Source organism: Scyliorhinus torazame, chromosome 2 (genome assembly GCF_047496885.1).
Source record: "Scyliorhinus torazame isolate Kashiwa2021f chromosome 2, sScyTor2.1, whole genome shotgun sequence".
NCBI classification, from domain to species: Eukaryota; Metazoa; Chordata; class Chondrichthyes; order Carcharhiniformes; family Scyliorhinidae; genus Scyliorhinus; species Scyliorhinus torazame.
In genome coordinates, this window is record NC_092708.1 from 374,217,170 (window position 1) to 374,284,848 (window position 67,679).

Here is a 67,679-nt window from a genome sequence, read left to right on the forward strand (position 1 = left end):
AATTGTTTTTTAAACAAAAGAATTGTGGGATATATTGATGGAGTGAGATGAAGTAAGATGGAAGGTGACTTTTATGGAGCATAAAGGCAGTGGATCTGTTGTGTGGAATGGCATGTTCCTGTTCTGAACACTCCATGTAACCTGATGCGAATGCAAAATAAATTCTCTGAGAAAAGTAACACCATTCTTCTCTTTTACTACCCAGGTCTCTAGTCTTCTTGCTGCTTTTGAAAGGATGCGACAGTAGGATTTTGAGTCCGTAGGAATGCCTGATCACTGGTATTGTTATGTTTTTGTCCTTTAAACTTTGATTCAAAAGTCAGAAACCCGTGTGCCCAGGCACCCTCGGTCTACGCAATGAACTTCAACATGTCTGAACAGGGTATTCACAGTTCCAATAGCTGTTACAGAGAAGGTGACAAAACAAATCAGCCCCCCATGCGCCTGAAAAAAAACTTTTTTGAAGACTCTGTATCATCCTACTCCATCGTCTCTCAATTTCTGGACAAAGCTACCAAGAAAAATAATTCAACAGATCAAGAGTTTTTATTTTCTTCAAGGAATCTGCCCCATTCCACCGCAGAATCTTATCAGGAGGATAGCAGCAATTGCTCCAAAGACAGTGTACAGGAACTGGGCTCACCTTTCAGTCAACACCTCGCCATGAACAACAGTGAAGGGGATTGTCTGCTCAACAAACACTTGCAAGCAAAGAGGGCACGAGTAGAGAGCATCATCAGAGGAATGAGCAGTTCTCCAAATGCCATCCTCCACAACAGTGAGCTTGAGAGGGAGTGTGGCCAACGGCATGCAGGTTTGGGAGACAAATACAAAGAGAACAAACGGAAGCAGAGGCTTCCTCAACAGCAGCAGAGGCAGGAGGCGAATCCCAGGAAACTTCACAAATTAACTTCCTCCCTAAAGGAGCACAGGCGAGATGAATGCCACAGGTTGAAGCAGCAGCTGCAGGATATGCAGGGGAAGCTCCTTGAACTGCAGGAAAAATTCTTCCAGGTATATGATGCCAGTGAATCAGAACAAGAAGACCAGGAGGACGTATCTGATTCTAGCTTTCACTTGGATGGTCCCAACTGCAGCGCAGAGAATGGAGAAAATACTCCGAAAAGATTCCTTTCAGATATGGACCAAGATTTCTCCAGTGACTGTGTTCAATCATTTGGCCAAGAAGAAGAACTGGTAACTGGCAAGGATGTGAACAAATATCAAGATAGAGACAGAAAATGTAACAATCATAATCATTTTTCTCTCTCTCTTGTCAAGGGTGGATATCTTGCAGAGGCCCTTAAATATGAATTAACCAATGCAGTGGCTCACATTGTAGACTCAGCTGTGCAGTTGTTCTCTGTTAAACCTTCAAGCATCTCTTCTCGGTCATTTCAAGGCCTGCCAGTCTCTCGGCCCAAGACTGATACACCCAATGACAACACAAACTTAAGGACTGCCGTTCATGAGTTTCAGTGCCCTGAAGATTCAGTGATGATGCACAGATATTTTGACAACCCTCGAAACTCCCACACCTTTGACATTCAGGATCAGACCGAGGCAATACCACTGGTAGTGAGGAAATCATCCCAAAACCAACCTAACATTGTGAGCCCAGTTATTAAACAAGCTTGCCACATGCCTAATATCAAGACACCTTTAACATTAGCTCTAGGTTCGCAGATGCCTCTGACGGAATTGCCTGCACCTCTATTGAGATATGGAATGCAAAATGACAGGGGACATAGCCTCTCAGAGAACGTCACTGCATCTTCTGAATCAACACACCTTTCATGGGACACAGTCAAACAGAGGTCAAAGGTTACCTCGCACCATACAGCAAATCAGCAGTACTCTCATTTCTGTCAGAATCCAGCAGAGAATCTCTGTCTTTCTCGCATCAAGTCTGAATGTGGAGACTTGCATTCCATGGCAGATGTCACTCCATACAAGACAATTCACATATCCTTTCGAAGTGATTATTTGTAAACTTGCCGAATATTGCAAAAACCTTCTGTTGCAAAGCCAAATATAACATATAACCCACAGAGTAAAGCGCCTCCTCAGAAGACCATCTTCTTCTGCGCTTGCACAAGATTTCCATTCCTTTCCCACTGTCTCCACACACCCTTGGGAGGGGGGTCTCTGAATTGTAGTGCATGTTCAGTACTAATAGTTCCAAAATATCTTTGGCCTCCCAAACAGACAGGAACTGAATTAGACTACTTGTCATAAACCGATGCAATGAGAGAAGGAGACTTTCATCTCATCAGCTGTGTACATTCAAGCTCCGCAACTAGATTTTAGATTATATAATCTGTCCAACGTACTGCTCTCTTGAGACAACATATATCATAATCCTCTGCTGAGCTGCATAAATAATTACGTTTTGGTATATCACCTTATCGCATTTAAAAATATATATTATTTCATGGGGTGTGGGCGTCGCTGGCAAGGACACCATATGTTGCCCATCCCTAATTGCCCCTCAACTGAGCCTTTCTAGGTTATTTCGGAGGGAAGATCAGAGCCAACTACATTGCTGTGGGTCTGGGGTGACTAAAGGCCAGATTTCATTCCCTGAAGAGCATGAGTGAACCAAATGGATTTTTACAATTGATGATAGTTTCATGGTCACCACTACTGAAGCTTTCAATTCTGGACTTTATTAATTGAATTTAATTCCACCAGCTTCCATGGTGGGATTCAAACCCATGCCCCCCCAGCCCAGAGGATCACCTGGGCCTCTGGATGACTAGTCCAATGATGTTACCACTACACCACCATCTCCCTCCTCACTGAAACTTTATACAATGTCTCAAGCACCAGATTGAGCTTTGCATCACTGCCAGTGGTCTGAAACGGACTCAAAAACAATAACTTGCGTTTGTAATCTTTTTTTCCCGATGAACCATCAGCTACTTTAATAATCAAATAGCTGAAGCATGCAAATTTATTTAACATTGACTTCAATACTTTTCTCCATCTACCCGAGACCTTCCCAGTACTACTTCCCATGTTCCCAGTACTACTTCCCATGTTCCCAGTACTACTTCCCATGTTCCCAGTACTACTTCCCATGTTCCCAGTACTACTTCCCATGTTGTAAGGTTCTGGCAAAGTTGGCAGGATGTAGAAGTTTGTTTCTCTCCCTCTCTACCTCAACTGACTCTCTAGGTAGAGTGTCTGTCGGTCTAGGGTGTAGGTTTCTTGGCCGATGGAATGGATGAGAGCACACTTGTAACCTTCTAACATTGCAAACTGCCACAAAGCCTTTCACAGGTGTTATCAGACAAAACAAATTGACACCAAGCCAAATAAGCAAATATTAACACAAGAGTGGAAAAAGCTTATTCAAAGAGGTAGGTTTTAAGAAATGTCAGAAAGGAGATAGGAGACCTAGTTAAGGTGTATAAAATTATGAGTGGTTCAGTTAGAGTGAATAGGCCCCTACTTTAGCAGTCTGTAAGCAGGGGACATCATTTTGGGGTTAGATGTGAGAGGCTTAACATAGAACATAGAAAATACAGCACAGAACAGGCCCTTCGGCCCACGATGTTGTGCCGAACCTTTGTCCTAGATTAATCATAGATTATCATTGAATTTACAGTGCAGAAGGAGGCCATTCGGCCCTTTGAGTCTGCACCGGCTCTTGGAAAGAGCACCCTACCCAAACTCAACACCTCCACCCAACACCAAGGGCAATTTGGACATTAAGGGCAATTTATCATTGGCCAATTCACCGAACGCGCACATCTTTGGACTGTGGGAGGAAACCGGAGCACCCGGAGGAAACCCACGCAGACACTGGGAGGATGTGCAGACTCCGCACAGACAGTGACCCAAGCCGGAATCGAACCTGGGACCCTGGAGCTGTGAAGCAATTGAGCTATCCACAATGCTACCGTGCTGCCCTTGAGAACAAATAAATCTACACTATATCATTTTACCATAATCCATGTACCTATCCAATAGCTGCTTGAAGGTCCCTAATGTTTCCGACTCAACTACTTCCACAGGCAGTGCATTCCATGCCCCCACTACTCTCTGGGTAAAGAACCTACCTCTGATATCCCTCCTATATCTTCCACCTTTCACCTTAAATTTATGTCCCCTTGTAATGGTTTGTTCCACCCGGGGAAAAAGTCTCTGACTGTCTACTCTATCTATTCCCCTGATCATCTTCTAAACCTCTATCAAGTCGCCCCTCAACCTTCTCCGTTCTAATGAGAAAAGGCCTAGCACCCTCAACCTTTCCTCGTAAGACCTACTCTCCATTCCAGGCAACATCCTGGTAAATCTTCTTTGCACCTTTTTCCAAAGCTTCCGCATCCTTCCTAAAATGAGGCGACCAAAACTGTACACAATACTCCAAATGTGGCCTTACCAAAGTTTTGTACAGCTGCATCATCACCTCACGGCTCTTAAATTCAATCCCTCTGTTAATGAACGCGAGCACACCATAGGCCTTCTTCACAGCTCTATCCACTTGAGTGGCAACTTTCAAAGATGTATGAACATAGACCCCAAGATCTCTCTGCTCCTCCACATTGCCAAGAACTCTACCGTTAACCCTATATTCCGCATTCATATTTGTCCTTCCAAAATGGACAACGTCACACTTTTCAGGGTTAAACTCCATCTGCCACTTCTCAGCCCAGCTCTGCATCCTATCTATGTCTCTTTGCAGCCGACAACAGCCCTCCTTACTATCCACAACTCCACCAATCTTTGTATCATCTGCAAATTTACTGACCCACTCTTCAACTCCCTCATCCAAGTCATTAATGAAAATCACAAACAGCAGAGGACCCAGAACTGATCCCTGCGGTACGCCACAGGTAACTGGGATCCAGGCTGAATATTTGCCATCCACCACCACTCTCTGACTTCTATCGGTTAACCAGTTCGTTATCCAACTGGCCAAATTTCCCACTATCCCATGCCTCCTTACTTTCTGCATAAGCCTACCATGGGGAACCTTATCAAATGCCTTACTAAAATCCATGTACACTACATCCACTGCTTTACCTTCATCCACATGCTTGGTCACCTCCTCCAAGAATTCAATAAGATTTGTAAGGCAAGACCTACCCCTCACAAATCCGTGCTGACTATCCCTAATCAAGCAGTGGCTTTCCAGATGCTCAGAAATCCTATCCTTCAGTACCCTTTCCATTACTTTGCCTACCACCGAAGTAAGACTAACTGGCCTGTAATTCCCAGGGTTATCCCTAGTCCCTTTTTTGAACAGGGGCACGACATTCGCCACTCTCCAATCCCCTGGTACCACCCCTGTTGACAGTGAGGACGAAAAGATCATTGCCAATGGCTCTGCAATTTCATCTCTTGCTTCCCATAGAATCCTTGGATAAATCCTGTCAGGCCCGGGGGACTTGTCTATCCTCAAGTTTTTCAAAATGCCCAACACATCTTCCTTCCTAACAAGTATTTCCTCGAGCTTAGAGGAGATTCAAGGGGAAATTGAGAGATCTGGAACTTACAGGGTTGTCATAGCAGAAACCCTTAACCAAGTACTTATTAAATGTTCATGTGCTTGAAGTGCTGTAACCTTCATAACTATGGACAAAGAGCTGGGAGTGGGATCAGGCTGGGTGGCTACTTGTCAACTGACAGGCACAGTGGGCTGAATGACCTTGTAGATTTATATGATTTCTGTGAGAGGGTGGTAGCAAGCTGAAAACATTGAGGGAGGGCATTCCAGAACTCCAGATCTCGACAGTTGAAGGCACAGCCACCAATGCCATGGCTCCACGTGGCCAGGCAGCCGAGATTGACCTTCCATCCCCCGTGGGAAGACCAGCCTACCACAGCAAGGCAGAGACCAGCTCAACACAGAGGGTGGCAGATATTAATTGATATCTCAATCCTCTGGCGCAACTCCAAGCCTTTATAGCGGAGGCTCTCCAATTTTAGTGTTCCTTACAAATTGTCTACCTCAGTCCGTGACTCTTGAAAGTGAATGAGCAGAAATTTCTGGGCCGGAGGTATGTCATTTGATCTTGAAAGATGGTGAAAGGTTTGTGCCAGAATGATCTACCAGCTACTTCCTTTTACCTTGATTTAACAACAGCAGTGCCATATTCCGAAATGACTGTGGTGAGGGAATATTTTGGAAAGCTAACCTTTGTATATGTAAGTTTAATTATGTGAATCAAATGCAAATACCTGGCCACAATACTTGTGCTTAGATTATGATAAAAGTGATGCCCAGTTGGCTTTTTTATTACCCGTAAGTGTAAAAAAAAAAGGTTTGTTCATGCATGCAATAGCCCTTTCCACACCAGTGGGGTGAAAATGATCAAAAGGAACTTGTAAATAGTCAGAGAAATAGGGCAGCAGGTTTTCAAATGGAAGATCCAGTTAAATTTTAGCCTTGTACTCGAGGGAAATTTAATACAAGAGCTGGTTATGTTGGTCCATAACAGTCCAGAAATTAGATGATCCGTGGCAACACTATCGGGGCTGGTGACAGCATCATGGTGAATTGGTTCAGTGACCTCTCTAGGATAGTGCAGTGCACTGAGGGCACTAGTCACGAGTCCAGTGGCAACTTATCAGTCATGACGGGGCTGGGGTGGAGCAAATTCCATGCTGCTAAAACCACTCCCAACAAACTCCTGTTCCATCAAGTAATTATGACATTTCATGATGCACATACCGAATTACTTGAAGTGCTTCAGGAGAACACAACTATTGGAGTGAACAAAGTTTTCACTCAATGAGACAGTGCCCTTTATAGATTCTTCTCATCCACCTTGATCTCCACTTCCACCAATATTGTTCCCTACCACAGCCATCTACCACTCTCCATCCCAAGTGTTGCGGACAGAAAACAAAGGCAATGAAACATGAAGAGATGGGAAAGAAGTGCAACTTGATACAGAAACCCATTAAGTGAATTATGTTCTCAAACCAAATTGGACTGTCTTTTGTTTTCTTGCTTGCTTAATATGTAAAGAGGTCTTTTTAATTAAGGCGGACTGGGGAATTGTAAATGATTGGAGTGCATTGATTTAAATAAGGCTTAGTGATACTCCAGGAAAGCTGAGTACCTGTGAGCCTTTCATTGTCACTCGCTGCGCCAGGCCCACTGTTCCAGAGAGTTTCTGATGTTAATGCATGCAATATCCACTACCTCCCAGCTGCAAACATCCTCTTACATGCTTGATCACAGAAAAGTGAATTAGGGACATGCACAGATGCACGTCTCTTCATTTTACAAGGCAAGTATGCCTTTCAAATTATATTTCAGTTGTAGTCTGCAGCGTTTATACTAAGGGCCACAAACTGGTTGGGTAGGTTGCAACCTGACATGCCTATCTTACGTTATTCAAATTAAGTGAGAGCATCCAGTTTACTTGAGTGTTCATTAAGTAAGGTGCACGGGGAGTATGACTGCGATGGTCACAGGTGTAATCAGTAAACACCCTTTAGAGTTTTTCAGATAAAGTTCCAATATGCAGTCAAAAGTGAAATAGATGGGTAGTGGAGAAGCAAGTGCAGAGAAACTAAGACTTGATAAAGACAGACACTGCAGATGATGAAATATGCAAAATGGACAAGGAGCATTTTGCCTGACTATACAGCACACATACATACTATGGGGGGAAATTTCCCACCGGCTGCATTTTCCGTTCCCGCCGAAGTCATAGGATTTTTTGAATGGCTCGCCACATTTTCCAGCCCAGTCCCTCCATGGTGGGGCCATCAAATTCAGCCCTAGATGTGTATGTATGTGTGAGAGAGAGAGAACGTACTGGCAAAACTTCTTTTACAAGCTCAGAGCACTGCAATTTAAACTGCTGATTTGTCAGTATTCTGTGGTGCAGAGCACTCCAATTGACTGTCATTGAGAATCCTCTATTAAGAGTTAACTGTTGCACAGCGTTAGCAGTGCTTACTGCTTATTGGCATGACACCCTTCTGACATCACCAGCATGTGAACATTTGAGCATTTCTAATATCGATTTGCAGAAATGAGTAAAATGCACCCATCACGTGAGATCTCGCGATGACACGAAACAGCTTGTGCCCAATTCCCTTAATTGTCTGATGTTTAGTGTCCTCCATACTTCCTTCCTATTGACCCCAAAAATTAGCACCAGCTGTCCTTGGACTAAGCTGCAAGTTTTATAATATTGTGATAGAAGTCTGCAGCATCTGGGTGGGACAGCCATTTAGCTCAGTATGAAGAGGTGAAAGTGCCCTCTCATAGCTGGCAGTAAGCGCTATTTGGAGTGAGGGTTACTCATTTAAAAAAAAAAAAAAAAAAAAATGTGACCCTAATTTGATGCAACATTTCTTGCATTACCACACTTCACAATTACTCCGACTGCAAAATGCTTTGCGACATCCTGAGGCTGTGAATTAAGTCAACATAAGGCGAATAAAGCGGATACGTTCAAAAGGAATTTGGCTAAACACATGACACAGAAAGGAATAGAAGGTTATCCTGAAAGGCAGAGATTAGCAGGAGGCTTCTGTGGAGCATAAACGGCAGCATAGATCAGTTGGTCCAAAGGGCCTGTCCCTGTGCTGCATATTTTTTAAAATGTAATAAACGTAAGTTCTTTCTTACCCCTAAAAATAAAAACAGCATCAATGGCTGAACATCTTTTTTTCAAACTGCTCCAGCTCTGGAGATCTGCCTAACTGGTCCAGGGCAGACAACTGAGTTCCCCAATTTTCTGTCCATTCATTTTAATGGATGTAGTGGAATTTTTCAAGCCGGTTTTCTTGGCATGACCAGGCTCACTCTATGGGGGGAAACACGCATTCAGAAAATTGGCCCTCATCTTGAATGGGTTCTCATTGAACCAGACTCTCTGTTTTGGCATTCACACCCAAGAGAGCCTAAAGACGGCTACCAGGGGTCCAGTGGAAAGTAAAGAAATCTGACCATTTTCCAGCCACTATTGTCTCTCGTGTTTGACAAGTGCGATGAGAAAAGAACTTAGCAAAAATATTCTTTTGAATGTAAGAGGGAAAATACAACACCTGAGCGAGCTTGAATGTTAAGGTTCCCAGCCAAAACACATATTAAGTTAAACATTGGGCACCGTGCCAAACTCTTTTTGCTGTTCCACAAACTTGCTTGTGCATATGATTAAGATTGGCATCCTTCCATCGATGAGAGATGAGGGGAATACAACCTCAGAACTTTGGTGAGGTCAAATGAGACCGGAGAGTGGAGCTAAGGCTACATCATAAGAGCTTAATGACGAGCAGAGCAGGCTCAAGGGGCTGAATGGCCTTCTTCTGCTTCCATTTCTTATATTGCATGTTGTGTCAAGCCCCCTCAGAATCTTAAATGTTAAATCTTAAAGAAGATGACCTCTTATTCTTTTAAGCTCCAATGAATATAAGTCCAACCTACGCAACCTGTTCTCTTAAAACAACGCCTTCATCCCAGGAATCAATTGAGTGAACCTCCTCAGAACTACCTCCAAAAAAAGAAGAGCATACCCTTCCTTAAATAAGTAAATCAAAACAGCGCACGATACTCGAGGTGCAGTCTCACTCACCAACACCCTGTTTAGTTGTAGTAAGACTCCCCAACTTTTATATCCATCAACCGTTGTAATGAAGGCAAAAGATCCATTTGTCTTCCTAATGACTTGCTGAACCTGCATACAAATGTTTTTGCGATTCATGTACAAGGACATTCCAATCCTTCTGTACAGCAACATTCTGCAGTATCTCTCCATTTAAATCATATTATTCTTTTATTCTTCATCTCACATTTTTCCACATTATACTCCACCTTCCAGTTTTTTTGGCCACCCATTTAACTCCTCTCTATCCCTTTGCAATCTCTTTGGGCAGAATTCCCCCATTTTAAGATTGTGTGGTGACGGGTGGCCCCCGCTGTGCCTGTCCCTCTGACCAGAATGGCGGGAACCTCATTAATTATGCACAGGCGAGTTCCCCTTTGACTCTCCTGGTGGGCTAGAAGCTGTGCTCAGCTGATGAGTACGAAGGTCCTGGCGCCATATTTAAATACCAGTCCAGCACACTCCCATCACTTTCTCCAGCCCACCTGTTTTCAACAGACCATGCAGGACATCAGGAATGCAGAGGGAAAAATGTAGCAGCCTCAAGCAGAAGTCTATTTCTCAATTCAACCACCTTCCCCTGAGCCCATCACCTGCGAGATGTCCATGCTTCACTTGGGCCTCTACCTTGCCTATGGAGTCTTTGGGCGTGATTCAACTTAGAACATTACAGCACAGTACAGGCCCTTCGGCCCTCGATGTTGCGCCCACCTGTGAAACCACTCTAAAGCCCATCTACACTATTCCCTTATCGTCCATATGTTTATCCAATGACCATTTAAATGCCCTTAATGTTGGCGAGTCCACTACTGTTGCAGGCAGGGCATTCCACGCCCTTACTACTCTCTGAGTAAAGAACCTACCTCTGACATCTGTCCTATATCTATCTCCCCTCAATTTAAAGCTATGTCCCCTCATGCTAGACATCACCATCCGAGGAAAAAGGCTCTCACTGTCCATCCTATCCAATCCTCTGATCATCATGTATGCCTCAATTAAGTCACCTCTTAATCTTCTCTCTAACGAAAACAGCCTCAAGTCCCTCAGCCTTCCCTCATAAGATCTTCCCTCCATACCAGGCAACATCCTGGTAAATCTCCTCTGCACCCTTTCCAATGCTTCCACATCCTTCCTATAATGCGGCGATCAGAATTGCACGCAATACTCCAAATGCGGCTGCACCAGAGTTTTGTACAGCTGCAACATGACCTCATGGCTCCGAAACTCAATCCTTCTACCAATAAAAGCTTCTAAACCGTACGCCTTCTTAACAACAATCTCAACCTGGGTGGCAACTTTCAGGGATCTATGTACATGGACACTGAGATCTCTCTGCTCAACCACACTACCAAGAATCTTACCATTAGCCCAGTACTCTGCCTTCCTGTTATTCCTTCCAAAATGAATCACCTCATACTTTTCTGCATTAAACTCCATTTGCCACCTCTCAGCCCAGCTCTGCAGCTTATCTAAGTCCCTCTGTAACTTGTAACATCCTTCCGCACTGTCCACAACTCCACCGACTTTAGTGTCATCTGCAAATTTACTCACCCATCCTTCTACGCCCTCCTCCAGGTCATTTATAAAAATGACTAACAGCAGTGGCCCCAACTAAAAGGGAACACAGTCCCATAGCATGTGCGTGTAGCTGCATGTTTCCCGGTTATACAATGCTACTCAGGTTAAATTAAGGGGCCTCCGTGGGGAGGCTGCACATAGCCACAATTTCTACATTAACCCCTCAGTATAGTGAGAGATAGGGACATATTCCGATCTTTTGAGGCCCCCCACAATCCCCGACATACCTGCCAGTCCCAACGCACTGTAGGAGAGTCCCCGGCCATCCTGAACCCTTCCAACACCTACGCTGGGCACCCCTGGCCCGATCGTCAGCACGCAAATGCCAGCCTGGCACCTTAGCAGTACCCATGCCTGCTGGTAGTGCCACCTGGGCAGTGCCAGGCTGGAACCCTGCCCAAAGTATATGAACGTGGGGCCTCTAATCCCTTGGGAGACTTCCATGAGTGCCATTCATTCTGGTGACCATTTGTGGGGACCATTGTTAAACAGCACTCAGCTGAGGTCTCCAAGGCGAAGGGGATAGATCCCAGCACCTTGGTCACCTCGGGAATCTGCACATTAAAATGAAACTAGCTGGTCGCTTTGATGTGCGGAGTTGCTAAAAAGCGATCCTGCTTACAATGGTTGGGATTTACATTGCAATGTCTCGCGTGATCGCGTTAGATCTCAGAAGGCATTGCGAGCCGGGTAGCTCCTGGGAGTGGGGTCTCCCGGCTTTTATCGGCCATGCTGTGCCACAGCAAGCTGCTTTTTGGTCATTGGATTGCGCGTCTTCATCCATCCCCTTCTAGTAAACAATGAAGTGTCCCTTTGATCCTCTTGTTTGTGAGCTTCTCATGCAGGCTCGTCGGGATCGTGTCCCTCGCCCCAGTCTTCCCTCTGCCTTCCATTGTTCATCTTTTTCATCCACTTCCTTGACCCTCTGCCTACTATCATGAACCCTCGCCCTATTCCTCCTCTTTGCACAGCCTTCCTTCCACTTTGCACCCTTGTCTTCATCAGGCCAGCGCCTTTACGGCAACCCCCCTCACCTCAAAAGCTCTTGCTAACTGGAAACCGTCCTGTCCATGCAAATTGTTAGCAATCGGGTTTGATGCTGACGTGATTTCCTGCTGGCGTGACGCAAGATTGGAAGGCATAACAGGAACCGGCAGGCAGCTGTTTTAATGAGAATTCATGAGATGCCAATGAATGGAAATGGCATTTGCGCCACCTGCCTGCGGGATGACCAACCTGCCATTGGGAGGATTCCAATGTTGGTTTATGCTGGTGAGTGTGATTTTAAAAAAAATTCGCAGCTGATTCCCCATAACCGCCCACCACATCAAGAATAGCTCCTTCTAAACTTCCAGACCATTGCCATTTGAACAGGACAAGGCAACACATAAAAAATATATAATTCCAAGCAAAACTGAGTTTCTTGGTCCAGGCTGTCACATTTCCAGGAGCCACTTATTACTCTCTGGACACTCCCGGCACATTAAGGAGGTACATATAATTTTATTTTTATTCTCACATTGCTAAGGAAATAGGTTATGTATAAAAACACATTTTATAATGTTTTACTGTGACAATGTATCTTAAAAATTCATCTGATGTGTGATTTATTTAAGAGGTAAAATAGTTAATTACTAAATGTTGTTCTCTGGTTTGGTTGTCATGGATCAGGGTCATTTAATGTTTCACAGAAGAGTTGACCATCCTGGTATGTCTTTCCTTAACCAGTCTTCACATTCAGGAGGGACTAACACCAAATCACCTGAAGAAAGCCAAATTGATGTTCTTTTATACCCGTTACCCCAGCTCAGCCACGCTGAAAACATACTTCCCTGATATTAAGGTAAGCAAAATAAAATTACAGCTTATTCTCTGGTCAACAACAGTTGTGTCTTATGGACTTGTGTGACTGTTAAAGTGTTAAGAAACACGAAATGTGTATTGTGGAGAAAGGATGTTTCACAGAAAGGGTACATGTGGATGTATGTTAGGGAATGCACGTAAAGTGGTGCAATAGACTGGAGCATCCATGTATGGTTTTTGATAGATTTCAACCTAGGTTGCAAACCATCGGCTGGAGACGGGCAAGAAGTTGACAGGGACATTGCTACTATTCTCACACTGAAAAATGGCAAAAAGCAGCAGTAATGGGGCTTCGTGAGAACAGATTTCCCCCCCCCAAGGTTTTGGATAAAGGAGAAGTTACGAGAAAGCTATGAGAGACACAGTGGTTAGCACTATTGCTTCACAGCGCCAGAGACCCAGATTCAATTCCCCGCTTGGGTCAGGGTCTGTGCGCAGTCTGCAAGTTCTCCCCGTGTGTTTCCTCCGGGTGCTCCGGTTTCCTCCCACAGTCCAAAGATGTGTGGGTTAGGTGGATTGGTCACGCTGAATTGCCCCTCAGTGTCCAAAAGTTAGGTGGGGTTGCTGGGTTACGGGGATAGGGTGGAGGTGTGGGCTTCGGTATGGTGCTCTTTCAGGGGCCGGTGCAGACTCGATGGGCTGAATGGCTTCCTCCTGCACTGTAAATTCTATGACTATGACAGGAAATGGGCAGTCCGATGGATCATTGAGAACAGCCTTGAATTTCTTGACTAAATATTAGAAATGATTTTTTAACAAAATAACTGCACCAACTATTTGATCTGGGTCTTTTCCTTTTTGCTTCCTGATTGTGATTGTGAACCCACTTTTCCTGCATCACTGATCCCTGAGGTCACTGCTAGGTCATTTAGTGAACTCACTTCCCTTCCTGATTCCTGCAATTCAGCGTGAGAGAATCTTCAAGAACAATGGGGAACTAATCCCGGGTGTCTGACTGAATTCCATCATGGCTGTTTACTTCTCTACTTCTTTATATCATGAAGGATATTTCAGTGTCTATAGGAACACTTTACTTAAAGAATTTTTTGAAGTCTGAATCACTGCTTTCCCATTCTCTCTCTTTTTTTTTTTAAAAAAGGTTACATAGGAAGGGGATGGGGAGTTGGATTTTTAAAATAAATTTAGAGTACCAAATTATTATTTTCCAATTAAGGGGCAATTTAGCATGGCCAATCCACATAATCTGCACTTCTCTTTGGGATTGTGGGGGTGAGACCCACGCAGACACAGAGAACATGCAAACTCCAAACTGACAGTGACACACGGCCCAGATCGAACCAGTGTCCTCAGTGCCGTGAGGCAGCAGTGCTAACCACTGCGCCACCGTACCTCCCTGCTTTCCCATTCTCACCATATATTCTGATACAAGTAATTGTCCAGCCTAGAGAGTGCTCGTTGAGGGATCTAAACTAAGCTGCTTTAGCATAGTGGATCAGAGTTCTCAGCATAGGAACAGGATATCATTCAGCCACTTGAGCTTGGTGTTTCATTAAATTCTATCATGACTGAGCTGTATACCTTGCTCTATGAACCCTACCTTGGTTTCATATCCCATTGCAGAGAATCTCTACAGTGAAGGCCATTTGGCCCATCAAGTCTGCACCGGCTCTCCAAAAGAACATTCTTTTATTTTAAAATATTTTTATTGGTATTTTAAGTAAGTTACAGAATAAACAAGAAAAGAGAGCTGGGTTCCACACGTAGAGACTAAAAGAGCTTCCTATCTCATCCCACTCCCCTGCCTTGTCCCCGGATCCCTGCACATTCTTTTCAGATAGCAATCCAATTCCTTTTTGAATACCTCGATCAAACAGCCTCCCCCACCCTCTCAGGAAGTTTGTCCCAGACTCCAAACATTCTCTGGGCAATGATTCATGACATCACTTTTACCAATTAATTTGAACCTGTGCCCTCTAGTTCTTGATGATCTCTTCAGTGAGAACAGTTCCTCACTATTTACCCTGACCATACACCTCAGGGTCTTAATTATCTCCATCAAGTCACCGCTCAGCCTTCTTTTCTCCAAGGAACAGTCCCAACCCCTCCAATCTATCTTCATAATCATCAGAATCATTCTTGTGAATTTTCTCTGTACTCTCTCCAGTGTCTTCACATCCTTCCTCAAGTTTTTCACCTAGAACTGGACGCAGTATTCCAGGTGAGGCCGAACTAGCGTCTCATACAATTTGCAGCTCCGGGGTTTCGTAAAGTTAATGACAGGATGATAAATTCTCACATCGAACACAGAAACAGGTCATTCGGCCCAGGTGGTCTATGCAAGTGCTTCTGCTTCACATAAGCCTCTTCCCAACTCTCTTCATCCAACCCTATCAGGGTAATCTTCAATCAACAGGATAGCTGAAATTTTAATTTGGGAATTGCGCTGAGTGGTAAAGGGTTGAAGTTTTAAATAGCTTAGGCTTCAGTCGAGAGGAGGACAGGAGCTGACAGCTGAACGGGCAATCAAATCAGAGGGTGACCAGTGACCCGAGCAAAACCCATCCCTTAATCTCCTGAGAGTATCTCCCAGGAAAGACACAGACCTGCTCACTCACCCATGAATATGATGTTTTCTCTGAAGTGTATGGCTGTATTCGCACTCTTCAGCTATTATTTAATCCTGTGTGAGAGGTCAGACAGCCAACCTCTTCTCAGGGTGAAGGTATCTTTACAATGGCCGAGAGAAAATACACAAGATCAAAGCCTGGAGACTCTCCCTCTTGCGTTTCTTTCTCTTCCTCTTAACTTCTGTGTTGAGTAGTCCTGTCTCTGGTTGGAGCATCCCTACATAACAGCAGTCTGAGAAGTAATGACTAAAGCCAATCAGGCCTGCTCCAGCGACTAACCACCTTGATTCGGTTTTAATTTCTCCGTATCTTGGGTGAAATTGTTTATCAATCAAGGTGAATGATGTCAATACCAGGAGCACCAGAGCTGAAAGTTCCCCTATTCGTCCATATTTGCCCAGAATCCGATTCTAACGCTCCTGGTCTGGAAGAACTTAGGGCACTTGTAATTCAGTGCGTTAGTGTCAGAAGACCAATGATATAATCTAGGCTGCCACTCCAGTGCCAGTACTGAGGGAGTTCTGTGCTATCAGAGATAAGACGTTAAACCGAGACATCATCTGGACTCCCACTTGGGCAGAAAAGATTCTGTGCCACTATTTCAAAAATAAGCAGGGCAGAATGCACTGGCCACTATTTATCCTTCAACCAGCAGACAACTAGTCGAAACATTAGCTCCCTTCTCTCTCCACAGATGCTGTCTGACCTGCTAAAATTGTCCAGTGTTTCCTGTTTTTGTTTCAGATTCCAGCATCCACAGTAATTTGTTTTTTAATCATTAAAATAGATGATCTGGTCAGTTATCTGTTACTGTTGGTGGGACTTTTTGTGCAAGTTCACTGCGCGTTTTCTACAACAGTGACTGCTTTTTAAAAAGTGAGCTATGTCAATATAAATTTTGACACCACCAGTTTCCTATATATAGCCTGCCAGCCGCTCAGGACTGACTCTTCAATAACATCGCATGAGCAGAGATTCTGAATTCGCTACCTGTTACATTTTCCAAACTAAACTTGAAAAGTCATTAGAGATAACTGGGTGAGATTTCTTTTGTTCGTTTAATTGTTTTAATTACAATTTGCTGGTGAGTCAGCCCCATGTGTCAGCATTGTAGCGCTTATGAAGGTATTTTGGCTTCACATCACAAGCTTGCTGACTCTCTGAACCGGATTAGCAGGCCACAAAGGAACCAGTTGCTCTGACGGAAAAGTGCAAGACACCCGAGAATTGTCAGTCCACACTGCCAGCACAGTTACAAAGTTGTTACTTTGATGAACAGCCGTTGATATTGGGAGAATTACACAGCGGCAGTCAATGCACCTCACTTAACAAGCATGCAGCCCCTTCAATTCTAGACTATAGATTCCTTTCATAGCATCCTAAAAACAGGGCGGCGCAGTGTCAGAGTGGTTAGCACTGCTGCAGTGCCAAGGATCCGGGTTCGATCCTGGCCCCGGGTCACTATTCGTGTGGAGTTTGCACATTCTCCCAGTGTCTACATGGGTCTCACCCTACTACCCAAAGATTTGCAGGGTAGGTGGATTGGCCACGCTCCTTTATTGGGGGGAAAAGAAAATAATTGGGCACTTTATATTTAATTTAAAAAAAAAGCATCCTATGAAACACTCGGGTATAGCATTCCTTAGATGCAGAGTTTTTGTTATTTAAAAAAAAAAATCATTTATGGAATGTGGGCGTCGCTGGTTAGGCCAGTATTTATTACCCTAGTTGCCCTCAGAAGGTGGTGGTGAGTTGCCTTGAACCGCTGCAGTCCCATGAGGTGTAGGTACACCCACTGTGCTGTTAGGTAGGGAGTTCCAGGATTTTGACCCAGCGACAGTGAAGGAACAGCGATATATTTCCAAATAAGGATGGTGAGTGACTTGGAGGGGAAACTCCAGATGGTGTTTCCATGTATCTGCTGATTTAATTTGATTTTTTGTCACGTGCACCGAAGTACAGTGAAAGTATTTTTCTGTGGCCGAGGGAACGGACACAGTACGTACATAATAGACAAAGAGCGCTTGTCCTTCTAGATGGTAGTGGTTGTGGGTTTGGAAGGTGCTGAGGAACCTTGACGAGTTACTGTAGTGCATCTTGTAGATGGTACACACAGTTGCCACTGTTCATCAGTGATAGAGGGTTTGAATGTTTGTAGAAGGAGGAGCAATCAAGCAGGCTGCTTTATCCTGGATGGTGTCAAGCTTCTTGAATGTTGTTGGAGCAGCACTCATTCAGGCAAGTGGAGAGTATTCCATTACACTCCTGACATGTGCCTTGTAGATGGTGTACAGGCTATGGGAGGGTCAGGAGGCGAGTCACAGGCCAGGGTTCCTAACCTTTGACCTGCTCTGGTAGCCACTGTATTAATGTGGCTAGTCCAGTTCAGTTTCTGATCAATGGTAACCCCAGGATGTTGATTGTGGTGGATTCAGTGATGGGAATGCCATTGAATGTCAAGGGGTGATGGTTAGATACTCTCTTGTAGGAAATGGTCATTGCCTGGCACTTCTGTGGCACAAATGTAACTTGCCACTTGTCAGCCAAACCTGGATATTGTCCAGGTTTTGCTGCAATTGGACATGGACTGCTTCATTATCTGAGGAGTCACGAATGGTGCTGAACATTGTGCAGTCATATGCGAACATCCCCACTTCTGACTTTATGATGGAAGGAACGTCATTGATGAAGCAGCTGAAGATGGTTGGGCCTAGGATACTATCCTGCATGGGTTTAAGTAGGGTGTCCTTTTCAAGGGCCAGTGCAGACCCTATGGGCCAAATGGCCTCCTTCTGCACTGTAAATTCCATGATCTATGATAGCACTGTTGATGATGGAGAGTAGATTGATAGGACGGTAATTGCTCCCTCTCCTGGGTCTGTCTGTCAGTGAGACAGGACATACCCAGGAATGTTGGTTGTCTGTAAGGTACGATTACGTGAGTATGACTATGTCAGGCTGTTGCTTGACTAGTCTGAGATAGCTCTCCCAACTTTGGCGCAAGCCCCAGATGTTCGTGTTAGTAAGGAGGACTTTGCTAGGTCGATAGGGCTGGGTTTGCTCTTGTCGTTTCCGGTGCCTGCGTCAATGCCGGGTGGTCCGTCCAGTTTCATTCCTTTGTTGTCCTTGTACAACTGAGTGGCTTGCTCAGCCATTCCAGAGTCAACCACATTGCTGTGGGTCTGGATTCACATGTAGGCCGGACCATGTAAGGATAGCAGATTTCCTTCCCTAAAGGACATTAGTAAACCAGATGGGTTTTTACGACAATCAGCAATGGTTTCATGCTCATCTTCAGGCTTTTAATTCCAGATACTTTATTGAGTTTAAATTTCACTACCCGCCATGTTGGGATTCGAACCAGGGTCCCAAGATCATTACCTGGACCTCTGAATTACTAGTCCAGCGACAATACCACTACAACACCACCTCCCCTGAAACCTGCCCCTACCCATCATTCAGCTGGGATAGGGAAATGGTAATTGGGGGTTAAACACAAAAGAGTGAGGAATTATTCTCTTACCTATCACCACCACCACAGATATCACATTGGTGGATCTGGCTGGGAGCAAACTGGCTACCCTGTTTGCTTACTGAACATCGGTCAGAACTGTACATGAAGTGGATCAAGATGTTTCTGTGCCATAATTTTCCTGTGAGAACTCTCTGCTGTATCAATTCAGAACCTGGGCAAAAAGAATCTACGCTGATTCTCCAGTGCACGGATGAAACATTAAACTGAGGTCCTGTCTGCTCACTCAATTGGACATAAATGATCCCAACCAACTATTTTGAAGTTCTCCTCTCTGTTCTCGTCAATATTTAATCCCAAACAATATTATTAACATCGTCTATTTGGTCATTTTCACTTTGCTGTTTGTGTGTAAATTGGCTGTTGCATTTCCTACATCACAAAGTGACTTTACTTCAAAAGCCCTTCACCGATTGTAAAGTACCTTAGGACCATCCTGAGGTCATGAAAGAGCTCTTGAGAAATGAAAGTCTTTCTTTTTGATGCGCTACTTGACGTGACACCAAATGTTTAAGATGAGGAAACTAATAGATTAATTTTCTGAATTAGTCAAAATAACATTAGAAAGTCCTGCATTTATATCGCACCTTTCACAATTTCAGTGTGTAACAAAGTGCTTTACAAGCCAACTAAACTATTTTGTAGTTACTGTTGCATTGTAAGAAATGTCAGCCAATATGACTACAGCAAGGACTCACAAACAGCAATGTGATAACAATCGGATAATCTACTTCATTGATGTTGGTTGAGAGACGATTGTTTACCAGGACACTGGGGATCACTCCTTCGCTCTTAGAATTTCATAGTATTTAAAGCACAGATACTGACCATTCAGCCCAAATCGTCAGTGCTGATATTTATGCTCCACATGAGCCTCCTCACACTTTATTTAATCTCGTCCTATCTGAATATCCTTCGATCTCATATACTCCACTTGAGAGGGCAGACTTGACTTCGCTTTAATGCCTTGGCTAAAAGATACCACCGCTGACAGTACAGCTCTCCCTCAGTATGATGCTGCATATGCCAACCTAGATTTTTATGTTCAAGTCTCTGGAGTTGAACTCATAATCTTCTAACTCCGAGACAAGAATGTTACCAACTGAGCTACAGCTGAAATCACCAGCAATGCTACAACTGGCCAGGGTACCACTGTGCAAGGCAGGATGAGAGGTAAGTCAGGGTTCCAGGAAACAGGCAGGATTGGACTTGCCTGTGATGCCTTCCACAGTTGGGTAGCAGCCTACAATCAGTGTCCCGGATCACATGCAGATTACAAAGTGTGCGAAGAACCTTTTGCAATTGGAAAATGTCAAAATTAATTTCTGCTTATATTTGAAAACAAAATGGAGGGAAAGCACCAAAAAGCAAAGAATGTTTAAAATTCATCCTAACCCGAGATTTAGCTAAAAACAAAGTGATTTTGTGCCTTTTGATTCTGAAGTTCTCAGACAGCCACCACTCTGTCAAGTTATTTCAGGCAGCAGCACAAATATCTTGTGCCTATGAAGTCCTCAACCATTAGCACTCACATTTCTGTGGTCTGTGGGCCCCACAGACTCGAGATATTTGTGTTGCTTTCTGAAACGAGTAATGCTGGTGAGGTGGGTGCAATACCCACAATTTGTGTTGCAGATGGGAAGCTGTTCAGAATTAAGTTGTCATCTTGTGCCTTTGGGTATGTGTGTGCGCTTTTTAAAAATATCTTGCAAAGAGCCTGAAGTTAGGCTGTTTCCACAGTATTAATAGTAAACAATTATTTTATGTCAAGATGATGCCCCTATGGTAAATGCAATTCACAATGAATTAAATCCACATAACGCACTGCTCATGAGAATGCTGTTTAGTTCAGATCCACACAAAGCAGCTGGAGAATCGGTATTTTTCACACGCCACAATTATTTGTGGCAGTGAGATTTTCTGAGGCTTTCCAGAAGCATTCACAGTAACATTGATGTGTTGGAATAGTTTTATCCACAGGAGTCCAATGGTAATGGGGTGGGTGGAGGGAGAAGAAATGGGTAGCTAAACTGGGTAGCTGCATTTTGGACAGTGGTAACCAACGTGATTGCCTGCTCACTGGCTAATACACCAATACGAACAGATGCGGAACTGGAAGGTTCACAGCTTAAAAGGGTAATTCTTTAGCTTCCTGTCCGGAGAAGAGGAAATAGTTAAAGCTGTATCGATATCCTAAACTCAGAATATTTCTAAGCCAATTCAGAGGCAGGTTCATAGTCAACCATGTTGATCTGGGAGTAAAGTTTCATATAGGCCAGATTGAGTAAAGAATCTTGTAGGAAAATTTCCTTGGAGGGAATTTTGAACCAGTAATCATGGCCATATTTCCTTTTACTAATGCCACTATTGTATTTTGAGACCCTTTGGTAAACAGAGTTAAAATGCTCAACTTGCCTGCCATTCATGAATTATTCATCCACACCTACTAATTGCATAACCACTAACAGTACCATACCCTTCAGGGCAGGAAACTTGGTGTCCTTACTTGATCTGGCCTATGCATATTTGGCTCGACTACTTCCTTGCGTGTCTGAGCAAGTCTCAGTTATACCAAACTGCCGAACCCCCTGGACTGCAGAGACTCAAGAAGGCAGCCCTTTACCACCTTCTCAGGACAATGAGGGATGGACAATAAATGCTGGCCTTGCCCACACCCTGAGAATTACTATTATATGAAGAGGACTAAGGGTGGTGTGTTCTGCTTTTTTAATGTTACAATTATGTTCTAACACTATTTGTTAGATTTGATTCTGTGCTAATGTGTTGTGTGTAAAAACAAGCCAGCTTGTTGGTTTGCCACTCACCTCAATAGAGGGTTCATCAATCTACTTTCTGGAAAACTGGAGGGACACCTGTGATAGCGCTTGTGAGATTATATCACTCAGGATTCAGAGGGTTTCATTCTCATGAAGTCCCGTGTCACACTATTGTATAAACATCAGACAGTAAAGGTTAACTCCTGATCATAGGGAATGTGGAGTCTGTGAATGGCAATGCTAGAGGCACTGAACCCAAGAGAATTTAATTTATTATTAGTTTACTCAATGTACCTTTGGGAGTGTAGAGATAAATGAGGCTGTAACTTCAGAATGCGTCAATTGTTAGTTCTAAATCAGTGCGATGAAAAGGAATTTCACATTGCGAACTGGTGTACCAGGAAAGAGGCAGAGATGTAAAATTCTGCGAACTCTGAACATTGCTCTCCCCCTTGACCTTTGTCCTTGTGCAACTGGTCTCAGAGACTTAAATGGGGCCATCAGAAAACAGCATGTGCTTTCCACATCTCCAGAGGCTGTTCTTGAAACCTAGGAGAAATTCAATACCTGACACTTTGGGGGTGTAACAGTTTCCTCTTTTATATACCAGTGTGCCTGTGGTGACAAGTGTACCGAGTGTGACTGATGGCACAATATCAATATAGAAGTGCCCAAGTCACCTCTCTAAAGTTATGATGCAACATTAATTTGTGCTGATTTTAACCTATTGGAGTTTAGACTGCCCTCCAAAGTTGCTCACCCTCAGCTCAGAGTCCAAGCAGGTGTACTTGATTCCCGCACTGTGCATTTACCCACAGAATCTGTATGGATACCAAGCAACAAATGGGTGGAGGATTGTAATCCAAGACTACATGTAGCATCTACGTACATACTGCAATACAATGATATATTAAAATACAATTGCATTAGTTGAAAATCTCATGTGACATTGGTAAGGTGAGTCAGCGAATATGATATTGATCACAATATTTCAAACAAAGTGTTACAGGAAGCACAACATAGGGTGTGTTGGATATGAAAAAGGCCTTAAATATATCTCAGATGGATAATATATAATTGACCATGCATGAGATCATTACCTAGATGTACAATTCAGGAAAGTTTATCAGATATTGTATTTTCTAATAATAATCTTTGTCACAAGTAGGCTTACATTAACACTGCAATGAAGTTACTGTGAAAAGCCCCTCGTCGCCACACTCTGGCGCCTGTTCGGTTCATGGAGGGAGAAGTCAGAATGTCCAATTCACCTAACAGCACGTCTTTCGGGATTTGTGGGAGGAAACCGGAGCACCCGGTAGAAACCAGACATGGGGAGAACATGCAGACTCCGCACAGACAGTGACCGAAGCAGGGAATCGAATCTGGGACCCTGGAGCTGTGAAGCAACAGTACTAACCACTGTGCTATCGTGCCGTCATCTCTTATATATTTCTTGTATAAATTCAATAACCATTTTAAAAATTAAAAATGTATTGTGTGATGCAGAGGCAGACCTGAATATAATAACTAGCTCCCTTGTAATCTATTCCACCTCCAGTTTAACAGATGCATCACATCTCAACTCATCAAATGGTTCAGCAACTTTCGAGAGTTTTACTACATCCAGATGGAGAAGTTTGCCCGACAGGCAGTCAACGATGGCACAACCAACCCTAATGACCTTAAAGTCACGAGAGACTCTGAACTTTACCGTGCACTCAATGTGCACTACAACAAAGCCAATGATTTTCAGGTCAGTCATTTGCATCCCACTTTGAAGATATCTGTGTATATTTATATTTATTTGAAGATTGCGTTACATTCTACTGGCTCAAGTTCACTATCACACAATGCATTTACCCACAGAGCCATCATAGAAACCCAGTAACTCATTGGTAAAGGATGATAATTTTATTAACAAGGTTACTTGATGCCTCAGCAAAGGAACAGGCCATTTGGCTTTAGCTTTTCACTAATGCTTCCCCATATGGCTGCAATCCCACTCCCCTCTTCATTCGCTTCATCCTTATTTTCAAGCAACTATCTAACCCTCTCTTTGAAGAACCTGAGGATTCTGTATCAATGAATATCTGGCCGAACGGACTTCCAATTTCTAATCCAGTTTAGTGCAAGAACTTTTTTTCTTTTTCATCTCTTTTATGATTACGTTAAATATGTTACCATCACCCCAACCAGTAGAAACCAGTTATCACTATTGACCTTATTATAACCTCTAATAATCCGGAGAATATTTATTCGGCCACTGAATTAATCTTCTAACCTGGTAAATTCTCCATCACTGTGGCCACGCCTCCCTGGTAATCTGGTGAGTCTGCCCTGCACCTTTTTTTATTAAACCAACCTAAAATGACATGGTGGAGGTCTTGTGGTGTAGTGGTAGTGTCCCTACCTGTGGATCAGAAGCTCTAGGGTCAAGACCCCCTTCAGGACTTAATAGCCACAGAAGATGTGTTCATAACATGGCTAACAGGTTGATTTTCAGCTTGCAAATGCTTCCAATACCTCTGGTGCCAGGTAGTTAAGAGCACAGTTTGGTCAGTCTCCAGCAAGCATACAGCATTGGTTTAACAATGGCACTTTGTATGATTTCCAACTCCTTTTCTTCTCTTCTCCTCTCTCTTTCCCACCCCCCCGCCCCCCCCAACGGCAGGCAAACGGCAAAGTTTTCGCTCCACCCCTCCTCTCCACTTTTCAAGTCAAGTGTCCAATTGCAAGGCATCCCTCCTCCCCCGAATCTTATTGTCCATTGCTAGACTTGCGTTTGTTGTGCTTCTCTCTGGTATCAGGCCTGTGCAAGGTAACTCACTCACTATGATGTACTCATCAAGCAAGTGTGGGAATCGGAAGTCACGCGATCACACTAAAACAACTGGGGATTAAGTGATGTACACGCCTGAGTGAGGCTGAAATCTGGGTTGGCGCAGGATGCTGAGAAATGATTCTGTGCATTCTTACAGTGGGAAGATTACAAGCAGAGATTAGCAGTGTTTGCTTTTAACTCAACGCTAAGACATTCCATTCCCAGGCACTGCTTTGTAAAAAACAGAGACTGGGTATAAAACTGGACTTCATAGCACCAATTGTTTGGACACTGCGCTTGGGGGCTAAAATGGCATCTCATGAGCATGCACACACTTTGCCGTGTATCATGCTGGGTGACATCTTGGTGAGGGGTTTAGTGTGGTGCTACAATGCAGAGCACGCAGATCATGAAATCAGTGAGCGTGCAATGCTGATTTGACACCAGCTGTGCCATTTTGAGCTCAATACACCAGCCAACATAATCTCTGAACTTTGCACAGCTATGGGTGAATTAAGTAGCAGGAGGACTTCCCCACCGCTCCTGTTTAAAGAGATCATCAACTATATGCATAATTACTAGTGGATTTATTCTAACTGGTGCTACAATTGTTTGTGTTTGGCAATCTCTATAGTTCTTTGAAATTATAATCATCTACAGGGAGTTGTGTGGCAGGTGCTGATGGGCTTTTTCCTGACTACAAGGCTCATGTGCAAACCATTGTTCTGAGACATGGGTTCAGTAGTCAGCATTTCTTTTGGAATATAACATGACATGGAGAATGACAGAAACCGCACAGATTGGGACAAGCTGCTGGAAGGTGGAGGTGGTGGTGGAGGGGTTGGTGGGAAGAAGGGTTCTCAGCAGGAGGCAAATATCGGTTAGGGTGTGCAGGGAGGAATTCTCCACCTGAACCTAAGTGAGGAACAATGTGTGAGACACTAAAACATTAAGAAAGATGTCGTCACTAAAATTTGCCACAACTGCAGCCTCTGGGCGCAGTGAGGACAGCACTGCCAGTGGCTGGGATGTCCGTGGGTTGGAACTGGAGATATTTGTAACACCTTGCAGTCTGTTGTCCACTGTTCTGTAAGGGAAGTCACGGAGGCTCTGTTGAAGGAGCACTAATTACATTTAACGACACGTGGCAGCTGCAGCTCAGTAAGTAGCACTCTCACCTCGGAATCAGAAAATTGTGGGTTCAAGTCCCACCCTAGGGTCTTGACCACAAAAATGTGGCTGACACTCCAATGCAATACTGAGGGAGTGCCGTATTGTCGACAATGCCTATGAGCATGAAACCAAGTCTGTCTGCTCTCAGATAAATGTAAAAGATCTTTGGACACTGTTCTGAAGAAGAGCAGGGGAGTTTTCCTACACCATATTTATCTCTTAATCAACATCACAAATACAGATTACCTCATTATCATCACATTTCATTTTGTGAGAGCTTGCAGAGCAGTAAGCTGACCCTACCGGACATCAATCTGTGCTTCAACTACAGTCCTCAGGTATTGACTGGTTGGTGCTTGGGGAAGCTGAGACATCAGCCATCAGATGTTGTATCATGGCTGGGTCCGCAAGGTGTGAATGGAGTTAGCCACCACTAGATGCTGGAAAGGATGGGCCCAAAGGTCTGCGCAAAGCCTTGTACCAAGTTGGTGCTCACTATCTCCACGTTCCTTAACACTGAAGGGGTGGGCAGCATAGTCACCCAGTGGTTAGCACTACTGCCTCACGGAGCCGAGGTCCCAGGTTCGATCCCGGCCCCGGGTCACTGTCCATGTGGAGTTTGCACATTCTCCCCATGTTTGCGTGGGTTTCACCTCCACAACCCAAAGATGTGCAGGCTAGGTGGATTGGCCATGCTAAATTGCCCCCTAAATGGAAAAAATTAATTGGGTACTCTAAATGTATTATTTAATAAACACTGAAGGGCCGCCACGGTGGCGCAGTGGTTAGCAATGTTGCCTCAAGGCGTGAAGACCCATGTTCGATCCCGGCCCCGGGTGACTCTCAGTATGGAATTTGCACATTCTCCCCATGTCTGCGTGGTCCCCCCCCCCCCCCCCCCCCCGCCCCCCCGCTCCACTCTGACCCAAAGATGTGCAGGCTGGGTGGATTAGCCATGTTAAATTGCCCCCTAAATGGAAAAAAAAATAGAATTGGGCACTTTAAATATATTTTTAAAAAACACCACAGACCTACCTTTCTCCTTTCAGATGCAGGCTTTTGGGAGGTTGCACAAAGAACCAATCATTTTTTTGTGCATAACCCGTCAGCCTGCTTCTGTAGTCTGCCCCATCAATTCTCTCACCTGAACCTTTTGCAGCAGAACCTGCAAAAGGTTCTGCTGCAAATAGGGCAGCACGGTAGCCTTGTGGATAGCACAATTGCTTCACAGCTCCAGGGTCCCAGGTTCGATTCCGGCTTGGGTCACTGTCTGTGCGGAGTCTGCACATCCTCCCAGTGTGTGCGTGGGTTTCCTCCGGGTGCTCCGGTTTCCTCCCACAGTCCAAAGATGTGCAGGTTAGGTGGATTGGCCATGATAAATTGCCCTTAGTGTCCAAAATTGCCCTTAGTGTTGGGTTGGGTTATGGGGATAGGGTGGAGGTGTTGACCTTGGGTAGGGTGCTCTTTCCAAGAGCCGGTGCAGACTCGATGGGCCGAATGGCCTCCTTCTGCACTGTAAATTCTATGAAAACCTGCACACTGTCATGTGAGAGTACCTTTTAGAAATGGGTGTTTAAGAAATTACCTTTAAGAAATGGTTGTTTATCAGTGATGTCAGAGTGTGGGGGGAGCTGGGCTGTCTGCCAGCTTTTTACTTTCATTTTAGGCTGTTTGCTGCAGGGTGTGTTTTAGTTTCATTTTCAGTGTTGGAGCTGAAGCCAGACACAGCAGGTGTATTGTTGATCTCTCTGCCATCAAAAGACCAACTCTTGATCATTTGGTGAATTCAGAATTATAAATGTTCTCAGTAGTGAATGTAAACCTTCTGTTGAAAGGTGTTTCTTTTGTCTTCTGGATGTTGTTTGGGAAGTTATAAAGGATTACTTAGTGTTGTATTCTTCGGGGGTTGTATTTGAATTGATGGTTGCTAAGATGTTCACTATGTTTTAAAAAGGTCAACTTGAGTTCATAGAATAAACATTGTTTTGCTTTAAAAAATACTTTTCCATTTCTGCTGTACCACACCTGTAGAGTGGGCCATGTGCTCCCCATACCACAATCTATTAAAAGTTGTGGGTCAGGTGAACTTCATTTGGGGTTCTCTAAACCCTGGCCCATAACAAATTGGGGGCTCAAGGGGGATAAAAGTCTATCTATTGGATTGGCTTAGTGAACTTAAAGACAGTGAGGGGTGAGCATATTGTGGTTGCTTTTCAGGTGTGGTGTTCTAGTTTAAGTGGGGAGTGTGTTGCGGACAATGGCTCTTTCAGAGGCTCTGAAGTTTTTGGGGGTGGAAACGGTCACACGCAGTGCCTTATGGACAGAGACTAAAAGCAGACTGTTAGATTTGGCAAAAACATTGCAGTTAACATTACCTGACAAAATGCAAAAAGCTGAGGTAATTATGGCGGTGGCTAAACATTTAAAGTTGCCTGAGATACAGTTTTACTCATTGGAAATGGCAAAAATTCCAGTTGCAATTTAAACAAATGGAACATGAGAAAGAATTAAAGCAACTTGAATACGAAAGAGATAGAGAGGAAAAAGAAAAGGAGAGAGAAGAAAGGAGAAAATAAATAATAGCCCTAGCAGAACAAAAGGAGATACAGATCAGGGAAAAAGATAAAGCGAGAGAGTTTGAACTTCAGAAAATGGCCATGAAACATGAGTCAGGTAAAATTGGCAGTTGTAAAGGGAAACGTACAGTTGGATGATAGGGATGAGGATAGTGAGAAAGAGCGTCAAAGTTGAAGGCTTGGTGGGGACCTATTTAAATATGTCCAAGCATTGCCAAGGTTTGACGAGAAGGAGGTGGAAGCCTTTTTCATTTCATTTGAGAAGGTGGCTAAACAAATGAAATGGCCACAGGACATGTGGGTATTACTGATTCAAACACAGCTGGTAGGTAGGGCTAGTGAAGTGTTTGCATCACAACAGCAGGAGGTATCTGGGACGTATGAGGAGGTGAAAAAATCCATCTTAGGTACATATGAATTAGTGCCTGAAGCCGACAGACAAAGCTTTAGAAATTTAAGGAAAGAATTTGGTCAAACATACATGGAGTTTGAAAGGCTCAAACAGAGTAATTTTGATAGGTGGATAAGGGCTTTGAAAATAGACCAAACGTATGAGGCTCTCAGCGAAATTATGTGCTTGGAGGAGTTTAAAAATACAATTCCTGATGTAGTGAGAACTCATGTGGAAGAGCAGAGGGTTAAAACTGCGAGGTTAGCAGCAGAAATGGCAGATTATGAATTAGTTCATAAATCAAAGCTTGCTTTCCGACATCAGTTTCAGCCTGTGAGGGATAGAAACTGGGGTCATGAGAAATACTCAAGTGGTAAAAGTAAAGGTGATCTGATGGGAGATAATAAGGAGAGTGTACCTCCGATTTAAAAAAAAAAAAATTTAAAAAATCTAGGAGGGTGGAAGAGATATGAAAAGTTTCAAATGTTTTCACTGTAATAAACAAGGCCATGTAAAGTCACAATGTTGGTGGTTGAAGAAAAGCACTGGGAAGGCTGATGTGGTAAAACAGGATAAGACAGTGGGGTTTATTAAAGTGGTAAAGGAAAGCCCAAGTGAAGCGAAGGAGGTACAAAAGATTGTACAGCCTGATCAAGAGGTGATTGATAGGAAGGTGCCAGATCTCTTTAAAGAATTTAATTGTGTGGGTAAAGTTTACTCCTGTGTATCAGGGGGAGCAGGTAGTCACAATTTTGAGATACGGGAGCTAGTCAATCTTTAATGGTAAGAGATGAGGAGTTAGGTAGTTTGAGCAGAATGTTGCCAGAAAAGGTGGTAATATGTGGAATTCAGGGTGAGAGGAGTAGTGTTCCATTACATAAGGTAAGGGTGGAAAGTCCAGTGAAGAGTGGTGAAGTGGTAGGAGGAGTAATAGAGAAACTATCTTGTCCAGGAATACAGTTTATCTTGGGTAATGATATAGCTGGATCGCAGGTGGGAGTGATGCCTACTGTGGTTGATAAGCCAGTGGAAGATCAGACAACTGAAGTGTTGAAGGACGAATATCCTGGCATTTTTCCAGATTGTGTAGTAACAAGGTCGCAAAGTCACAGGTTAAGACAAGAGGAGAAATCAGAGAATGAAGATAAAGGTGAAGTGCAATTATCAGAAACGATTTTTGATCAGATGGTTGGAAAATAACAGATGGAGGATGAGGCAGATATTTTTAGTTCAGGAAAATTGGCGGAGTTACAACAGAAAGATGTAAAAATAAAACGGATATATCCGAAAGCATACACGGAAGAGGAATCTGCGTGTATACCAGAGTGTTATTATCATAAGTGATGTCTTGATGAGAAAATGGAGACCGTTACATATGCAGGCGGATGAAAAGTGGGCAGAAGTTCATCAAGTGGCTGGCACTGTGGCTTCAGAGCTCCAGGGTCCCAGGTTCGATTCCCTGCTGGATCATGGTCTGTTGGAGTCTGCACGTTCTCCCCGTGTCTGCGTGGGTTTCCTCCGGGTGCTCCGGTTTCCTCCCACAGTCCAAAGACGTGCAGGTTAGGTGGATTGGCCATGATAAATTGCCCTTAGTGACCAAAAAGGTTAGGTTGGGTTATGGGGATAGGGTGGAGGTGAGGGCTTAAGTGGGTCGGTGCAGACTCGATGGGCCGACTGGCCTCCTTCTGCAATGTATGTTCTATGGCCCACCCCAACGTCATCCGTCCATACTTAAAATGGTAGCCCGGCTGCAAAGGCCTTTCTTTAATTTTACATTTAAAAAGTGCTGGAAAGGTGGTGCGTCCATTCTGAGGTGCCAACTCCCTTTATTACCTGAGCCATCCAGCAGCTGCCTTCATCTCTCTTTCTGCACTGTTTCTCAAGACTGATTCATTTCCTACACAACTCCTGGCACTTGCAGCAACCACATGTGTTTTCCTATACAAGGATGAGGCAAGTTTTAAATGGTGCTAAGGTTTTATGATTTTGACTCCCCTTCAGAAGCATGTAGCCAATCAACAATTCAACACTTGCTGCAAGCAGAAATCTTTCAAACAATCAGACAGCCTCATTTCAATCAATGGGCATGGGTTAATTGCACCTCACAATCAACATGCCCATTTTTGGGCTATTCAATTCAATCCCCAATAACACTTCAAGCAATTAATGTGTTGGAACTTTGAAAGGGGATTAAGCTATTGAGTTGGATGATCAGCCATGATCATAATGAATGGTGGAGCAGGCGCGAAGGGCTGAATGGCCTCGGTGCTCCTATTTGCTATGTTTTTGTGACCTGGTGAGAGTGGGGATGACACAGTAGAGATTTGGCAACCTTACATCCAGCAGATGTGTAATCAAAACTGCTGGGGATATAAAGAAGATCAGTTGACAGTCCAGTAGGTTAACGTTCCGGGTGGAATCTTTAATCATCAGTATGGATGTTATCCAGGGTGATGTCAGACACTTTAGTTAGTCTTTCTCTTTCAGAGGCTGACTTGTTACATATTTCCAGTATTTAATTGTTTTGTTCAGATTGTTAGCATTTGCATTGGGATGCATTCTGTGAAAGAGCGCCTGTTGGCAAAGAATATTGGATCTATGGTTTGATGTTGAGATACTGATTTGTGTCACACCCAAACTATCTTGTTTTACCTGCCCACATGCACCTCCCTGCACAGAGAGTGAGACGAGAGGCTTAATTATGACGCTGCCATGAAATATCTACTGCTCAGTGGCTGGATGTCGAGAAATAGTGGGCCTATTTGCTGCACTGGCTCTCAACGTGCAAACACAGATTGAGATATGGGAGGGGAGAAACATTTAGCAATCCAGCTTAAAAAAATCACTGGCTGAATAATATGGGGCGAGAACGGTTGGTTCGAACCCCCCCCACACACACACAATAACCCCAGAAGTAGAGTCAACATGGAGATGACGTGCTGCACATCACCTCTTCCCACAACCATAATGCAATGCAGGGTGGCGAAACAAAGGCCAAGTGGGACTTCTGCCCCTCGATGGGGAGAAAGTCCTACCTTCTGGAACTGCCAGCCAATCCGATTGGTTGATAGTTCCATCAGCTCAGACCGCGTCAATGGCAGCTGCTGGGACTGCAGGAAAAGGCAGCCCCTGGATCCCTGGAGCAAACCAGTCTACAGAAGGGGCATATGGACTCGAAACGTTAACTCTCTTTCTCTCACAGATGCTGTTAGATCTGCTGGGATTACCCAGCATTTTCTGTTTTTATTTCAGATTTCCAGCATCCGCAGTATTTTGCTTTTATTATCGGGGTCAATTGGCTTGGTAACAAGGCTGATTGACATTTGATTACTTATTTGAATGTGGTGGGTAGGCTGCCGATTTTGGAGTTATTTTGGGGGGTATTATAGGGGTTAGTTTGGGTGGGCGGGTAGGTGGAGTGGGCACCTGTCCTATTTGACCCGCTCCCCTCCCAAATACAGCCCCACTTTTCCATCATAATTTCCAAATCACCGTCGCCAATCGTAGCCCTGTTCTCTGCAACATCGAAACAGACCTCTCTGGCATCAGTCACTGGATAGTGACTGGGAGCAGAAACATTTGCTGATTTTGTTCCTCCCCATCTTCTTAGCTCAACAAACTAACAGCAACAACACCTTACATTTCTATAATGCCTTTGACAGAGCAAAATGTCCAACGGTGTTCCATAGGATGGCTATCAAGATTTGACCCTGAGCTACATAAGAAAATATCGGGTTAAAAGCTTGGTCAAAGAATTGGGTTTTGAGGGGCATCTGAAAGGAAGCGACATAAACATGTGAAGAGGTTTAGGAAAGGAATTCTAAAGCTTAGGGCTCAGGAAGCTGGAGTCATGTCCACTAATGGTGGGGATAAAAATTGGGGTTGTTCAAGTGACCAGGCTTGGTAGTGATCTCGGAGGCTTGTAGATCAGATGGAGTTTCAACGTTATTAATCTGGATTTAAGATGTGGGTGAAAAATTGAGAAATCAAGATGTTGATAGGCCGGGAGCAAACACTGGACAGCAATCACAGGGGTATTGGGTGAGTGGGACCTGCTGCGGTACAGGCAGCGGAGTTTTGGATGAGCTCAAGTTAATGGAGAATGGCAGAGAGGAAGGACACATTTTAGCACCTTTTAATGCTATTCCATCTATCTTTGCTTAGGCTGAGGATCAGTCCTGTGACCTTCTTGAATATTGTGGTGTAGGACTGCACTGGGTAACACTCTACGAACCATTGAGAGCCGAGAGGGAGATAAACATAGGAATTAGGAGGACAAGTGGGCAATTCAGCCTTTGAAGCCTGCTCTGCCATTCAATCAGATCTTGGCTGATCTCTTCCTGGTCTCAAATCCACCTCCCCAACTGTTGCCCATATCCCGTTAACCCGTTTTAAATCCAAAATATAACTATCTCTTTCTTGAAATCATTTAATGATTCTGATTCCACCGCACTATGGGGCAGTGAGTTCCACAAACTCACCACCTTTGGGGAGAAGTAGTTTCCTTCTCATCCCAGTTCTAAATCTATTGCCTTTCAATCTATATCCGTGGCCTCTCATTCTACATTTCCTCAGAGGGGAAATAAAGAAATTATCTAATAAATGAAAGGGGGTTGAAGACACATTCTATTCCACATTTTGCTGGCAGGAAAGTGGCTGTTGTTTTGTAGGGTTCACTGTAACTGACTGAATCATCACACTTGCATTTGCTATTCTTTTTTTTTTCTTCCCTCAGATTCCCAAGCAGTTTTTGGACGTTGCGGAGGTGACACTTCGAGAATTTTTTAATGCAATCTATTCCGGGAAAGACTCGGACCCTTCCTGGAAGAAAAGCATTTATAAGGTGATCTGTAAACTGGACAGCGAGGTCCCAGAGGCATTTAATTCTCAGGGGAGCCTGCAAGATGCCCTGTACAATTAAGATTATGGGCTGCACCAGCCTCTGGCGCTGAAAGAGCGAGGGGGGCAACAATCTGCAGCACGTGCACGTTCTGATACTGGGCGACAATTGGAACCTTCAGGATTGAGATCAATAGATTTTTCTTAAGGGTACCAGGGGTGTGAGTAATGGCAGGTGAAGGAGTTGAAGTACATGTCAGCCATGATCAAATTGGAATGGTGAAGCAGACACAAGGGGTTGAATGGCCTGCTATTGCTATGTTCAAAGGTACAATAGTGGGTTCCATTGCCTCTCACCCACTGCGTCATTTAACCTTTTGCATGTTGAAGATTACATCAATTGGAATTCCTCTTCTTACATGGGATGAGAATTCCTGGTTGTGGAGAGAATAATTTAGTGGCCTCATTCAGGACGGACATTGTAAATATGAACCTGCCACAGTTGATAATGATTAACATTGGCAACCTCTTTGCTAAAGAAAATGCAATCCTTTTGTTGGAGGGTGCTATGCCCTCAAGAATTGGCGTACGGTACCACAAAATGGAAGGACATCAACTCAAAGCCCATCCCACTGCTTTCCAAATCGAAGCCCTGCTGAGTAAGATTGGAGGGGGGCAAGAAATTCAACATGAATATCATGATCAACCAAAGGGGGAGCTCCAGAAGTCTTGAAGCAGGTTGCCTATTCACCAAACTCTGTGGTCCAGAAACTGGAGGCCAAGCAGGGGCTCTCCAGACACAAAGGGAGGAAATCCAAGGTTACATGCCTTTTCAGCAGTGGCTAGGCAAGCGGTCTTATGACTCAATAGGTAGTGCACCTCCCCCACCCCTGAGTCAGAAGCTCTAGGTTCAAGTCACACTCCAGAACTTGATGACCATGGAAGAAGCGTTCATGATTCAGTTCAACAGGAGGATAATTAACCTGCTAAACCTTCCGACACTTCTCCTCAAAGGGAAAAAAAATGATGTGTGAAGATATAAAACAAGAGAGAGGGTAGAGAAATATTCTCAGCAATATTAATAGTTTTAAAAAGTGATGTTGTAAAAATATAGCAAAGTAAGACTCGGAGGACAAACTTTCCCGGTAGGGATGGAACAATCATAGCTGAGTTTGATATTAAACCCCTAGCTCCCACTGTACCACTCTTATCTGCAACTTCATGGCATGTTATAGAGCTGGTTAGACAAAAGGGGGTGAACATGTTCTTGACCAACTTCTTACAAAGAAATCTGCATCATTGATGTCAGGAAATAGCGTGCATCATGCATGGGATTTTCTGATTGCACTGGCTGTAATCATGTTGGCTGTTGGCTGCACTGGGTGTTGGAGAATGTAATCAGAGGTGTTCAGCCACATACTGCCTCATCAAACTCCCTGAAGGAACATTGCACTTTGATGGACCGCTTTTGACATTTACTTCTCGATTTCTGTTGTTATTGCTGGGAAGTAAGATTCATTACTTAAATTGATTAGATGCAGATAGATTGTGGCACATGATCAACCACTTCTGGCTCTCGCTCGTTTGATGGCACGAGAGGTCAAAAGGCAGAGGCATCATTTTTTGCTTGTTTACTTTTTCTGTTAAAATGTCTCAGCTGCATTTTCGTTACATAATGAAGATTTTCTGTATGCATTTTGTGTAGCAAAATTTAAAACTTATTCTTTATTATATAGAATTTTATAGCACAAACAGGCCATTCAACTCGCCGTTCCTGCTTTAATTTCTTCACAATTGACGGCCATATCTTCATCCACCTGGGTCCTACAGGGGTGGCACGGTGACACAGTGGGTAGCACTGCTGCCTCACAGCACCAGGGACCCAGGTTCGATTCCAGCCTTGGGACACTGTCCGTGTGGAGTTTGCACATTCTCCCCGTGTCTCCGGGTGCTCCGGTTTCCTCCCACAGTCGAAAGATGTGGGTTAGGTGGACTGGCCATGCTAAATTGCCCCTTAGTGGCCAGGGATGTGCAGGTTAGGTTATATGGTGATGGGGATACAGTAGAGTGTTCATTCGAAAGATCGGTGCAGACTCGAAGGGACAAAATGCCTCCTTCTGCACTGTACGGATTCTATGATTCTCTACTTTTCTCTCCTGGGTTAAGGCGCTCCTTAAAACCTAACTCTTTGATCACGCTTTTGGTCACCTGCACTAACATCTTCTTCTGTGGCTTGGCGTTGTTGTTTGACAAGGCTCCTATGAGGCACCTTGGGATGGTTTACGATGTTAAAGGCGCTGTACAAGTACAAATGATCATTATGTTTATGTTCCACACGAGCTAAAGGAAGCTCTATTCATCTCAGCAAATAAACCTATCCATCTATATCTTTCTTCTTCATGTATCTAGCTTTCTCTTCAATTTATCCTATCATTCCTCTCAACTACTCTACAAGGTAACAAGTTCTACATAGTCACCACTTAAGAAATTTCACCCGAATTCCTTATTGGATTTATTATTTACTTTATAAACACACAACATTTTCACTTGAAGAATGAAAAGGAGATCTCTTTTGTCCTCTCTGACCACCCCTACCCCCTTTCAACTCAGTACCATCCCCAAGCTCACAAAGTTTACTTGGAGTATTTGCAAATTTGTTGTTTGTGACCTGCCCACCATCTGCAAATTTCATGGTATCGCTTCGTTGAAATGATTGGAGCATGCAACCCAGAGAGGCCCACCTTGTCGGCTGGCTGCACACTCAACAGGAGGATACTATGTGCTCCAGCTAGATTTCTACTCTATCCATCTGAAAGTGACTGTGTATTGGATAACAGAATGCTGTTGCAGATTTATATTTGTGGAATATTGTGCAAGGAATATGGAGCACCAGGCCAGGGACAGGTCTCTCAAGTTCACACACATGGTCCATGAGCCATTAGAGAATAGGACAGAAGAAGAGATACCAAGTTTCCTTGGGGAACCAGGTGGCCCTTGGCAGACCATCCAAAGGGAATGAGAGCAAGTAACAAAGGAGGTCAAAGCCTGGTGTCTGACCGTGAGGACCAGTGCCAAAAGAAGTTTAGTGAATGCATCTTGATCAAACCACCTGGTCTCATGTTACACATTTGGGCAGCACGGTAGCATTGTGGATAGCACAATTGCTTCACAGCTCCAGGGTCCCAGGTTCGATTCCGGCTTGGGCCACTGTCTGTGCGGAGTCTGCACATCCGCCCCGTGTGTGTGTGGGTTTCCTCCGGGTGCTCTGGTTTCCTCCCTCAGCCCAAAAGATGTGCAGGTTAGGTGGATTGGCCATGATAAATTGCCCTTAGTGTTGGGTGGGGTTACTGGGTTATGGGGATCGGGTGGAGGTGTTGACCTTTGGTAGGGTGCTCTTTCCAAGAGCCGGTGCAGACCCGATGGGCCGAATGGCCTCCTTCTGCACTGTAAATTCTATGGTAATCTATGACATTGCACCAGACCCCCATTACTAACACTCACTAACACTCCAGACGCACACCTAACATCCACATTCTACATCATACCCACACACACATCCACCAATGATGCTACCCTCACACCTACGTGTTGCTGCCTCCACATAACTATTCAGCTATGGCAGTTCCATCACCCAAACATTAACATTCTATCCTTCAAGGACAAGGTTGCCCATAACAGTAAGGCATTGCTCCATCCATTGAGCCTGAGAAAATGGTGCTGCAAATTATAAGTCCAGTTGTGACACAGTGTATGACACCTGACAATACTGAGGCCATCGAGGGTGATGGTAAGTTACTGCTTAAACCCCTTCTTGACTTCCTCCTTACCATCATTCTGATCTCTGGCAGCAGATGGTATTTTTTCCAATTCGGGGCAATTTAGCATGGCCAATCCACCTAACCTGCACATCTTTGGGTTGTGGGGGCGAAACCAACGCAGACACGGAGAGAATGTGCAAACTCTACACCGACAGTGACCCGGAGCTGGATCGAACCCGGGTCCTCAGCGCCATAGGCAGCAGTGCTAACCACTGGGCCACCGTGCTGCCCTGCAACCATTATCATAAACATTAATTTCTTTCACCAGATGCACACATGTGACAGCAATGTGTATTATCTACAGTGTAAAGCAACAGCGCACTAAGGCTCCTTTGATTTAAAAAAAATAAATTTAGAGTACCCAATTCATGTTTTCCAATTAAGGGGCAATTTAGTCTGGCCAATCCACCTACCCTGCACATCTTTGGGTGATGGGGATGAAACCCATACAGAAAGGGGGAGAATGTGCATACTCCACACAGACAATGACCCAGAGCCAGGATCAAACCTGGGACCTCGGCGCCGCGAGGCAGCAATGCTAAGCACTGCGCCACCGTGCTGCCCTCTGAGATTCCTTTGAGAGCACCTTTTAACTTGCCTAGAAAATTAAGGGAAAACAACCACCTACGCATTCCCATCAAACTTGGAAACATATTGCCATTCCTTTAGTTGCTGGATCAAAAAAACTGGAGTGACCTTCCTAATAGTAGTGTGATTGTACCTCCAACACAAGGACTGCAGTGGTTCAAAGGTGGCTTACCACCACCTTCTCAAGGGCAATTATGGATGGGCAATAAATGCTGGCCTCGCCAGTGATGCCCAGATCCCATGAAAAAAAACAACTTTGGATTTAAGTTAGATGCAACTCCTTAGATTTATTAGACATATTTATTCTTTTGGTTTGCAAACTACTGTTGCTTTACTCTCGTGAGCTGACGGTTGTGGGAGAGCTGCACCTTGAAATTGAGTGAGCACGTAATAATTTCATGATTTACATCTCATACTAGGAACAGTTAACAAATTCCTTAAATAAAAGTCAGGGGAGGTCAGATTCAAGGAATTACAATACGATAGGAAATCATAAATATTTGACTTTGATTATTTGTACCTGGCTGGTCACTGAGGTTTATTTTTTCTATATACACACAGCACCAAGTTAACCTCCCTCTCCAAAATGCTTGTGTTTTTTACATGGCTATTTTGTATTTTTAAACGTGCCTTGAGTGAATTTACCTTTTTGCAGCTAGTAAGTCAATGTACAGATGAATTTGGAGTACCAAGCAAAAATAAAGTGAATTTAACCAAACTCCTCATCTTGTTGTCCTTTGCTTACTGTTGGGGGATATTATTTTTGTTGATTATCTGGATATTATTTTTGTTGATTATCTATCTGAAAGAGGAATGGTGAGCCAATTGCTTTGATTTTATCTGAAAGAGGTGTACATAATTTGATCACTGGGGCTGGTTTATAGGGGCTGGTTTAGCACGGCGCTAAATCGCTGGCTTTGAAAGCAGACCAAGGCAGGCCAGCAGCACGGTTCAATTCCCGTCCCGGCCTCCCCGAACAGGCGCCGGAATGTGGCGACTAGGGGCTTTTCACAGTAACTTCATTTGAAGCCTACTTGTGACAATAAGCGATTTTCATTTCATTTTTCACTATGTTTGATGTCAGTGATGAAGATAGGGACACCGTTTCAGATACGATAGAAGCATAACAAATTTTTCCCCTTTATTGTTCCAATAATATACTGCAACCCATCACCTCTAGAAATGACCTGCATCAGTGAGCCATTTCTGAGTTCCACACTGGTTATCACAGTTGTGTCTTTGTGACTGCTTATTGAGTGCTGAATGGTTTGTAGGCGTTAGGTTCCTGCATGCAATGGAATTGTTCCAATCTTTTTTCTAAACAAAAAATCTCCATATTCTCTCAATAGAATCGGCCAACTAACCAGAAATCAGTCTGATTGGCTAACTCACCGATAACCAATAAGATTTGAAAATGTTACCAGAAACAAATAAGATTGATCCGTTCACCAGAAACTAATCAAATTGCTCAATTTACCAGTGACTAACAGGATTGGCCAACTCACCAAAAAAACAGAAATCAAATTTGGATGTCAGCTGTGGCTCAGTTGGTCAGAAGGATGAGAGTTTGAATCCCACTCCAGGACTTGAGCATGACAATCTAGGCTGGCATTCCAGTGCGATATTTAGGGAGCACTGCACTGTCAGAGGTGCTGTCTTTGAGATGAGATGTTCCTGTCGGGTAGACATAAAAGAAGCATAATGTCCTGGCCAATATTTGTATCTCCGTCAACATCACAAAAACAACTTATCTTGTCATTATCACATTGGTGTTAGTGGAATCAACAAATTGGCTGCCACGTTTCCTATATGAAGTGACGACACTCAAAAAAGTACTTCATGGCTGGAAAACGTTTTGAAATGTCCAGTAGGGTGGGAAAGGTTGCTATATAAATGCAAGCCTTTACTTTTTCATTTCAAAGTTGGGATCTTCCCATTTGTAACTCGGCATCACACCGGATAGATCAACGAGTCATTACTTAAACATAAAGATTGCAGAAATATTCAGCAAAATCATCTTGATCCACATTTTCTTTTTAATAAATAATGACTGCACAAATCAAGGTGTGTATTCATCTAGATTTCACCACGCAGTATTTGTTTTAGTTCCCAATATAGCTTGTGTTAAAGAAAGCACAATAGGTGTATACTTCTCGGTCACCCAAGAATGGAACAGGCAAATTCTAGTGAAATATCCATGTTCTCATTACCCTACCAACACTTGCAGGATGTTGTGGTTGAGTGATCCTTTCACCTTTACTTTCTGGGTTCAGTGTAGCACAGGCAAGCCAGCTCTTTCCAGATTTTCTACAGCAGGTTGGATAAAATTTTTACACCACCCCCAAAAGTGTGCCTTAACTCCAATTTCAAACCAACACTTCTATTGTACCTATGTGAATTTAAAGTCCACGCAGTATTCAGACTTGTAACCTCACTTAGGATTTACAGTGTGTGCTAAACTTTAATATGCGCACACTAGAAAGTCAGTTACTGGTTAAACGGGAAAGTTCCTCAAGGGCCAATGTATTCCCGGCTTGGGTCACTGTCTGTGCAGAGTGATGCACTATCAATTACCACAAAGACGAGAATAGTGGCACAATCGAGGCTTTATTGAGCACAATGTTGTGCGTCCTGTAGCTGGAACCAGAATGGCTGCAGCACAGAAGAGCACACACATTTATACGCCGCCTACTGGGCGGAGCCAGTAGGCAGGGATTTACCCTTGTACCTCTAATATACGGGCAGTGCCGAAATACATGTAATATACTACTAGTGGTAACTACCACATTCACCCGCTGTTTAAAAAAAAAAAAGAGTCCGGCGGGGGTGGTGGAAAACATTACAAGTTAAGTCTGTCGGGGGCCTTGACCCTCCTCTGCGATCGCCTCAGTCCTGGTGGTGATGTGGGCGCCGACTTGGTCACCTGCGACTCCGGGAGCGTGTTGTCCTCGTCTTCGTCACCCCTGAGTGGAACCAGTGGGAAGGCGGATCCTGCTGGGGTGGGGGCTGCGGTGAGGTTTGCTGGAGGGAGGGTGCGTGGCGCAGGGGTGAATGAGGCAACTGGCGGGGGGGGGGGGTCAGGTCAGGGGTCATGGGTGGGGATCCCACGGGTGCCAGGTCCCAGAGGGAGACTGTGTCTTGGCACCCATCGGGGTGTGCCACGTAGGCGTACTGCGGGTTTGCATGTAAGAGGTGGACTTTTTCGACCAAGGGGTCCGACTTATGGATCCACACATGCTTCCGGAGGAGGACGGGTCCAGGAACTGTCAGCCATGTTGGGAGCGAGACCCAGAGGTGGACTTCCTGGGGAAGGCAAACACACATTTGTGAGGGGTCTCATTGGTCGCAGTGCAGAGGGGCGAATGGATGGAGTGTAGCGCGTCGGGGAGGATCTCCTGCCAGCGGGAGACCGGGAGAGTTTTAGACCACAGGGCTAGTAGGACGCCCTTCAAGACCGTCCCGTTCTCCCTCTCCACCTGCCCATTTCCCCAGGGGTTGTAGCTGGTCGTCCTGCTCGAGGCGATGCCCTTGCTGAGCAGAAACTGACGCAGCTCATCGCTCATGAAAGAGGATCCCCGGTCGCTGTGGAAAAAGGAGGGGAAACCGAACAGAGTGAAGATGCTGTGCAGGGCCTTGATGACCATGGCAGAAGTCATGTCGGGGCATGGGATGGTGAAAGGGAACCGGGAGTACTCATCATTCATTCAGGAAATATGTGTTGCGGTCGGTGGACTGGAGGGGCCCTTTGAAGTCCACGCTGAGGCGTTCAAAGGGGTGGGAGGCCTTCACCAGGTGCGCTCAATCTGGCCGGTAGAAGTGCGGCTTGCACTCTGTGCAGACTTGGCAGTCTCTGGTGATGGTCCTGACCTCCTCAATGGAGTTGGGCAGGTTGCGGGCCTTGATGAAATGAAAGAACCAGGTGACCCCCGGGTGGCAGAGGTCATAATGGAGAGCCCGGAGTCGGTCCACTTGTGCAGCGGGATAGGGCATCAGGGGGCTCATTGGGCTTCGCTGGGCGATACAAGATCTTGTAATTATAGGTGTAGAGCTCGATCCTCCACCTCAGGATCTTGTCATTTTTGATCTTGCCTCGCTGTGTATTATTAAGCATAAAGGCAACCGACCGTTGGCCAGTGAGGAGAGTGAATCTCCTGCCGGCCAGGTAATGCCTCCAATGTCGCAAAGCTTCCACAATGGCTTGGCCCTCCTTTTCGACAGAAGAGTGCCGAATTTCGGAGGCATGGAGGGAGCAGGAAAAGAAGGCCACGGGCCTGCCCCCCTGGTTGAGGGTGGCGGCCAGAGCTACGTCCGATGCATCGTTCTCCACCTGAAAGGGAGGGACTCGTCGACCGCGGTCTGGAGGAATTTTTGGAGGTTTGCGTCGTGGTCCTGCTGATCGTGGGTGCCGATGGTGACGTTATCTAGGTATGGGAAGGTGGCCCGCAGTTAGTACCGGTCAACCATTCGGTCCATCTCTCGCTTGAAGACAGAGACCCCATTAGTGACGCCGAAGGGAACACAAAGGAAGTGATAGAGGCGGCCATCTGCTTCGAACGTAGTGTATTGGCGGTCCTACGGGCGGATGGGGAGCTGGTGGTAGGCGGACTTCAAGTCCACTGTGGAAAAGACTCGATACTGCACAATCTGATTGACCATGTCAGATATGCGTGGGAGGGGGTACGCGTCGAGCTGCGTGTACCGATTGATGGTGTGACTGTAGTCAATGACCATTCTGTGCTTCTCCCCAGTCTTCACTACCACCACTTGAGCTCTCCAAGGGCTGTTGCTGGCCTCAATGACCCCTTCCCGTAGAAGCCATTGGACCTCCGACCTGATGAAGGTCCTGTCCTGGGCACTGTACCGTCTGCTCCTAGTGGCGACGGGTTTGCAATCCGGGGTGAGGTTCGCAAACAGGGAAGGTGGGTCAACCTTAAGGGTCGTGAGGCTGCAGACGGTGAGGGTGGGTAGGGGTCCGCCGAACTTTAAAGTTAGGCTTTGGAGATGGCACTGAAAATCCAGGCCGAGTAACAGGGCAGCGCAGAGGTGAGGGCGGACGTAGAGCCGGAAGTTGCTGAACTCTACGCCTTGGACAGTGAGGGTCACGATGCAGTACCCCCGGATTTCCACAGAATGGGATCCGGAGGTCAGGGAGATTTTCTGGGTGACGGGGTGGACCAGGAGGGAGCAGCGCCTTACCGTAGTGGGGTGGATGAAGCTCTCGGTGCTCCCGGAGTCAAAGAGGTAGGTTGTCTCGTGCCCATCGATCTTCACTGTCGTCATCGCGGTCGCGAGGTTGGGGGGGCCGGGACTGATCCAGGGTGACAGAGGCGAGCTGCGGCAGATGCTGGGAGGTCCCAGGCTGGTCAGCGGTGGCAGAGGTAGCGGCAGGCGATGATCGGCCAGACCAGCAGGGGTCCTGAGGCGCCGTCCAAAATGGTGCCGAAAATGGCGGCGCCCACATGGCGGCGCCCACGGGCCACACGTGGCTTGCGGTGAGGAAGATGGAGGCGCCCACGGGCCGCACATGGCTTGCAGGGGAGAAAATGACGGCGCCCCTGGATCGCACGTGGTCGTGACGTAGGAAGGCCGGGCCTGGAAACAGTGGCGACCGATCGGGCCTGGCAAACAGCAGCGAAGTGTCCTTTCTTCCCACACCCGTTGCAGGTCACGCTCCGCGCTGTTCAGCGCTGCCTGGGGTATTTGTTTTGCTCGCAAGAATAACACTTGGGCGCCCCCCAGAGTTGGCTGGCTGCCGCGCGGCGCAGGCTTGCGGTGAGCTGGAGTCGGCAGCTGGTGGGGCCCACCATGCCCACGAGGGTGCCACGCGGTCGGGGGCATAGGACTGAACGTTATGGGAGGCCACTTCTAACGAATTAGCGAGCTGCCTAGTTCCCGCATGATCGAGCGTACCCCCTTCCAGAAGCCGCTGGCGGACGAACGCAGACTACATGCCCGTGACGTAAGCATCTCGAATTAAAGGTTTGGTGTGCTGGACTGCCGAAACTGCTTGGCAGTCACAGTTCCTACCTATGATGTGCAGGGCACGCCAGAAATTGTCCAGAGACTCCCCGTGGAGTCATCGCTTCGGAGTAGGTGGGCGCATCCCAGATATGGGGAGAAATGTCAGGGCTCACCCGTGAAAAGAGGACTTGGAGCTTCTGCGAGTCCGAGGGTTCTTCAGCGGCTGTTCCAAGGTAGCTTTCGAAGCAGGCTAGCCAGTGGTCAAAGGCGGACGTAGCGTTGGCTGATGTTAAGTGTTAATCAGGGCATGAGGGAGAATTCCCCTACTCTCTTTCAACTACTGCCATTTCGTCATGCCCCTTTACATTCACTTCAGAGGACAAACAATGCCTTATTCACAAGGCAATGCAGCAATGGTTATGTGTTCCAAGTTTTGGAATCGGTTTTGAACTGACAACAGTTGACTGGAGTGCTACCACGGAACCAGGTCGGACGTCTTGGCATAAAACACATTAGCAATCATTTTTTTTGAGAAGCATCTGTACTCTTCTGGTTTTAAATGTTTGGAATGATAGCAAAATATATTGAATATCTTTTTCGCAATCTTAACGTGAATGGATTTGGTTTTTATCTCATGGGGTGCAGCAATCTTGCATACCTTGCTTACAAAATCAAATTAGCCTTAGTTCTGTGGTGTTATCTTGTTGGCTCCAGATGTAAATTATTTCTGTAATAGATGATAAAAATCTGAATCCAACAATACAGTAAGGAAGCACATTATTACGCAGTATATCAGCAAGGCAGCATATGACACCCTCAAGCAATTTCCTCCTCTCCTGATTTGGATAAATATGAAAAGGAAAAAGTGAATTTGTAGAGCAAGGTTAAGGATGCCCAGGATAGTCTGGGTAGAAATAACTTGAGACAAGTAAGCAAAAAAATGCATCTTTTAAAAGAGAACCCAGAGGTCGAAGTAGAAACCTCAACAAATGATTAATTTACATAATGCTGGAGTTGAAGAGGAAAAAAATATTAATTTGTTGGTGATTTTGTTACAAATGTACGATTATAATGGCTTCATGGCAACAATGCAGAGTGGAAATAAAGTTGAAGGGGCCATGGTGGTGTCATTCTAATGATATAAATCAATTCACCTTGAAGAGGAAGACGTGTTTATTCTTCAATCTATTAATTTTACTGATGCTGAGGGTAAATCTAACAATGTAATTGTTTAGTTTAAAAATAAAGTACATAATTTTCCCTCAACTAAACCCCATTACTAATTCACTTGAGAAAAACAATTACGAAAATTGCAGGTTGAGTTCCTTTGTTACAAACGAGTCAAGCGCCCAACGAAGAGGTGTCATATTGAAACATTAACAGAAGGGACATATCAAAACATTAACTTAGTTTCTCTCCCCACAAAAGCTACCAGACCTGCTGAGCCTTTCCAGCACTTCCTGTTTTTATTTCAGATTTCCAGAATCTGCCGTATTTTGCTTTTGTTACTAGACAGATAAGAGTGGTGCCAGGTGAGTGGAGTTCCACCCAGCTTCATAATGGTGGAGGTGTTGGAGGGGGATGTTTGAATAACCATGTGAAAGGCAGTTGAAAGGTCAAGGAGGACGAGAAGGGAATGTTTACTTGCCTTTGTTAATTATGGCTTTGATAAGAGCCCTCTTGGTACTGTGGTAGGGTGGAACCTAATGGGCAATGTTTTAACCTGGAGTTCTGAGAAAGATGGGCATGAATTTGGCAAGTGAAAACATTTTCAAGAACTTTGGAGAGAAAATGGAAGATGGAGGGGTGCTAATAGTAGATATGAAGGAGAGAAGGACAACACCTGAGGAGAGAGAACCATTAACAATGTCAGCTAACATGGGATCCAAGGGAAGTTGGGTAGTCAGTAGTTTGACACAGGAGTGCAGGACAAGATGAGCTCAGAGAGGGCATGAGAGGAAATAGGAAAGAAACGGGAGAAAGAAACAACAGACCAAGGTGAGAAATTTAAAAGTATGCAGGAAAATTATGTAAAGTTAATTAATATCATTGCTTAAAAATCAGCAATGAATGTTTGCTAAACCAACCACGTGGTTCTGTTGTTGTGATGTAGCTATAATAATAATCTTTATTGTCACAAGCAGGCCTACATTAACACTGCAATTAAGCCACTGTGAAAAGCCCCTAGTTGCCACATTCCGGCACCTGTTTGGGTACACAGAGGGAGAATTCAGAATGTCCAAATCACCTAAGTACACGTATTTCGGGACTTGCGGGAGGAAACCGGTGCACCCGGAATGACTGGCCCTGAAATCGCTGCGCCATCAGTCATTTTCAGAGAGAGAATTTTTAAAGAGCTGCATGCTAAAACCTAGTCAATAGGGTGGCTATTTAGACCTCTTAGGCCTCATTTATATAATAGAACCCTTCACACTGCCGCTTCCCACTATGTGGTAGGAATCAGATTTGTCCTGGAAAATGGCCACTTAGGAGAGCTGAGCTCAGCAATATCACCCACAGTGATGTTATGACACAAGGAACTCCACTTTTTCCCCCATCATTCATTCAGCAACTTCCAATGGGCCCTTTAAGGAATGCTACTTAGGCTACAGTAGAACTGAAAAAAACTAGTCAGGACTTGCATAGCCGCTGCTCCTTATGCTTCACACATTTGCAGAATGGTCCTCTTCTTTGTTAATTTAAATTGACGTAATGCTGATTTCTGGCAGGTGCCAGGGATGTCTAATGAAGAGTTGGAAGTAATATGATTGTGGTTATGCCTCCAGCGCAAATGCTGAATCCCCATGGTCATAAATTGGAACACAATGCACCTGTTTTAAACGCAAAAAGACAGGCAAAAAGCATACCAATTTCTATTCTTGTGTGTCCAAATAACTTTTGCAGATGGCCCATCCGGAGTACCTGAACCATCATAGAAAATAACTTGGACATCCCTGCTTAGAACGGTCTTTATTTTGTATCTGACTTGTGTTACATTTGACCTGTGTATTTGATGTTTAACGCTGCATGCTGAAACTGGAAAGTGTTCCCACTCTACAGAACTAACACACGACCGAGCATGACCTTAAAACTGCAACGTATAAAAAAGCAGTGTAAGCACTATTTTACACTGCTCCTGTTGATGGACACAGGTCAGTGGCCTGCAATTGGTCTACACGAGAGTGTTAAATGGGAGAATTCATCTTTTCTTTTCCAGGGGATGCACTGAAAGTTAATCTTGTGATACATCTCAAGTAAGAGAGTAGAATTGAATTTGTAACAGATCCGGAACAACTGGATTGTATTTTGACAGACTGACTATATTTGGATTGCAAATTTGGGAAACAATGAGAGAGACAGACAGGGCAGGCTCTATTGCCACACCTGTGCGTTCCAAGCACCTGGTGGTTCCACTCCATCTGAAAGTAATTTTTGTGCTCAATAAAGAAGCTTGATGCATTTTGATTTAAAACTATGATCAGATAAAACAACAAACGCACATTTTGCCACTGCTTGATCAACTCACAAAAATCAGACAGTTGGCACTGGGCAGCCTACACTGTGTAGATGGAGTGTGACACTGCAGTAAGGACATGCTATTCAGGAAACACTTGGGGGAGGTATTAAAAGGTTACTCACCACCATCTGATTCTATCCATTGATAACATTTCTGGTCGCCTGTCCTGTCAAGCGAAGCAGAGTTACATCGAAAATAAGTAACCCCCCCCCGGTTCACTACACAGTGAAAATGTTCTCACTTTAACAAGAAAGATTGTACGAATCAGGGTGAAGTGGTGAGAAATGGAAAATACTTTGAACAACTTTCATTTATTATTAATTCTCAGGATGTGGATTTCGCTGAGGAAGCCAGCATTTGCTGCCCAATGCTAGTTGCCCTGAGAAGGGTGAGGCAGGCCTTCTTCTACTTTGTACAACTGAGGGGAGTTAAGAGTCAACTACAATGGCTGGAGTCACATAAAGGCCAGACAGCAGGTTTAACTGGCGAACTTCATGGCCACTGGTGCCAGCTTTTTATTTCAACTTACTTTCTTACAAGCAGAAATCAAATTCTCAAAGTGCCAAGGTGGGAATTGATCGCAAGCTCTTTAGTTTATTAATTATCCAGATCTCTGTATTTAATCCAGTAACATGACTGTGTGCACTACTATATACATGTGGTTGGTGCAAAGTTATCATAAGGGCAGCAACATGCTAATAGAACAGGAGAAACCGGAAGAAAACTTGTTACATGCCTCAAAGCAACTGGCTCAACAGGCAAATGACTCTGAGACAGGGGCACTGATCTGTGAAGGTTCAGACATAATGGACACAAAGTGCATGTGTCCCAATTTTCTGCTGCAGGGTTGTGACTCACGAACTGCCTCTGCCCGCTGAAATCAAAGTGGGCAGCATGGACACTTTGTGTAACCCACCTCACTTCACTGGGGGGAAACCGGAGCACCTGGAGAAACCCATGCAGACACAGGGAGAACGTGTAGACTCCACACATAGAGTGACCCAAGCCGGGAATCGAACCCGAGACCTTGGAGCTGTGAAGCAACTGTGCAAACCACTGTGCTGCCGTGCTGCCCCATAGGGATTCTATGTTCTATGTAACATATGAACAGTAACATATGTTACATAGAATCCCTATGGGGCAGCACAGTGGCTTCACAGCTCCAGGTGCTCCGGTTTCCTCCCAGAGTCCAAAGATGTGCAGGTTAGGCAGATTAACCATGCTAAAATTGCCCTTAGTGTACAAATGTTTAGGTGGGTTATGGGGATAGGGTGGAGGTGTTGGCTAAGGTCGGGTGGTCTTTCCAGAGGCCGGTACGGACTCGATGGGCTGAGTGGCCTCCTTCTGCACTGTAAATTCTATGATTCTATATTATTTGCCTTCTTTACTGCCTGCTTGTCTTCAGCAACTGGTTTCCTCCCACAGTCCAAAGATGTGCAGGTTAGGTGGATTGGCCATGCTAAATTGCCCTTAGTGTCCAAGAAAAGGGTAGGTGGGGTTACTCGGTTGCGGTGATAGGGTGGACGTGTGGGTTTAAGTAGGATGCTCTTTCCAGGGTGGGTGCAGACTTGATGGGCTGAATGGCCTCCTTCTGCACTATAAATTCTTTGATTCTATAGTGCAGGAGGCCATTTGGCCCATCAAATCTGCACCGACCCTTTGAAGGAGCACCCTACCTGGCGTCAGGCCTCCACCATATCCCTACCCCCATTATCCAGTAACCCCACCTACCCTTTTGGACACTAAAGGGCAATTTGGCATGGCTAATCCACCTAACCTGCTCATCTTTGGACTGTGGAGGGAAACCGGAGCACCCTGAGGAAACCCACGCAGACACGGAGAGAAAGTGCAAATTACACTTTGACCGTCACCCAAGACCAAAATTAAACCCAGGTCCCTGCTATCCACTGTGTCACCGCGCTGCCTGATCCTGAAGATCCCAGAGTGGAACCCTGGCTCAAAAGACCGTACCTTTTACTTTTTTTAAATAAACCGTGGAGGAACAGAGTCACAGGACCGCTATTTAGATTTAACAACAACGAAAAAAACATTTATTAAATATGAAAAGATTGGATTATTATTACTCCCCCCCAATGTTGCCCCGGGGGGGGGGGGGGGGGGGGGGGGGGGCTCCGCAAACCACGTTCATATGTTTTGGTCCTGTCCAAAGCTGGAGGATTACTGGAATGAGGTGTTTAGGGTGATCTCTAAAGTGGTGCACGTGAAACTGGACCCGGGCCCCCAGGAGGATATATTCGGGGTGTCGGACCAGCCGGGGTTGGAAACGGGTGTGGAGGCAGATGTTGTAGCGTTCGCCTCATTTATCACCCGAAGGCGAATCCTATTAGGATGGAGATCAACCACTCCACCCTGTGCCCTGGCGTGGCGGGGGGACCTGCTGGAATTCTTGACGCTTGAAAAGGTCAAATTTGAACTCAGGGGAAGGATGGAGGGGTTCTACAATTCATGGGCGTTATTCAATCTGCACTTTCGAGAATTGGATCACATCGAACATTATGTTGGGGGCTGTGAGGGTTGGGGGAGGGGGATTGTACGTGTTAATGGTGATTATGGGTGATTCCGGATTCCTTTTTGTCATTTGTTTATGTTAACATGCGGGCCCATGTCTGGGGTTTGGTGGGAGGATGGGATTGTTGTTATTGATATGGGGAGTGACATTACATTCGTTACTGATTATTGTTTATTGTTGGGTGTAAATTTGGGAGAAAATGTGAAAAAGGAAGAGAATAAAAAATATTTTTAAATAAAAATTATTACTCTCCCTTTATCTTAATGACACACAGCTTTTAAGATTAATGTATTACAAAGTGCATTTTAAGCTACAATGTCTCATTAACACATACAGCCTCTTTTAAAAAATATATATTTTATTAAAGTTTTCAAACAGAATTTTTCCACTTTACAAATCAACATAAAAATAGCACAGTAACTGAGAAATAATATTATTTAAATAAAATAGTGAACTAACAAAGTAACAAGAAATAGTGCTCCCCCCCGGGCTGCTACTGCTGACGATCTATTTTCCCTCAACGTTCCGCGAGATAGTCAAGGAACGGTTGCCACCGCCTGGAGAACCCCTGAGCCGATCCTCTCAGCGCAAATTTCATTCGTTCCAGTTTTATGAACCCTGACATATCGTTTATCCAGGCCTCCACGCCGGGGGGTTTCGCTTCCTTCCACATGAGTAAGATCCTTCGCCAGGCTATCAGGGACGCAAAGGCCAGAATATCGGCCTCTTTCGCCTCCTGCACTCACGGCTCTTCCGCTACCCCAAATATCGCTAACCCCCAGCCTGGCTTGACCCGGACCTTCACCACCTTTGAGATCACCATTGCCACTCCCCTCCAGTACTCATCCAGTGCCGGACACGACCAGAACATGTTCGCCGGGCTTCCCAAGCACCTCCCGCACTTGTCCTCCGAAGAACCTGCTCAGTCTTGCTCCCGTCATATGTGCTCTGTGTAGAACATTAAATTGAATCAGGCTAAGCCTGGCACACGAAGACGAGGAATTTACCCTACTTAGGGCATTAGCCCACAGACCCTCCTCAATCTCCTCTCCCAGCTCTTCTTCCCATTTTCCCTTCAGCTCCTCTACCATCGCCTCCCCCTCGTCTCTCATCTCCTGATATATTTCGGACACTTTTCCCTCCCCGACCCATACCCCGGAAATCACTATCTTGGATCGTGTCAGGAGCAGTGGAAATTCCCTCATCTGTTGCCTCGTAAACGCCCTCACTTGCATGTATCTGAAATTGTTCCCCGGGGGCAACTCATACTTTTTCTCCAGCGCTCCCAGGCTCGCAAACGTCCAGTCTATAAACAAATCTCTCAGTTTCCTAATTCTTGCCCGTTGCCAGCTCTGGAACCCTCCGTCCATCTTTCCTGGGACAAACCTATGGTTGTTCCTGATCGGGGACCATACCGAGGCACCCGTCACCCCCGTGTTGCCTCCACTGACCCCAGATCCTTAAGGTTGCCACCACCACTGGGTTTGTGGTATACCTTTTCGGGGAGAGCGGCAGCGGCGCCGTCTCCAGCGCCTTTAAGCTCGTTCCTTTACAGGACGCCATCTCCAGCCTCTTCCACGCCGCCCCCTCTCCCTCATCCACTTACAAACCATCGCCATATTGGTGGCCCAGTAGTAGTCGTCCAGGTTCGGCAACGCCAGTCCCCCTCTGTCCCTGCTATGCTGCAGGAACCCCCTCCTTACCCTCGGGGTCTTCCCTGCCCACACAAAACTTTTTCTTGAAAAAGGCCTTCGTGATCAGAATGGGGAGACATTGAAACACAAAAATAAACCTCGGGAGAACCATCATTTTTACCGCCTGCACTCTGCCCGCCAATGAGAGCGGCAGCATATCCCACCTTTTGAAATCCTCCTCCATCTGCTCCACCAGCCGCGTCAGATTAAGTTTGTGTAGAGTTCCCCAGCTCCTAGCTACCTGGATCCCAAAATATCGGAAGCTCTTTTCCACTCTCCTTAACGGCAGGGCATCTATTCCTCTTCCCTGGTCCCCAGGGTGTATTACAAAACGCTCTCTCTTCCCCATATTTAGCCTGTATCCCGAAAAATCTCCAAACTCCCTCAATATCTGCATAACCTCGGTCATCCCCTCTACAGGATCCGCAACATATAGCAGTAGGTCATCTGCGTAGAGTGACACTCGATGTACCTCTCCCCCTCTAACCACCCCCCTCCATCTCTTAGAGTCTCTCAACGCTATGGTCAGTGGTTCAATTGCCAACGCGAATAGTAATGGGGACAGGGGACAGCCCTGTCTTGTTTCCCTATGTAGCCGAAAATACTCCGATCTTTGCCGGTTTGTGACTACACTTGCCACTGGGGCCCCATATAGGAGTCTGACCCAACTGACAAACCCCTCCCCGAACCCAAACCTCCTCAACACCTCCCATAAATACTCCCACTCTACCCTATCGAATGCCTTCTCCGCATCCATCGCCACCACTATCTCTGCCTCCCCCTCCGCTGGGGGCATCATTATCACCCCCAACACCCGTCGAACGTTGACATTCAGTTGTCTCCCCTTTACAAACCCTGTCTGGTCTTCATGCACCACCCCCGGGACACAATCCTCAATGCCAGCACTTTTGCCAGCAGCTTGGCGTCTACATTTAGGAGTGAGATAAGCCTATATGACCCGCATTGCAGCGGATCTTTATCCCGCTTCAGGATTAGTGATATCGTCGCCTCCGACATTGTCGGGGGTAGAATCCCCCCTTCTCTGGCCTCGTTAAAGGTTCTCGCCAGCAGCGGGGCCAACAAGTCCACATATTTCCTGTAAAATTCCACCGGGAACCCGTCTGGTCCCGGGGCCTTCCTTGCCTGCATATTCCCCAGTTCTTTAGTCACCTCATCCACCTCAATTGGCGCCCCCAGACCTGCCACTTCCTGCTCCTCCACCCTTGGGAACCTTAGTTGGTCCAGAAACTGTTGCATTCCCTCTTTTCCCTCCGGGGGTTGGGACTTGTATAGCCTCTCATAAAAGGTCTTAAACACCTCATTTACCTTCCCTGCTCTCCGCTCCGTAGTTCCCGTTTCATCCCTAACTCCCCCAATCTCCCTCGCCGCTATCCTCTTGCGAAGTTGGTGGGCCAGCAGCCAGCTCGCCTGTTCCCCATACTCATATCTCATCGCCTGTGCCTTCCTCCACTGTGCCTCTGCCTTTCCTGTGGTCAGCAGGTCAAACTCCGTCTGAAGTCTTCGCCTCTCTCTATATAGTCCTTCGTCCGGGGCCTCCGCATATCTTTTATCCACCCTCAAAATCTCCCCCACTAATCTCTCCCTTTCTTTGCCCTCTTGTTTCTCCTTGTGAGCTCTAATGGAGATCAACTCTCCCCTAACCACCGCCTTCAGCGCTTCCCATACTACCCCCACCTGGACCTCACCATCGTCATTGACCTCCAGGTACCTCTCAATACATCCCCGCACCCTTCCACAGACCCCCTCATCCGCCAATAGTCCCACATCCAGTCGCCAGAGTGGGTGCTGCTCCCTCTCCTCTCCTAATTCCAGATCCACTCAGTGCGGGGCATGGTCTGAAATGGCTATGGTCGAGTACTCCGTTCCTGCCACCTTCGAGATCAGTGCCCTACCCAAAACAAAGAAATCTATCCGGGAGTACACCTTGTGAACATGGGAGAAAAAGGAGAACTCTTTGGCCAACGGCCTAGCAAATCTCCACGGATCCACTCCCCCCATTTGCTCCATGAACCCCCTAAGCACATTGGCCGCTGCCGGCCTTCTTCTGGTCCTGGATCTAGACCGGTCTAGCCCTGGATCCAGCACAGTATTGAAGTCCCCCCCCCCCCCCGTCCCCCCCAATTACCAGGCTCCCCACCTCCAGGTCCGGGATACGTCCCAGCATCCGCTTCATAAATCCCGCGTCATCCCAGTTCGGGGCATATACATTTACCAGCACGACCTCCTTTCCCTGCAATCTACCACTCACCATCACGTATCTACCCCCGTTATCCACCACTATATTCCTAGCCTCGAACGACAGCCGTTTCCCCACCAATATTGCCACCCCCCTATTTTTCACGTCCAGCCGAGTGGAACACCTGTCCCACCCATCCTTTCCTTAACCTAACCTGATCCGCCACCTTCAGATGCGTCTCCTGAAGCATGACTACATCCGCCTTCAGTCTTTTTAAGTGCGCAAACACTCGGGCCCTCTTAATCGGCCCATTCAGGCCTCTCACATTCCACGTGATTAGCCGGATTTTGGGGGGGGCGCGGGGCGGGGCGGGGTGAGCCGGGCCACCCCCCCCCCCCCCCCGCCCCCGCCGACTAGCCATCCCCTATTCTAGGCCAGCCCCCCGTCTGGGTCCCGCGCACCCACCCATCCCCCAGGCGGCGCCTTCCCGTCCCGACCGCCTCTTCTCTTGCCAGCTCCCCCTTGCTCTCAGCAGCAGCAACCCAGTTAGCGCCCCCCCCCCCCCCACTAGATCCCCATCTAGCATTTTTACTCCCCCCATGGTGCTTCCGAAAGTCAGCTAACTCTAACTGACCCCGGCTTCCCCCGTTCTCTCTTTGACCCCCGTGTGTGGAACTCTCTTCCTTCATGCACCTATCTTCCCGCCATCATCTCCATAGCGCGGGAAAAACCCCGCGCTTTCCTATTGGCCCCGCCCCCTATGGTGCAGCTCCCTCATTCCCCCTCTCAGTCCCCTTTTCCACCGGCGCCCACATTTCTCCGTGTTCCCCCATCAAGAGGAGAAAAATTCTGCGTCTATCGTTTCAATACTATAAACCTTCCATTCGCCAATTTACACTTCTGTACAACAACCTCGTTGTTTCCCCCCCAACATCAGTCTCACAGTTCTAGTCCAGTTTCTCTTCGTGGATGAAGGTCCATGCCTCATCCGCCGTTTCGAAGTAGTAGTGCTTGCCCTGGTGCGTGACCCACAATCGCGCCGGCTGCAGCATCCCAAGTTTTATTTTCTTCCTGTGAAGCACCGCCTTGGCCCGATTGAAGCTCGCCCTCCTTCTCGCCACCTCCGCGCTCCAGTCCTGATACACTCGTATCACCGCATTCTCCCACCTGCTACTCCGTACCTTCTTGGCCCAGCTCAAGACAGCCTCTCTGTCCGTGAAGCAGTGAAATCTCACCACTATCGCCCTTGGTAGTTCTCCCGCCTTTGGTCTTCTCACAAGGACCTGGTGAGCCCCTTCCACCTCCAGGGAGCCCAAGGGGGCCTCAGCTCCCATTAGCGTATGGAGCATCGTGCTCACATAAGCCCCAACATCAGCTCCCTCCGTTCCTTCGGGGAGACCTAGAATCCGGAGGTTCTTCCTCCTCGAGCTGTTCTCCAGGGCTTCAAGCCTTTCGATACATCTCTTATGTAGCGCCTCATGCGTCTCCGTTTTTACCACAAGGCCCTGTATCTCATCCTCGTTTTCGGCTGCCTTTGCCTTCACTCCACGGAGCTCTATCGCCTGGGCCTTTTGTGTTTCCTCCAGCCCATCGATTGCCAATAACATCGGCGCTAGCACCTCCTTCTTTAGTTCCTCCACACACGGTCGGAGGAATTCCTGCTGGTCCGGGCCCCATGTCGTCTGGGCTCCATCCGCCGCCATCTTGCTTCTTCCTTATCTTCTCTGCCGCTGCTCCAAAGGATCCTTCGCAATCTAGCCACTGCCACTGGTCTTTTCCATACACACTCGGGGGGGGGGGGGGGGGGGGGGGCACCTTCCTTCGTCACCCCACACAGGGTTTGGTCTGAAAAGATTTCCCATTGGGGCTCCCGAAAAGAGCCCAAAAGTCTGTTAGAACGGGAGCTGCCGAAACGTGCGGCTTAGCAGTGCATCGCCGCAACCGGAAGTCCACAAAGCCCCTTTTAAGCATATCAGATGACTGTGGGCAAATACTCTCCACTCTGAATGCCAAGTGAACGTTACGGGGTGCCTCCTCAGACAGCACCCCCGTCCCCCCCGCCTGATGACCGTCTCATGAATTTCCAAATGCTACTCCCAAAAATATGTTTTAAAATCTTCTGTCAGAATTATGCTTCCCCTTAATGATTTGAATTCTGAAACCCAGTCACTTTTAAACAAAGCTTTCATTCCACTTTGCACAGCGAATCCAGTCCTGGATTTCACACCAACCCCTTTATAATTTATTTGTTTTGACTGCTGTGCAAAGTGCTCACAATTGCTTTAACTCTCGATTCTCATTGAGTACTGCTGCCTCATGATACTGATGATGTTCGATCCCGCCCCCGGGTCACTGTCCGTGTGGAGTTTGCACATTCTCCCTGTGTTTACATGGATCTCACCCCACAACCGGAAGATGTACAGGCTAGGTGGATTGGCTGCGCTAAATTGTCCTATAATTGGAAAAAAAAAGAACCGGGTACTCTAATTTTATTTTAAAAAACTATCGATTCCCAGACTGTATTAAAATTCCATCAATCATTTCATCTACCTCTGAAGTCTGCTGTCCCACTTTAAATCTAGTTACTGTGATTGTCTGTTTGACTCAGAACATTTTGTTTACTCTTCCTTGAATTCTTTTGAACAATGCTTTGGTCTCTGTTCTCTTAACTCCAGTCAACTTAGACACTATTTCTGTCCCAATTCCCTAGTTATCTGGACTGTAACTTGTGCCTTAGGAAGCCTGACTCTTTGCAGCTCTCGTCCTCTGCAGTCTTTACTGTGGCAGAGTTGGGAGATGTTCACTCCGTCTCCAATTGTCCACAAATTCAGGTAAAACGAAAACTTTTTAAAAAATCCTTACTATGGCTTCCAGTTGCTAAGCAACCTTCACATGCTTATGCACTTTATTTATTTTTCACGCCATTGCCCTCTTTAAGCACAACAGAAACACAGTTGGAACTTAACAAACCCCCACGCATACAAATATCTTTGTGCAGCATGAATCTAACTATAGGTTTTACCCTTCCAGGCACAGAAACATAAATTAAACCTACTTAAAACTGTACCTAATTTATAATGCTTACCAATACAAATATAAATCCCTTAAAACTACCTTTGTCTTTTGAACTCTATGCTGTCCTAGATTCACTGCTGGTGTACCACAAGTAGATGAGGGAAATTGCAAATAAACCATGTGCTTCAGGTAGCTTTAAGTTTACAATAGCATTGTAGGGAAATTGGAGCAATGCACTACAGCCTGCTAGATAATCCCATTTCTGTGTTGAGGGAGAAACGCTGGTAGGAGGCCCTGAAGGAGGACATGTTTCCTGCAGCGGGCTGGGAGCTTTCAAGACCTGCAACTCAAACTCCTCCTCTAGCTCCTCCAAACTCCACTGTCCCCACACCCTCAGGGTTGCCACTACCACCAGACTTGTGGAGTACTGAGCTGGCGAAAACGGCAGAGTGCCATCAACACAGCCTTCAGACTCGTACCCTTGCAAGATTCCGCATTCATCTTCTGAAAAAAACGCCTTTGGATGAAAATTGGGAGGCACTGAAAAACAAACAGCAATCTCGGAAGGACTCATTTTCAGTCTGTACCCTCCCTGCCAGAGACAGTGGGAGCCCCTTTCATCTGCTCTATTAATTTGCCCAAATTTAATTTGTGAAACTGACCCCAGTCCCATGCCACTTGAATACCCAGGTGCCTAAAGCTCCCTCCCACCATCTTGAACGGCATCTCTTCCAATCTCTTCTTCCCCCTTGCCTGGATCGCAAAAACCTCGCTCTTACCGATATTCAGTTTATAACCTGAGAATCAGCCATCCTCCAAAATCCCTGCAATCCCCCCCAATGGGTCCATTATATAAAGGGACAAATCGTCTGCATGGAACGAGACCCTGTGTTCCACCCCCCCTCGCACTATCCCCCGCCAAACGTTCGATGTTCGCAGCGCCATTGCCAAAGGCTCTATGGCCAGGGCAAACAGTACTGGGGATTAGACATTCCTGTCTCGTCCCCCAACACAGGCTAAAATATTCCGACTGCACCCAATTTGTTCTTACATTTGCCACTGGTGCCTGATATAGCAACCGGACCCAATCCACAAATCCCTGCCCAAACCCAAATCTTCCCAGGACCTCCGACAAATATTTCCACTCCACCCGGTCAAAGGCCCTTTCTGCATCCATGGCCACCACCACCTCAACCTTGCGATGCCCCACAGGCATCATTATTACATTAAGGAGCCGCCTAATGTCGGTCGCCAGGTGTCGCCCATTAACAAACCCCGTCCAGTCCTCCCCTATCACGCTGTCCTCGATCAGTTTTGCTGGGACCTTTGCCAACAATTTTACATCCACATTTAACAGGGAGGTTGGCTGATACAACCCACAGCTGTCCGGATATTTATCTTGTTTCAAGAAAAGGGAAATCGATGCCTGCCATAACGTTGGGGGAAGCACTCCTAACTCCTTTGACTCACTGAAAGCCTTTACCAAAAGCTGCCCAAGCAACCCGGAAAACTTCTTATAGAATTCCACCAGGTATCCGACCAGTTCCGGGGGGCTTTGCCCGGTTGCATCGCCACCAACCCCTCTATTACCTCCCCAAGCCCGATTGGGGCACCCATACCCTCCACCAATTCCTCATCTACCCTCGGGAACTCCAGGCCCCCCAAAAAATCGTTTCATCCTCTTCTCCCCAGCTGGGGGGGGGGGGTTCTGACTTAAACAACTTGCTGTAAAACTCCCGAAACACATCATTCACCTATGCTGGGTCCAGACCATCTTCACTCACGTGTCTCTCACTTTCCCTATCTCTCTCGCCGCCTCCTATTTCCTCAACTGATACACCAGCATCCTACTAGCCTTGTCCAACTCATCTCTTCCTCAACCTAATCTGGTCCCCCACCTTCAAATGTGTCTCCTGCAGCATGGCCACAGCCGCCTTCAGTTGCCTCAAGTGCACGAATACGCAGGCCCTTTTGACTGGCCCATTCACTTCCCAAACGTTGCATGTGACCAGCCTGGTCGGGCCACCCCGCCCCCCTCCCCTGCCGATCAGCCATCACCTCTCCTAGGCCAATCTTCGGCCTATGTCTTGCACCTCCCCTGGCTCGCCCACGGGTAACTACCGTCTTCCACCCTCCTCCTCCTCCACTTTGGCAGTCCCCTCCCCATCAGCAATACTGTCCCCCCCACTCCCCCTCCAACCCCCCTTCCCCCTCCACTGATCTTCAGCTCACCCCCACTGCGCGTCCGTGAACTAGCCTGCCCAGCTAGCCTGGCAGACCCTGCCCATGGCGCCGAGCATCCTACCCCCCACTGTTTCCCCTCGCCCACTTTAACCTTAGTGCAAGCAATCAAGACAAAGGCAAGAAGTAAAAACAAACTAACAATCCCTCCCAAGGCCCGAACACAGAGACCCACCTGATAATCCTTAACAAAGAACGGTAAACAAGCCTAAAGCCAAAAAAAAAACAGAAAACAGAAAAACGAACACCAAAAACAAAGATTTTCACAATACAATACATTATTTCCAATTCTCCTCCATCAAAGTTCAATGTTCTCCTTCTCCTGCCAGTCAATTCTCTTTCATAAAGTCAACTGCCTCCTCTGCCTAGCCAAAGAATAACTCCCGGCCCCCATAGGTCACCCATAAGCGAGCCGGGTACAGAAGTCCAAACTTTACACCCTTCTTGTACAGGGCCAACATGACCTTATTAAAGCTCGCCCTCCTCTTTGCCAGCTCTGCCCTCAGGTCCTGGTACACACGGATCTCACCACCTTCCCAGGTGCAACTCCTCGTCTGCCTGGCCCACCTCATGATATGCTCCTTATCAAGGAACTGCACCACCATCGCCTTCGGCGGCCCGCCCCCCTGGGGCTTGCGCATCAGCGCCCTGTGGGCTCGATCCACCTCTAATGGCCGGTCGAATGCATTCCCCCAGCAGCTTCTCCAGCATTTTCCCGACGTACGCACCAGCATCCGTTCCTTCGCTCCCCTCCGGCCGACCCACGATCCGAATGTTCTGCCTGCGAGATCGGTTCTCCAGGTCCTCCACTTTTTCCAGCTTCTGCTGGTCTCGCATCAGTCCCATCACCGCTGCCATCAAGGTGGACTGTTCTTTGTGCTCCCCTGCCAGCTCCTCCAACCTCTGGATTGCCTGTCCCTGGGTTGCCAGTCTCGTCTCAACGCGGTCAACCACTGTCTTGATCGAGTCTACCGCCCGGACCAGGTCCTCCAGACTTTCCTTCCGCTGTTCGGTGAACTTCTCGTTCAAGAAGCTCACCAACTGTTCCATCGACCACTGAGCCAGCTGGGCCGACCCTGCCCCTCCGCCATCACCGCGTGTGTTGCCAGCACCTCACCCGACTCAACCAACATGTTTGCTCTTTTACGGGCACTTCTGGTCCGTCGCTCCATAAACTAAGTGGTCGATCTCTTATGCTCTCACTTCTACAACTTTTTCCTCCAAAATTCCAGCTGCAAACTGGAGTGAAGGGCACGAAAAGATCGCCACGAGCGGGAGCTACCACACATGCAACCACTCACTCCATGGCCGCCAACGGAAGTTCCATCAGATGCATTCTTAAATAAGTATTCATTAGAGCCAGCAACCCTCTGGTACCTCGCTAAACTGACTGTTCTTCCTAAGCAAGCTACCGTTGGTAGGTTAACCTCGGCGACTGTCTCTCTCCCTTTTTTAAAGTCTAGAAATCATAGAAAAGTTACAGCACCGAAGGAGGCCATTCGGCCGATCTTGTCCATGCCAGCCCGAGGAGACACAGGTGCCCTTTCCATTCCCACCTTCCTGCACCCTCTCCATAGCCCTGTAGCTTATCATGGGAAATCCACCTAACCCACACATCTTTGGACTGTGGGAGGAAACCAGAGCACCCGGAGGAGACCCACGCAGACATGGGGAGAACATACAAACTCCACACAGACAACGACCCAAGGCCAGAATTGAACCTGGTGCTGTGAGGCAGCAGTTCTAATCACTGTGCCACGCCCTCTTCATTAGGATTTCAGGTTTTCAATATATATAATCAATGACTTGGATTGGAGAATTGGATGTCCAAATTTCCAGATGACACTACATTATGGGGCACAGCCAGTTGTACTGATGGGAACAGAAAGTTAAAAATGGACATAGATTAACTGAGTGGGCAAAACAATGAGTTGAATGTGTGGAATGTGAGAAATCAACCACTTTGGATCTAAGAAAGACAAATTCACAATGGGGAAAGACTAGCAGCTGCGGAGAAATAGAAAATGTATGTGTCTATCTCCTCAAATTGCTAAAAGTCAGTGCATAGGCACAAAAAGTAATCAGAAAGGGCAAATGTAATGTTGACTTTCATCTCACTGGGTTTGGACTCCAAAAGTGAAGAAGTGATGCTTTAATTTTAAAGAACCTTGGTCAGCCTCTATCTCAGGGACTGGGATTAGTTTTGGACACAAAAACCTCAGGAAAGATGACTGGCCTCGGAAAGAATATAGAACAGATGCACAAGGGTGACACTGAAACTTAAAAGGTTAAACTATGAGAACACCTTTCCTAAACTCTCGAGTTTAGAAAGTTGAGGGGTGAGCCAAACAAGATCTGTAAAATGTTTTTAAAGATTTGAGAAATAGACCTGAAGAGCTATTTCACATTGTGGAGGAATCTAAAACAAGGGGCTAAGGAGTGAGATCAGGAAGCACTTTATCACACATGGTCGAAATCTGGAAGTCACCTTTTCCAAAAGGTTGTGGACTGAGATCGATTGATTTTTGTTAGGGATATATCAAGCGATATGGAGAAAAGATGGGTAAATGCAATTAACACGCAGGTCCCCAATGATAAAATTAAATTGCAGGATAGACTTGTGGAGCCTAATGGTTGACTCCTGCTTCTGTGGGCTTTATTTTATGGTTACAAATCAAACAAGCCACCCCGTCTCACCTATATAAAATATGACGTTATTGGGTCGGTAATCCAAAATCATCCTGCTAATTTACAATAATGTGCAAGGCGAGCGGGTGCCGAAATCAAAAGATCCTTAGGCAAAAACCAAAAGGCGAATTGAGACCATTTTTTGTTGCCCACTCCATATTTTGGAAGTCACAAGGGAAAAATGTTGGGAGTGAGTTGCGCCAGGTACAAGGAAATGGCACAGGGTGGGTAAAAATGCCTGCAAACAGGATCATGGTTGTATTTAGCAGCATAGTCTGGTGCTGAAGGTGGGAGTATTTGGCTGTAAGTAGACTTTATTTGTTAAGTTTTTATAAGCTGACGTAGCATTTGAGGAGAGTGTGAGGGAAGGGGGTCTTTAAATTGGTGACCAAGGACTGACATCTGATTCACGGCCTAACCCTCTCCCGCTGGATGTCCTGATCTAAATGTCCGATTGGGTCCCCCCCCACCCCCTCACAATGCTAAATGTTTGATATTATAATCTTTATTGTCACAAGTAGGCTTACATTTACACTGCAATTAAATTACTATGAAAAGCCCCTAGTCACCATATTCTGGCGCCTGTTCGGGTACACAGAGGGAGAATTCAGAATGTCCAATTCACCTAACCTGCACGTCTTTCGGGACTTGTGGGAGGAAACCGGAGCAGCTGGAGGAATCCCATGCAGACACGTGGAGAATGTGCAGACTCCAGACCGACAGTGACCCAAGCCGGGAATCGAACCTGGGACCCTGGCGCTGTGAAACTACAGTGCTAACCACTGTGCTACCGTGCCACCCATCGGCTGTCCACTAATTGGCTGGCTGACACTCGATTCGACGTGCTGAAATGGTAATGTGGCAGTGAGTCAAATCCAGCCCTATGTACCTACGTGGACCCAGCATCTCATGATTGAGGATGTGCCTCTACTGCCCAATATCTAATTATACAATTGAGTGTGCATATTGCACTGCAAGCAGCATGTTAAATTTGTGTTGCTTTCTGCTTTATACGATTACTATATCAAGCCAGTGCCACCTGTGCTTTTTTAATAGCTGCACACATCAGCAGGGAACCCAATATCTTGGGCGGCAAGTGCAGTGTGGCTGTAGTAAATTACTGATTTCCTTTGTGGGCTGCATACGTTACAGTAAGGTACCGAAGAATGGCTGAATATGTGAATATAAGAAACCTCAAAAATACAAAGCGGAAACTAACCTGTGAGTACTTCATAATTCCTTTAAAAAGTAACGGTGAGTGGGGGTGGGTCTTTCATTTAATGCAGTGTTCAGATGTGGGAGGTTAAGACAGGACATTGGCTGGAGTTTGCAGTTGCTAAATGGTGGCACGGGCTTCAAATTAGCATTGCACATTCGTCCATGTTATGACCTTGTGGCTCTGTATGGCACCAAAATGGTTTCCTGCTAATGTGGAGTGCATGTCAGAACCCATTTTCAAATCTTAGTTGTTTGCACAGATCCGAAAACATGAGTGCGAAATGGCTTGATTTTTAGCCTCCAGGAGCTTAATTTGGCTTACTTAAGAGGATAATGTAAAGGGAAATTTACATTTCCAGTATACACTCCACCAACCTTCCCCCACCTCAACAGAGAACTTCCGAACTACAAGGAAGAAACCAGGAGCTGTGAGCTGGAGTCAATTTTACTGAGTTTGCATAAGTCACATTAAATTGCATAAGATAAGCAAATAGACTCAGTGGCTCCCAGGACAACAGACTTCATATAGAGTCAACATTGTTTTCTTAATTTCAAACCTTCTCATAAGCTCCTTAACCCTTTCCCTGATACAGGGCTGCCTGCATGCTGCAAAATCAAATCCTAAATCCATTTAACCCTTGGTCAAGCAATTTGCAGGTTACATTTTTGTCGGGAATGTAGGCTGTTCACCAGAGGATGCAGTGAGAACTTAACCTTAAATCATCAACTGACATCCTTAGCAGAAATGTAACATTGAATAAGCACAATTAGCCTCTTACATGGCCCTTACCTAGTTAGGGCCTAGTGAAAGAACACCCCACCCCTATGCCCATAGCCTGACCTAATCCTTTTGGACACTAAGGGGCAACTTAGTATGGCCAATCCACCCAACCTGAACATCTTTGGACTCTGGGAGGAAACCGGAGCACATGGAGGAAACCCTCGCAGACTTGGGGACTCTGGGAGGAAACTGGAACACACGGAGGAAACCCGCGCAGACCTGGGGAGAACGTACAAGCTTCACACAGACAGCGACCCAAGGCTGGAATTGAACCCGAATCCCTGGTGCTGTGAGGCAGCAGTGCTAACCACTGTGCCACCGTGTCGCCCACAAATGCCTTTGAAATTTTTAGGGTTTTCCAGTACTTCCCTGCACACAGCACACATGGGCTTTGCATCCTGATTTGCATTGGCACAATTAACAAAACCATACCTCAAGGAATCATCTTTATACTGCTTTGTTCCCAATTTAAGTTTTTGTAGGGAATGTAGGCTGTTCACCAGAGGATGCAGTGAGAACTTAACCTTAAATCATCAACTGACGTCCTTAGCAGAAATGTAACATTAAATAAGCAGAATTAGCCTCTTACATGGTAGCTTACTGTGTAGCTAAAGAGAAAATGTTCCGCACTATAGCAGAGGATTAATTCTCCCTGCAGAATTAGACATGGCTTGCACGTTCCTAGATAAGAGGTTAACTGAAAACCTGAAATGCACCCCACCTCGTGTTAACACAATGGCTCGCCGAATTTCAGATATTGCTGAGAATTTAAAAGTCCAGGTTGTACTGGTTTAAAGTCAGCACAGGAGTTCCCATTATAACTGAATGAAAGTGCAGACATTTCAGAAGAACCAAGAGCAGGAGTAGGCCATCTGGCACTCCGAGCCTGCTTCGCCATTCAATGAGATCATGGCTGATCTTTTGTGGACTCAGCTCCACTTTCCAGCCCGAACACCATAACCCTTAATCCCTTTATTCTTCAAAAACCATCTTTCTTTATCTTGAAAACATTTAATGAATGAGCTTCAACTGCTTCACTGGGCAAGGAATTCCATAGATTCAGAACCATTTGGGTGAAGAAGTTTCTCCTAAGCTCAGTCCTAAATCTACTTCCCCTTATTTTGAGGCTATGCCCCTAGTTCTGCTTTCACCCGCCAGTGGAAACAACCTGCCCGCATCTATCCTATCTATTCCAGTTTGCTAGTTTACATTAGGTATGTATGTTTGGATGGGGCAGCACGGTGGCGCAGTGGTTAGCACTCTGCCTCATGGTGCCCAGGTTCGATCCCTTCTCTGGTCACTGTCCGTGTGGAGTTTGCACATTCTCCCTGTGCTTGCATGGGTTTCGCCCCTACAACCCAAAGATGTGCAGATAGGTGGATTGGCACTCTGCCTCATGGTACCCAGGTTCGATCCCTTCTCTGGTCACCGTCCGTGTGGAGTTTGCACATTCTCCCCGTGCTTGCATGGGTTTCGCCCCCACAATCCAAAGATGTGCAGATAGGTGGATCGGCCACGCTAAATTGCCCCTTAATTGGAAAAAATGAATTGGGTACTCTAAATTTATTTTTTAAAAGGTATGTTTGGCACAATTAATTTGTTGAAAATTTGATGTGCTGCTTGACAGTACCAACCAGCATGACTGGCGCACAGATTTTTGAAGCATTCAATAGTTATGTGGTTGGAAAGTGCAGGCTCGACTTGGTTCGTTGCAGCGGAATCACAAACAATGGGGCAGCAATCGTAATTTGGAAAACCAGCTGAGTTACAATAAGGACTAAGGATGAAGCTGGTCAGGTCATTGTTTGGAATCATTGCTTTATTCACCCCTGAGGCATTGGTATTAAAAGGAATTTCACAGGATCTTGAAGCAGTGTTGAAAGGAATTGTGAAAGTTGTGAATTTCATTGAATGCAGCGCACTCAATACCAGGCTTTTCGAAGCTGTGTTCTGATATGGGGGCCGATCACAAACATTCATTGTTCCATACAAGGCACTTTGGCTGTCAAGGGGTTGGATGCCTGGCAGAGTTTACGAATTGAGGTGTGAAATCCACACTTTCCTCCTTGAGAAATATTTCCTCTAGCTGATTCATTTGGTGATGAAACTTGAGGTGCGATTCTCCAAAAAGGGAACAAAGTCCCTTTGCAAGTGCTCGCAGTGCCGAGAAACACATGGCTATTCAACATGACTTGAGTTTTTAAGGGCCTGAATAGTGAACGTACGGCCGAGGATACACACCTTCGCCCCCAATCCCCTTGGGAAACCTCCACGAGTTCTGTTCTGTCTGGTCCCAGTTTGTGGGGACCAGTGTTGAATGGCATTTGTCCGAGGTCTCTGAGGTGAAGGGGATGAATCCCAAAGCCTCAGGTACCTTGGGAATCTGCACATTAGAATGAGACTAACTGCCTCGCTCTAATATGCAGATTTTCCAAAAAGTGATCCCGGCCACTTTACATTGCAACGTCTCGCAAGATCACATTGGATCTTGCGAGGCGTGGTGAGTTGGGCACATCCCGGGAGCGGGGTCTCTCAGCTTTCATCGGCCACATTGTGCCGTGGTGAGCTGCTTTTCTGGTAGAGCATGGCCATGGGAATTGTGCCCTTAAATGTTAACTATGTCATACCTTGGAAACATCTTTTCAATTCTAATGAACTGAACCTCAAATTTCAAGGGAAGAATGATGATTTCTTTCTGCACGATGAGGAAATAGATGCTTTCCAAAAGATCAAGTTTGGCAAGTGCGAGTACAAAACCAAAACTACTACATGTTCTCCACACTGCTCCGACATATCGAAGAAAACAGTATTAGTAAGGGAACTCTTAATAGACTGGCAAGCCTTATTCAGTCGCATCTGGCTGTGATCAACTGCTTTTGTAGCTACCTTCCAGAGCAGAAGTTTCAGATTTTGAAAGAGGTGGGTGAAAGATCCCTTTAAGTTTAAGATCCCAGAGTCCATTATTAACTTATAACTGACTCCAAATGAGGAGACTGAACTTCTGTGCCGGACATCCAACAGCACATTAAAACATGCCAGAAGTCCATGAGGTGTCAGCATTCTGGAGTAGCATCTTCGCGGTATATCCAGGGCTTCGTAAAACAAACATTTTGTTGCTATTGTCCTTCATGGTGACCTACATGTACGGGGTTAGATTATCCGTTCTCACAAAGATAAAGATGGCACAAAGGAACCCCTGAACTCTGCACCTGATATACGCATTGCCCTCTCCCCCCGTGAACCTGACTGGAGTGAAATCACGCTGAGGAACAAGCAGGCTCGTCTGTCGCATTAAAGGTAAGTGAAAGTGATGCGCGTCGCCAAGGTCGGCCGGCATGGGTCCCAGGAAAAAAAGTTTGAAAAACATTGGTACAGAGCATAATGACATATCACGCCTATTAACTATCCAGCCAAGAATTGTGCGCGAGAGGTTTGCACTTCAGAATGGAAGTGCATGGATTACCTCTGTTCCCCGAATTTGTCCTCCACTGCAAAATGGACCCCAGGGGTAGAATTATTTGCTGCTGAATTACTTGAGGTCCCAGTCTGCCTACCTAGCAATCTACATCCAATCATTAAATGATCTGAAGGTACAATTGTTCTGTCCTCTGAACATGCAACTGGTTTGTGACCACAGCATGGCGCAGTGCAAGTGCTGGGTTTACTGTCAGCACTTTGTCAGGGCAGTCCAGAGTTTCAGCCACTGGGT

The 67,679-nt window shown here is 46.0% G+C and overlaps 1 protein-coding gene across 1 annotated transcript; it reads left to right on the forward strand.

Moving 5' to 3' along the window:
* Window positions 1–211: 211 nt before the first annotated feature.
* Window positions 212–38,836, forward strand: prox2 (prospero homeobox 2). The gene is made up of 4 exons (XM_072493185.1): window positions 212–1,965; window positions 12,895–13,002; window positions 23,481–23,675; window positions 33,619–38,836. Exons 1-4 carry the CDS (start codon window positions 358–360, stop codon window positions 33,802–33,804), a joined length of 2,097 nt encoding a protein of 698 aa, XP_072349286.1. The 5' UTR covers window positions 212–357; the 3' UTR covers window positions 33,805–38,836.
* Window positions 38,837–67,679: the final 28,843 nt, after the last annotated feature.

Bases quoted from the DNA above. Each gene is read 5' to 3' on its own strand.
- prox2 (XM_072493185.1), top strand. From the start codon at position 358: ATGAACTTCAACATGTCTGAACAGGGTATTCACAGTTCCAATAGCTGT. The intron at 1,966-12,894 runs ATATCCTTTCGA...ACCAGTCTTCAC, and splicing joins CTCCATACAAGACAATTCAC to ATTCAGGAGGGACTAACACC. The intron at 23,676-33,618 runs GTCAGTCATTTG...TTCTTCCCTCAG, and splicing joins ACAAAGCCAATGATTTTCAG to ATTCCCAAGCAGTTTTTGGA.